This window comes from Cinclus cinclus, unplaced genomic scaffold, assembly GCF_963662255.1.
Source record: "Cinclus cinclus unplaced genomic scaffold, bCinCin1.1 SCAFFOLD_32, whole genome shotgun sequence".
Classification (NCBI taxonomy): Eukaryota; Metazoa; Chordata; class Aves; order Passeriformes; family Cinclidae; genus Cinclus; species Cinclus cinclus.
In genome coordinates this window covers 4,168,988-4,240,459 of record NW_026912098.1, presented here as the reverse complement: position 1 = coordinate 4,240,459, position 71,472 = coordinate 4,168,988, and the positions used below count along the sequence as shown (strand labels likewise).

Here is a 71,472-nt window from a genome sequence, read left to right as displayed (position 1 = left end):
AGGAATTCTTAGATTAATAGCCTCCATTCTGTCACAATGCTTCCTTAGTTTCCTTAACCCCTGTGGTGTCACAATGCATCCCATGCCCTTTTAGGCCACTTGATGTCACAATGAATCATTTGATTCTTGGCCCCCATGGTGTCATAATAGTTCCGTGCTTCTATTAGGCCCCATGCTGTAACAATCCATCCCTGGCCCTTTTACAACCCCTGGTGTCACTAGGGATCATTAGATTGTTAGCTTCCCTTGGGGCACAATGGTTCCTTGCTTCTCTTAACCCCTGTGGTGTCACAATGCATCCCATGCCCTTTTAGGCCACTTGATGTCACAATGAATCATTTGATTCTTGGCCTCCATGGTGTCATAATAGTTCCTCGCTTCTATTGGGCCCCATGCTTTCACAATTCATCCCTGGCCCTTTTAAAACCCCTGGTGTCACAAGGGATCATTAGATTGTTAGCCTGCATTGGGTCACAATGGTTCCTTGCTTCTCTTAACCTCTGTGGTGTCACAATGCATCCCCTTCACTTTTAGGCCACTTGGTGTTACAATGAATCATTTGATTCTTGGTCTCTATGGTGTCATAATGTTTCCATGTTTTTCTTGGGCCCCATGCTGTAACAATCCATCCCTGGCCCTTTTACAACCCCTGGTGTCACAATGGATCATTAGATTGTTAGCTTCCCTTGGGGCACAATGGTTCCTTGCTTCTCTTAACCTCTGTGGTGTCACAATGCATTCCCTGCCCTTTTAGGCCACTTGGTGTTACAATGAATCATTTGATTCTTGGCCTCCATGGTGTCATAATAGTTCCTCGCTTCTATTGGGCCCCATGCTTTCACAATTCATCCCTGGCCCTTTTACAACCCCTGGTGTCACAAGGGATCATTAGATTGTTAGCCTGCATTGGGTCACAATGGTTCCCTTCTTCTCTTTTCCTCTGTGGTGTCACAATGCACTCCAAGCTCTTTTAGGCCACTTGATGTCACAATGAATCATTTGATCCTTGGCCTCCATGGTGTCTTAATAGTTCCTCGCTTCTATTGGGCCCCATGCTTTCACAATTCATCCCTGGCCCTTTTACAACCCCTGGTGTCACTAGGGATCATTAGATTGTTAGCCTGCATTGGGTCACAATGGTTCCTTGCTTCTCTTAACCTCTGTGGTGTCACAATGCATCCCATGCCATTTTAGGCCACTTGATGTCACAATGAATCATTTGATTATGGGCCACATGGTGTCATAATGTTTCCATGTTTTTATTGGGCCCCATGCTGTAACAATCCATCCCTGGACCTGTTACAACCCCTGGTGACACAAAGGATCATTAGATAGTTAGCCTGCATTGGGTCACAATGGTTCCTTGCTTCTCTTAACCTCTGTGGTGTCACAATGCATCCCATGACCTTTTAGGCCACTTCATGTCACAATGAATCATTTGATTCTTGGCCTTCATGGTGTCATAATATTTCCTTGTTTCTACTGGGCCCCATGGTGTCACTATTCGTTCCTGGCCATTTTAGGCCCATTGGTGTCACAAAGGATCATTAGATTGTTAGCCTGCATTGGGTCACAATGGTTCCTTTCTTCTTCTAACCTCTGTGGTGTCACAATGCATCCCATGCCCTTTTAGGCTACTTGATGTCACAATGAATCATTTGATTCTTGGCCTCCATGGTGTCATAATAGATCCTTGATTCAATTGGACCCCGTGCCGTAACAATCCATCCCTGGCCCTTTTACGCCCCTTGGTGTCACAAGGGATTCTTAGATTGTTAGCCTGCATTGGGTCACAATGGTTCCTTGCTTCTCTTAACCTCTGTGGTGTCACAATGCATCCCATTCACTTTTAGGCCATTTGATGTCACAATGAATCATTTGATTCTTGGCCTCCATGGTGTCATAATGGTTCCTTGCTTCTATTGGGCCCCATGCTTTCACAATTCATCCCTGGCCCTTTTACAACCCCTGGTGCCACAAGGGATCATTAGATTGTTAGCCTGCACTGGGTCACAATGGTTCCTTTCTTCTCTTAACCTCTGTGCTGTCACAATGCATCCCATTCACTTTTAGGCCATTTGATGTCACAATGAATCATTTGATTCTTGGCCTCCATGGTGTCATAATGGTTCCTTGCTTCTATTGGGCCCCATGCTTTCACAATTCATCCCTGGCCCTTTTACAACCCCTGGTGCCACAAGGGATCATTAGATTGTTAGCCTGCACTGGGTCACAATGGTTCCTTTCTTCTCTTAACCTCTGTGCTGTCACAATGCATCCCATGCCCTTTTAGGCCACTTGATGTCACAATGAATCATTTGATTCTTGGTCTCCATGGTGTCATAATAGTTCCTCGCTTCTATTGGGCCCCATGCTTTCACAATTCATCCCTGGCCCTTTTACAACCCCTGGTGTCACAAGGGATCATTAGATTGTAAGCCTGCATTGGGTCACAATGGTTCCTTGCTTCTCTTAACCTCTGTGGTGTCACAATGCATCCCATGCCCTTTTAGGCCACTTCATGTCACAATGAATCATTTGATTCTTGGTCTCCATGGTGTCATAATAGTTCCATGTTTTTCTTGGGCCCCATGCTGTAACAATCCATCCCTGGTCCTTTTACAACCCCTGGTGTCACAAGGGATCATTAGATTGTTAGCCTGCATTGGGTCACAATGGTTCCTTGCTTCTCTTAACCTCTGTGGTGTCACAATGCATCCCATGCCCTTTTAGGCCACTTGATGTCACAATGAATCATTTGATTCTTGGCCTCCATGGTGTCATAATAGTTCCTCGCTTCTATTGGTCCTGGTGCTGTAACAATCCATCCCTGGCCCTTTTGGGCCCCCTGGTATCACAAGGTATCCTTAGATTGTTAGCCTCCTTTGGGTCACAATGGTTCCTTGCTTCTCTTAACCCCTGAGGCGTCACAATGCATCCCATGCCCTTTTAGGCCACTTGGTGTTACAATGACTCATTTGATTCTTGGTCTCTATGGTGTCATAATGTTTCCATGTTTTTCTTGGGCCCCATGCTGTAACAATCCATCCCTGGCCCTTTTACAACCCCTGGTGTCACAATGGATCATTAGATTGTTAGCTTCCCTTGGGTTGCAATGGTTCCTTGCTTCTCTTAACCTCTGTGGTGTCACAATGCATTCCATGCCCTTTTCGGCCACTTGGTGTTACAATGAATCATTTGATTCTTGGCCTTCATGGTGTCATAATGGTTCCTTGCTTCTATAGGTCCCTATGCTGTCACAGTTCATCCGTGGTCCTTTTGCGCCCCCTGGTGTCAATAGGGATTCTTAGATTAATAGCCTCCATTCTGTCACAATGCTTCCTTAGTTTCCTTAACCCCTGAGGCGTCACAATGCATCCCATGCCCTTTTAGGCCACTTGATGTCACAATGAATCATTTGATTCTTGGCCTCCATGGTGTCATAATAGTTCCTCGCTTCTTTTGGGCCCCATGCTGTAACAATCCATCCCTGGCCCTTTTACAACCCCTGGTGTCACAAGGGATCATTAGATTGTTAGCTTCCCTTGGGGCACAATGGTTCCTTGCTTCTCTTAACCTCTGTGGTGTCACAATGCATTCCATGCCCTTTTAGGCCACTTGATGTCACAATGAATCATTTGATCCTTGGCCTCCATGGTGTCATAATAGTTCCTCGCTTCTATTGGGCCCCATGCTTTCACAATTCATCCCTGGCCCTTTTACAACCCCTGGTGTCACAAGGGATCATTAGATTGTTAGCCTGCATTGGGTCACAATGGTTCCTTGCTTCTCTTAACCTCTGTGGTGTCACAATGCATCCCATGCCCTTTTAGGCCACTTGATGTCACAATGAATCATTTGATTCTGGGCCACATGGTGTCATAACGTTTCCATGTTTTTATTGGGCCCCATGCTGTAACAATCCATCCCTGGACCTTTTACAACCCCTGGTGACACAAGGGATCATTAGATTGTTAGCCTGCATTGGGTCACAATGGTTCCTTGCTTCTCTTAACCCCTGTGGTGTCACAATGCATCCCATGCCCTTTTAGGCCACTTCATGTCACAATGAATCATTTGATTCTTGGCCTTCATGGTGTCATAATATTTCCTTGTTTCTACTGGGCCCCATGGGGTGACTATTCGTTCCTGGCCATTTTAGGCCCATTGGTGTCACAAGGGATCATTAGATTGTTAGACTGCATTGGGTCACATTGGTTCCTTGCTTCTCTTAACCTCTGTGGTGTCACAATGCATCCCATGCCCTTTTAGGCTACTTGATGTCACAATGAATCATTTGATTCTTGGCCTCCATGGTGTCATAATACATCCTTGATTCTATTGGTCCCCGTGCTGTAACAATCCATCCCTGGCCCTTTTAGGCCCCCTGGTGACACAAGGGATCATTAGATTGTTAGCCTCCTTTGGGTCACAATGGTTCCTTGCTTCTGTTAACCCCTGTGGTGTCACAATGCATCCCATTCACTTTTAGGCCATTTGATGTCACAATGAATCATTTGATTCTTGGCCTCCATGGTGTCATAATGGTTCCTTCCGTCTATTGGGCCCCATGCTGTCACAGTTCATCCCTGGTCCTTTTGCGCCCCCTGGTGTAAAAAGGGATTCTTAGATTGTTAGCCTGCATTGGGTCACAATGGTTCCTTTCTTCTCTTAACCTCTGTGGTGTCACAATGCATCCTATGCCCTTTTAGGCCACTTGGTGTTACAATGAATCATTTGATTCTTGGTCTCTATGGTGTAATAATGTTTCCATGTTTTTCTTGGGCCCCATGCTGTAACAATCCATCCCTGGCCCTTTTACAACCCCTGGTGTCACAATGGATCATTAGATTGTTAGCTTCCCTTGGGTCACAATGGCTCCTTGCTTCTCTTAACCTCTGTGCTGTCACAATGCATTCCATGCCCTTTTAGGCCACTTGGGGTTACAATGAATCATTTGATTCTTGGCCTTCATGGTGTGATAATGGTTCCTTGCTTCTATAGGTCCCTATGCTGTCACAGTTCATCCGTGGTCCTTTTGCAACCCCTGGTGTCAATAGGGATCATTAGATTAATAGCCTCCATTCTGTCGCAATGGTTCCTTAGTTTCCTTAACCTCTGTGGTGTCACAATGCATCCCATGCCCTTTTAGGCCACTTGATGTCACAATGAATCATTTGATTCTTGGCCTCCATGGTGTCATAATAGTTCCTCGCTTCTATTGGGCCCCATGCTTTCACAATTCATCCCTGGCCCTTTTACAACCCCTGGTGTCACAAGGGATCATTAGATTGTTAGCCTGCATTGGGTCACAATGGTTCCTTGCTTCTCTTAACCTCTGTGCTGTCACAATGCATCCCATGCCCTTTTAGGCCACTTGATGTCACAATGAATCATTTGATTCTTGGCCTCCATGGTGTCATAATGGTTCCTTGCTTCTATTAGGCCCCATGCTGTCACAGCATATCCCTGGTCCTTTTGCGCCCCTGGTGTCACAAGGGATTCTTAGATTGTTAGCCTGCATTGGGTCACAATGGGTCCTTTGTTTCCTTAACCCCTGAGGCGTCACAATGCATCCCATGCCCTTTTAGGCCACTTGATGTCAGAATGAATCATTTGATTCTTGGCCCCCATGGTGTCATAATAGTTCCTCGTTTCTATTGGGCCCCATGCTTTCACAATTCATCCCTGGCCCTTTTACAACCCCTGGTGTCACAAGGGATCATTAGATTGTTAGCCTGCATTGGGTCACAATGGTTCCTTGCTTCTCTTAACCTCTGTGGTGTCACAATGCATCCCATGCCCTTTTAGGCCACTTCATGTCACAATGAATCATTTGATTCTTGGCCTTTATGGTGTCATAATACATCCTTGTTTCTATTGGGCCCCATGGTGTCACTATTCGTTCCCGGCCATTTTAGGCCCATTGGTGTCACAAGGGATCATTAGATTGTTAGCCTGCATTGGGTCACAATGGTTCCATTCTTCTCTTAACCTCTGTGCTGTCACAATGCATCCCATGCCCTTTTAGGCTACTTGATGTCACAATGAATCATTTGATTCTTGGCCTCCATGGTGTCATAATAGATCCTTGATTCTATTGGTCCCCGTGTTGTAACAATCCATCCCTGGCCCTTTTACAACCCCTGGTGTCACAAGGGATCATTAGATTGTTAGCCTCCTTTGGGTCACAATGGTTCCTTGCTTCTCTTAACCCCTGTGGTGTCACAATGCATCCCATTCACTTTTAGGCCATTTGATGTCTCAATGAATCATTTGATTCTTGGCCTCCATGGTGTCATAATGGTTCATTGCTTCTATTGGGCCCCACGCTGTCACAGTTCATCCCTGGTCCTTTTGCGCCCCCTGGTGTCAAAAGGGATTCTTAGATTGTTAGCCTGCATTGGGTCACAATTGTTCCTTACTTCTCTTAACCTCTGTGGTGTCACAGTGCATCCCATGCCATTTTAGGCCACTTGGTGTTACAATGAATCATTTGATTCTTGGTCTCTATGGTGTCATAATGTTTCCATGTTTTTCTTGGGCCCCATGCTGTAACAATCCATCCCTGGCCCTTTTACAACCCCTGGTGTCACAATGGATCATTAGATTGTTAGCTTCCCTTGGGGCACAATGGTTCCTTGCTTCTCTTAACCTCTGTGGTGTCACAATGCATTCCCTGCCCTTTTAGGCTACTTGGTGTTACAATGAATCATTTGATTCTTGGCCTCCATGGTGTCATAATAGTTCCTCGCTTCTATTGGGCCCCATGCTTTCACAATTCATCCCTGGCCCTTTTACAACCCCTGGTGTCACAAGGGATCATTAGATTGTTAGCCTGCATTGGGTCACAATGGTTCCTTGCTTCTCTTAACCTCTGTGGTGTCACAATGCATCCCATGCCCTTTTAGGCCACTTCATGTCACAATGCATCATTTGATTCTTGGCCTTCATGGTGTCATAATATTTCCTTGTTTCTATTGGGCCCCATGGTGTCACTATTCGTTCCTGGCCATTTTAGGCCCATTGGTGTCACAAGGGATCATTAGATTGTTAGCCTGCATTGGGTCACAATGGTTCCTTGCTTCTCCTAACCTCTGTGGTGTCACAATGCATCCCATGCCCTTTTAGGCCACTTGATGTCACAATGAATCATTTGATTCTTGGCCTCCATGGTGTCATAATAGATCCTTGATTCTATTGGTCCCCGTGCTGTAACAATCCATCCCTGGCCCTTTTACGCCCCTTGGTGTCACAAGGGATTCTTAGATTGTTAGCCTGCATTGGGTCACAATGGTTCCTTGCTTCTCTTAACACCTGTGGTGTCACAATGCATCCCATTCACTTTTAGGCCATTTGATGTCACAATGAATCATTTGATTCTTGGCCTCCATGGTGTCATAATGGTTCCTTGCTTCTATTGGGCCCCATGCTTTCACAATTCATCCCTGGCCCTTTTACAACCCCTGGTGTCACTAGGGATCATTAGATTGTTAGCCTGCACTGGGTCACAATGGTTCCTTTCTTCTCTTAACCTCTGTGCTGTCACAATGCATCCCATGCCCTTTTAGGCTACTTGATGTCACAATGAATCATTTGATTCTTGGCCTCCATGGTGTTATAATAGTTCCTCACTTCTATTGGGCCCCATGCTTTCACAATTCATCCCTGGCCCTTTTACAACCCCTGGTGTCACAAGGGATCATTAGATTGTTAGCGTGCATTGGGTCACAATGGTTCCTTGCTTCTCTTAACCTCTGTGGTGTCACAATGCATCCCATGCCCTTTTAGGCCACTTCATGTCACAATGAATCATGTGATTCTTGGTCTCCATGGTTTCATAATAGTTCCATGTTTTTCTTGGGCCCCATGCTGTAACAATCCATCCCTGGCCCTTTTACGCCCCCTGGTATCACAAGGGATCATTAGATTGTTAGCCTCCTTTGGGTCACAATGGTTCCTTGCTTCTCTTAACCCCTGAGGCGTCACAATGCATCCCATGCCCTTTTAGGCCACTTGGTGTTACAATGAATCATTTGATTCTTGGTCTCTATGGTGTCATAATGTTTCCATGTTTTTCTTGGGCCCCATGCTGTAACAATCCATCCCTGGCCCTTTTACAACCCCTGGTGTCACAATGGATCATTAGATTGTTAGCTTCCCTTGGGGCACAATGGTTCCTTGCTTCTCTTAACCTCTGTGGTGTCACAATGCATTCCATGCCCTTTTCGGCCACTTGGTGTTACAATGAATCATTTGATTCTTGGCCTTCATGGTGTCATAATGGTTCCTTGCTTCTATAGGTCCCTATGCTGTCACAGTTCATCCGTGGTCCTTTTGCGCCCCCTGGTGTCTATAGGGATTCTTAGATTAATAGCCTCCATTCTGTCACAATGGTTCCTTAGTTTCCTTAACCCCTGAGGCGTCACAATGCATCCCATGCCCTTTTAGGCCACTTGATGTCACAATGAATCATTTGATTCTTGGCCTCCATGGTGTCATAATAGTTCCTCGCTTCTATTGGGCCCCATGCTTTCACAATTCATCCCTGGCCCTTTTACAACCCCTGGTGTCACTAGGGATCATTAGATTGTTAGCCTGCATTGGGTCACAAGGGTTCCTTGCTTCTCTTAACCTCTGTGGTGTCACAATGCATCCCATGCCCTTTTAGGCCACTTCATGTCACAATGAATCATTTGATTCTGGGCCACATGGTGTCATAATGTTTCCATGTTTTTATTGGACCCCATGCTGTAACAATCCATCCCTGGCCCTTTTGCGCCCCCTGGTGTCACAAGGGTTTCTTAGATTGTTAGCCTGCATTGGGTCACAATGGTTCCTTGCTTCTCTTAACACCTGTGGTGTCACAATGCATCCCATGCCCTTTTAGGCCACTTGATGTCACAATGAATCATTTGATTCTTGCCCTCCATGGTGTCATAATATTTCCTCACTTCTATTGGGCCCCATGCTGTAACAATCCATCCCTGGCCCTTTTACAACCCCTGGTGTCACAAGGGATCATTAGATTGTTAGCCTGCATTGGGTCACAATGGTTCCTTGCTTCTCTTAACCTCTGTGGTGTCACAATGCATCCCATGTCCTTTTAGGCCACTTGGTGTCACAATGAATTATTTGATTCTTGGCCTCCACGGTGGGATAATAGATCCTTGCTTCTATTGGTCCCCGTGTTGTAACAATTCATCCCTGGCCCTTTTAGGCCCCTTGGTGTCACAAGGGATCATTAGATTGTTAGCCTGCATTGGGTCACAATGGTTCCTTGCTTCTCTTAACCCCTGTGGTGTCACAATGCATCCCATGCCCTTTTAGGCCACTTGGTGTTACAATGAATCATTTGATTATTGGCCTCTATGGTGTCATAATGTTTCCATGTTTTTTTTGAACCCCATTCTGCAACAATTCATCCCTGGCCCTTTTACAACACCTTGTGTGACAATGGATCTTTAGATTGTTAGCCTGCATTGGGTCACAATGGTTCCTTGCTTCTCTTAATCTCTGTCGTGTCACAATGCATTCCAAGACCTTTTAGGCCACTTGATGTCACAATGAATCATTTGATTCTTGGCCTTCATGGTGTCATAATGGTTCCTTGTTTCTATTGGGCCCCATGCTTTCACAATTCATCCCTGGCCCTTTTGCCCGATCCCAAAGAGTAAAACACAAATCAACAAAGTTGTTTTGTGCAGTGCTTTATTCAGGGTCCGGGGACCTGACGACTAGCGTCCAAAGTCAAAGTCCCAACCCGTTACTGAATCTTACAGAGTTTTATACCCTTTTACAAATCTTGCTTCACCATGGCTACATGCTATGGTCCACATACTTCACATCAAAGGCAGCAGTCATTTTCGAGATAACATTTCTAAAGGTTATAACTCTTGCACGCCCGCCTAATTTAAGACATTAAGATACCTTTCTAACGGTTATAAATCCTACATGCTTGTCTAAACTAGAACTATAGATTAATCCCACACCTGTTTATTGTACTTCATCAGTAAATTCCCTACTGTTTCTATAAATAACCAATTGGTCCTTCTTCGCCCCACTGGCCCTTAACTCATTATTCTGTAGTTCAGCACATTCCCTGGCTTAGTTCCCAGGGCCTACCTTGTACTAGCTACAAACTGCAGCCTTAGCATTACTACCACTAACTATTAAATCTATATGTATATGCTAACAGCTCCCCCCTTTTGAGCATCCTTCAATCTTCTGCAAGGATGCTCAACTTCTTCTCTCCATTCTTCATGTAACCGTCTCTAAGCACGAAGGAGGCGGTGTATTCCCAGCCGGTTGTCCGTTCCTGGTCATAGCCTTCATTATTCTCTGGGTATGAATTCCTTCTCTGGTGATTACTCCTAGAAGACATCTGTAAACTCCATACATAACTCCAATTAATATCAACAATATTATTGCATATTGAACAATTGAGGATATCCAACCAGAGACCTGGGTCCCTAAAGAGCTGAATATTGCTCCAATCCAGTTATGTTCTGCATCTTTTGCTATTTCCCTAGTTTTAGATTCAATATTCTCCAATTGATCTATATCTTTTTCTACTTCCTTTGTCACATTTGGGATATGAATACAGCAATGATCTGTTTTCCCATGCAGATATCCACAAACTCCATGCTCTCTTAGTAACAGCATATCTAATGCCATCCGGTTTTGCAATGTCATCCGAGTAGTTGCCTGTAATTGTGAATTTAAATCTTTAAATCCCTTCTTGGTGGCTGCTGCTAATCTTTCGGTCTGTCCCAGGAGTCTATACAACATTTCCCTATTTCGATATGTGGAGATAGGTGCAAATAAAGATTCTAGTGCCCATCCGAATTTTACTCCCCCTGACGGTTCATGCCACTCATTTTCTTCAATAATTTCATCTCCTATGTCTCTCCTTTGCCTGGCCTGTATTTCTTGTTTATTAAGTTTAGATTGTTTCCAGAATGGACATAAGGTAGGAACTCCTAAAGTTATTTGAGTTACCATCCCATCGATCGGTATATGAGTGGTCCATTTCCCATGTCCCATTACCCAGACTAAGTTACCAGGGCTTCTGATAGTGGTAGTTTTGCAATCTACTTGTTTGTTACCGGCCATCTCTCCCCTAATTGTATGATTGTACCCTCTACATTCACATCCCCACTTGAGTAACACTCTTACTGGTACCAAACCTATTTCTGCTTCAGGAGTATCACAAGTAATAACTCGTGAACAATTCCATATCTCTGTTGTCCCAGTTGATGTCCTCTGAGCTGTCTCTGTTGTCAATACTCTAGTATAGGTCTGGTTCTTATTTCCTATCCATTGAATGCACCAATTCACGGTTCCTAGGTAACTATATGTCTCTAATAAACTTGGTCCCCAAATTGCTCCCCAATCGTCTTCTAAAGACTGTGATTGCGTAATGTTTTGACATACTTCTTCATTTCTCGTGTGTTTTACCTGCATCCAAACCTTATTACGGGGTTCCCTTATTGGTCCTTCCACAATGCATTTGTTCATTTTACTAACCCACACATAGTAGCCTGGCATTTGCTGGCAATCTTTTTCCAACATATTCCTAATTAATTGGCATCCTTCCTTCTTTTCTACATACTCCTTTGGTATCAATTTACAACTCCAAGTAAAATCCACAAATGCCCTGGGTAAAGTTTTTACTGGGATGATACCCCACGGTATCGGCTCCCCGGCTGCCTGTGGTAAAGGTAAACAGGCTGTAATCGAGGAAACATTCTGCACTTTGCCAAAGTCCCGAATTAATCCTACTATCAAATTTTCCTGTTCCTGACTGCGGGGAAATGTTACATCTATAGCTCGAGTTCTTCTGTGAGTTCCTCTGATGCTATTAAGATAAACTGCAGTTATTGCATGTCCCCGCCCACTATAGACCCCACGTTGGCCAGTGATTCCACCTCTCAAATGCGACCAAGCCCTGACGTTTCGTATTCCAAAGTCACCCATTTCTCTACATGAGACTATACACAAGTATCTACTTCCGAATTTCCCAATCTTCAGATCAGTAATATTTAACCATCCTCCTCCCACGGTTCCTTCGGACCACCAGCTAACTCCTTCGATGATTTGATTCCACATTCCTTGAGAATTTTCCCTCCACCACTTAACTTGTATCCCATATTCACACTCGTTTTCCAATCGGAAAGTACAATTCATTCGCAAAGGAGGACTGTCCCACATGTCTACATAGGTTGAGGTTGGAATGACCTCAACATCCCCCTTCTTGGTACCATCCCCTAATAATGACATTACCCGTAATTTCAAGTCACCGTAGTCGAAACTATCTCTGATCCAGACTCCACATAAATACTTGTCTTCAGATCCCGATGTTACATTTATCAATTGTAGGGTAGTGTTTCCCATTTGTGTTTTCATATCCCAAGTTGTGACAATACCTGTGTCTACCCAATCCATATCCTTTTTCCATCTTACATTGACTTCTTCGGATCCAGCTCCCTGGTCATCGGTGAATGAACAAGTCAGATTTACATTCATTCCTTCAACCGCCATAATCACCGGCTCTGACGTGGACCCTCCCATGATTCCTTCAAGGGGTCCATGCTCCAGTTCTTTACATACACCCGGTCTCCTGGTTGGATGTCATGGACTGGATTTTCCAGCGGCAGAGGGCGGTTCCACTGCAAAGCACCTCTCAAAGCTGTAAGAGTCTTGTTAAGAGATAGAACATAGTTAAAGAGCATTTGGTCCCCAACCACTCGAGGATCACCTTTTAATGTTGTTGCATGATATGGTCTGCCATATAGTATTTCATATGGACTTACTCCTACCTTTTCCCTGGGTTTAATCCTGATTCTTAACAAAGCCAATGGTAATGCTTGCGGCCATTGAATCTTAGCTTCTTGACAGATTTTCTTAATCTGACCTTTCAATGTCTGATTCATTCTTTCTACCTGCCCACTTGATTGAGGTCTCCATGGGGTATGTAAATTCCATTGAACATCAAGCACTCGTGCTATGTTTTGTACTATTCCGGCCACAAAATGTGGTCCCCTATCTGATGAAATTCCCAGGGGTACTCCAAACCTAGGAATAATTTCCCTTAATAAAGTTTTGACCACCTCCTTAGCCTGGTTAGTTCTGCACGGAAAACCCTCGGGCCATCCCGAAAAAGTACATACATATGCCAGAAGGTATCTGTACCCTGAGCCCTGGGCAACTCCGAAAAGTCAACCTGCCAATAATCACCTGGCTCTGGTCCTACCTGTAATTTTCCTAATTGAATCTGCTTCCTCACTACAGGATTGTTCTTTATACAGACTGGGCACATTGCATTAACTCGTTTAGCTAAAGTCAACATCTGGTTAGAAATGATTTCTTTCTTTAAAAATTTAACCAATACCTCTGCCCCCCAGTGGCATTTGTTGTGTTCTGCTTCTAAAATTATTTTCATGATCTTGACAGGTACTAATACTTGCCCTATGTCGGTCACATACCACCCTAACGCGTTCTTCTGGGCATTCACAAGTCTGGCCAGTCTTTCATCTTCTAAGGAGTAATTGGGCTTCTGCTGTAGGTGAGGAGTGACTGGGCTTACCTTTGTCGGAATCAATGCCAATTGTGTCCAAACCTCACGTGCCACTTTCCGAGCAGTAGCATCTGCTAGATTATTTCCTTGGAAAATTTTTCCTTCTTCCTTCTGATGTCCTCTCACATGCATTACTGCTACTGCAGCTGGTTTATGCACAGCATCCAAAAGAGATAGGATTTCGTTTCGATGTTTTATAGATGTCCCTTGAGAACTTAACAGTCCTCTTTCTTTCCATAATGCTCCATGGACATGCAGAACTCCAAATGCATATTTAGAGTCAGTCCATATATTTACCTTCTTTCCTTGACTCAAAACCAAGGCGCGAATCAAAGCCACAATCTCTGCTTTCTGCGCTGATGTTCCCGGGGTGAGGGCTTTAGCTTCCACGACCTGGAGAAGCGTTACCACCGCATAACCCGCATACCTGGTCCCATTCTCGACGAAACTGGATCCATCTGTAAACAGTTCCCAGTCCGGAGACTCCAATGGCACGTCTTTCAGGTCAGTGCGGCTAGCGAAGACTTGTTCAATGACTTCCACACAGTCGTGGGTCAATTCGCCTTCTTCCTGCTCACTGCGGAGAAATTCTGCTGGATTGATATGGTTAGTTACTTTTAGCTCAACATCATCTTGTTCCCTTAATATTGCTTGATATTGCAACATTCTGCTGGAGGACAACCAATGCCCCCCTTTTTGTTCCAGAACTGTTATCACCATATGAGGCACAAACACTTCTATTTTCTTACCCAAAGTCAATTTTCTTGATTCCTGAATCAATAGTACAGTAGCTGCCACGGCTCGCAAACAGGACGGCCATCCAGAGCTGACTGCATCTAGTTGTTTCGAAAAATAGCCGACAGAACGCTTCCATGATCCCAGCTTTTGTGTGAGTACTCCTAAAGCCAGTCTCTGTCTCTCATTTACATATAATTGAAAGTCCTTGGTTAAATCAGGTAGTCCCAATGCCGGGGCTTCTTTTAGTGCTTGCTTTAGCCCTTGGAATGCATTCTGCTGTGGCTTGTCCCACCGTAACTGTGTCTCTTTTAGTGCCTCATATAAGGGTTTGGCCAGGAGTCCGAAATTCGGTATCCACAGCCGGCACCATCCTACCATTCCTAGAAAGGATCTTAGTTCCTGATGATTTCGGGGAATAGGTATGGTGCAGATGGCTTCAATTCTATTTGCCCCTAATCACCTTACTCCTTGTGTTATTTCACAGCCCAAATATAACACGCTTGTCCGGATGAGCTGGGCCTTTTCTTTCGAGACCCGATATCCAGCCTGGCCTAGCATGTTCAATAAGCCTATAGTTAAATTCAGGCAAATGTCCCTTTCTTCTGTGGCCAGGAAAATGTCATCTACATATTGAAGTATTACATGAGAAAAGGGAGATTCTTTTACCTGTGTTGTTTTCCATTCTTCCAATTCCTTGGCTAACTGGTTCCCAAATATTGTGGGGGAATTCTTGAATCCTTGCGGAAGTCGTGTCCAAGTAAGCTGTTTCTTCCGGCCAGAGTCAGGGTCTTCCCACTCAAATACAAAATATTTCCTACTTTCAAATGCCAGAGGGATGCAGAAGAAAGCGTCTTTTAAATCAATTACTGTAAACCATTGAAATCTTTCAGACACAGATGTTAACAAAGTATAAGGGTTTGCCACCACTGGGTGGATATCCTTGATTATATTATTTATAGCTCTCAGATCCTGAACTAACCTATATTTACCATTGGGTTTTCGTACTGGAAAAATTGGGGTATTAAATTCTGACTCACATTCTTGCAAAATACCTTGGATTAAGAATTGAGCAATCATGGGGGCTACTCCTTTCCTAGCTTCTAACTTAATCGGATATTGTCTAATCCTTACTGGTTGGACTCCCTCCTTTAGCTCAACTACTACTGGTTGAGCTGCCTTAGACTTACCTGGAGTGCCGGTTCCCCAAACCCAAGGTACCACCGCCTGTTCAACCTCTTCAGGAATTGGGGTGGGCTCTACCTCCTTAATCACAAATAGTCTAGATATCTCTTTATCAGGAATTTCTAATTTCACTCGTCCTCCTTCAAATAATATTCTCACGTTTAGAAGAGATAACAGATCTCTTCCAAACAGTGACTCTGGGCAATTAGGCATATACAGGAATTGATGATCAAATTCTTTTCCCCCGAATTTTATGTCTAACGGCTGCAAAAATGTCCTCTCTTCTACTTGCCCGGTTGCCCCTATTACTTGAATTTTTACATCACTTAATAACCCTAATTTTGTATTCAAAACCGAATGTGTTGCTCCTGTATCAACTCTAAATTCTCGTTCTTGTCCCCCTACCTCCAATACTACCTTCAGATCCTGATCTAGTCAGCTCTGATTTTGATAGTCCCCTAACACAAATGCTTGAGCGACATCTACCGGCCCCGTGGTAGCTCCTGCGTTTCCCATAGGATTTACATTTCCCACATTACCCATTCCCCATTTGACTGGACATTCATTTTTCCAGTGTCCTAACTGTCTGCAGAAGGCGCATTGATTAGGACCCAATTTTCCTTGCCCCCCGAAGGGATTTCCCAATCCTGCCATTGCTCCCCTTCCCAAATTCTGCTGAATTATGCCCCTTCCTCGACCCATACCACCCCGGCCCCGTCCTCGTCCTCTTGGGCTTCCTCCCGTAGCGTGTTGCAATACTGCTAAAATATTTGCCTGATGTCTCTTTTCTGTCTCTTTTTCTCTATTATTATATACCTTCCATGCCACTTCTAGCATTTTCTCTAGGTTCCGAGTGTCTTCCCCTTCTAACTTTTGCAGCTTTTTCCTAATATCGTCCTGAGATTGCCCCATAAAAATCAAAGCCAACTGTAATTTCCCTGCCTCCCCGTCAACCTCTAAATTAGTAAATCTGCGTGCAGTTTCCTTCAGCCGCTCCAGGAATGCTGACGGGGACTCACTTTTATCCTGTCTTATGGAATACAGTTTTGACCAATTCATTGTTTTTGGCATCCCCGTTCTAATCCCTTCTATTATTAATTCTTGATAAACTTGAAGTCTTTTCCAACCCCGACTGGTGTTAGGATCCCACCCGGGGTCCTCTCTCGGGACCAAGTCATTTAGAGTTCCATCCGTCATTTGTACCCTCAACATTTCCCTAGCTCATTCTGTCATTGCCCGTAACACCATCTCTTTCTTGGTTGAATCCATCAATGTATCTAGTAACACCTGTAAATCATTCCAATCAGGATTTTGTGTTTTTATTATCATTTTTACCACTCGAGCAACCTTGTCCGGATCCTCCCGGTATGACCCTGCTGCTTGTTTCCAAATTATCAGATCCCCAGGTGAGAACGGGACTTTAATAACCACCTTCTCACCCTGAGGTCCCATAGCTTCCCTTAAAGGGGCTATCAGTTGGGGTTTTTCCCTATTTTTCCTCCCTTGTCTAGTTCTTTCTGCAATAGGGGTTCTCAGTATATTACGGGTATGACCAGGAGATGGCTCCCCAGGACAAGGTATTATCGATTCCTGGGAGCCCTTCCCCATTTCTGGGGTTTGTATTATTTCTCTTTCTTCTTTATCACTATCTTCCTCTTCCGAAGCTAATTCTGCAGGAGGGGCACTAGGAGCTACAAGCAAAGATAGGTCCTCTTCCTGGCTTGTCAGCTTTGTCAAACAACCATTACACCTATTCCTTTGCCTACAACCTTGACAATTTTGTTCCTCTACCTGTAATACCATAATACCACATTCTTTCTGCCATTCGGGTTTGCCTTTTAGGGTAAAAAACAAATCCAGATAAGGAATCTCATCCCATTTTTCATTTTCCCGTAAAAACTGCATTAACGGGGATATCACACCAGGGTCAATAGACCCATTGAGGGGCCACCCCGAACTTCCAGTTTCATATTGTGGCCACCAATGATTACAATAGTCAATCATCCTTTCCCTTTTTAACTCTTGATGGAACCCTTCTCTTTTCCAACGCCCCAACAAACATCCTAACGGAGTATTTTCCGGAACCTTTTCATTAGATTGAACCAAAGCTGTAAATGTTTTGAATGGCATCATAATAACACAATCACACAATACTATCTCACAAACACACTTCCAACAGTCACAGCTACAACAGATATTGATTATCAAATTATTAACCAATAAACCAACAGATACTGATTATCGAATTATTAACCAACAAACCAACAGACACTGATTATCAAATTATTAACCAACAAACCAACAGACACTGATTATCAAATTACTAACCAATAAACCAACAGACAGTGATTATCAAATTATTAACCAACAAACCAACAGACAGTGATTATCAAATTATTAACCAACAAACCAATAACCAACCAAACTTGCCACTTCTCGACGCCGCGAGGGGCAAGTGCCGATCCTGCGCAGCTTTCGCCGCGTCTAACGGTCGGCGCCTAGGCTTTACCAACCAGAGACATCTTCTGCCCAACCCTGCGAGGATCGCCGCCTCGACTTATCAGGCAGGCACCTAAACCAAATAATAAAGCACCTTCGGGCTTACCTGTTACAGTCGTCCGTCAGGCGTGGGGTCGGGCGCGGGTCGATGACTCCCCAGGAATCACCTGGTGCCGGCATGGAGTGGATCAGCTCGCGAACCGCCCCAGCCACCTCCGGAGTCCTGCTGCGGTCGCCAAAAACTGCTGCCCGATCCCAAAGAGTAAAACACAAATCAACAAAGTTGTTTTGTGCGGTGCTTTATTCAGGGCCTGGGGACCTGAGGACTAGCGTCCAAAGTCAAAGTCCCAACCCGTTACTGAATCTTACACAGTTTTATACCCTTTTACAAATCTTGCTTCACCATGGCTACATGCTATGGTCCACATACTTTACATCAAAGGCAGCATTCATTTTCGAGATAACATTTCTAAAGGTTATAACTCTTGCATGCCTGCCTAAGTTAAGACAATAAGATATCTTTCTAACGGTTATAAATCCTACATGCTTGTCTAAACTAAAACTATAGATTAATCCCGCACCTGTTTATTGTACTTCATCAGTAAATTCCTTACTGTTCCTACAAACGAACAGTTGGTCCTTCTTTGCTCCACTGGCCCTTAACTCATTATTCTGTAGTTCAGCACATTCCCAGGATTAGTTCCCAGGGCCTACCTTGTACTAGCTACAAACTGCAGCCTTAGCATTACTACCACTAGCTATTAAATCTATATGCTAACAAGGAGACACCATGGTGACACCAATGAACCGCCTGGAACCAAGGAGAGAGACCATGGTGACAGCAATGAACCTCATGGAACCAAAGAGAGACCATGGTGACACCAATGAACGTCATGGAACCATGGAGAGAGACCATGGTGACATCAATGAACCTCCTGGAACCAAGGGACTTTTGTGACAGATCAATGCCTCAGGGAACCAAGAAGTTCAAAGGTCTCAAACATTCTTTCCAGGGTTCTGCCTTGGGGAAGGGGGAACCTCCTTGGTGGCACCTTGGGCTGGCACACACCTGAGGAGTGACTCTGTTTTTAAATCTGGAAAGTTAGGAATTCTAGATTCTTCTAAAAAAAGTAAAGGAAAATCCTGTCTCTGTCTGAGTGCAGCCAGTTCTCCAAGCAAAGCAGGTCCCAGATGAGGGAGGACAGACAGGATGGAGTTGGGGAATATGGAGCAAGGTTGTCCACACGGGGTCAGACCTCAAGTCACAGCTCCTCTGACCAGGTCAGACCTCCTGAGGAGAGACCCTGGATCAATATCAGTCACTGAGAGCTGCAGTCAACTTTGCTCTAAACAGAACAGTATTTAAAACCATTCATTCAAAATAGGTATGGATATTTCTTAGAAACTCTTTGAAATGTTTCTCCCTAAGTGGATTTGAAAACCTTCCTGATGAACTGCACCAGGCCAGAGGGAAATCAAGGCAGAGCCGTGGTTTGTAAGGACTTGCTTAATCCCAGTGAGCTCCGTGGTGCTTTTGGTGCTGAGCCCTTGAACATCAGGGCCTGAAAGGAGATTGCAGTTATCTTTCAAAGAGTGAGAGTCAGAAGAAAAACCCAAAGTGTCTCAAACCATTAATGGGTGCCACTGAGGTCCATCCCCAACAGGATCCTCATGGACACCTTGGAAGCGAGAACTGGAGGCCATGATTGCACAAAAACCTCTCAGACAATGAGAGAGGAAAAGACAAAGGAAAGTTCCTAAAAAAAACCTGAAGTACCTTGAAGCATTAATTAACCCCCTTGAGTGTTGTTACTGAGAAAGGCTCTCAAGAGACTAATTACAGCAGAACATGGGAGGCCATGATTGCACAAAGCTCTCAGAGACTCCAAGGCAAAAGCAAAACCCCAAGTCCATGGAAAAACGTGCAGTCCCTGGGAGCATGAAGGAGCCCCCAGGGCCATTCCTGACCAAGGCTCCCCAGGGACTGGTCCCAGCAGATCCCTGAGGCCACTGGCATGTGGGGGGATGCTGAGGGCAGGACAAGGGCTGACAGTGCCCAGCCTTGCTGGGGCTGTGCCAGGAGGCCCCAGTGGCTCAGGACAAGGTGTCTGCTCACAGCCCTTGGTGCCACAGACCCTGCTGTGCCCCAGGCCACCAAGACTTGGCTTCTCTTTGTCCCCTCCTGTCATCACTGCCTCCAATTTCCTGCTCTGACTGCAACCTGGGCACACTTTCTCAGTTGTGTCCCTCAGTGGGAACCATTAAAAGCAAAGGAAACTTTGAACTTCGATTCTGACTTGGAGTTCTTGAGAGGTTTCCTAAAAAAACACAGCTCTGCCTTGATTTCCCTCTGGTCTGGTGAAGTTCATGAAGAAGGTTTGAACTCTACTTATGAAACTCCTTATTTCTCCCACTGCAAACAGAGACACTCCTCAGGTGTGTGCCAGCCCAAGGTGCCACCAAAACCACTGCAGAGCTGCCCTGGGCCAGCTGTGAGGGTGGATCATCATCCCAACCTGCACTGGGCACTGCCAGGGGCTGTGGCCATGGACACTGCACTGACCCCACTGCTGGGTTTGGGTGCCATGGAAACCATGAGAAGTTCAATTTACCTTGGAAGTACTGGCGAGGACTGGGACATATTGAACAACACTGGGAACATTGTGGAAGACACTGGGACATACTGGGAGTGACACTGGGGAGGACAGGTACATCCTGGGGAATACTGGGAAATTTATGGGAGACACAGGGATTGACAATTGGGAGGACTGAGACATACTGGGGAACACTGGGAATGCTGAGGAGGAATCTGGGTGGACTGGGATGGATGTGGGTGTACACAGAGACACACTGGGACATACTGGGACTGATACTGGAAAACACTGGAGCAAATTTTGAATACTTTGAGTGATACTGGGTTATACTGAGACAAACTGGGAACACTCTGAACAGTGCCGGGATGATGGGGGACACTGGGGCGTACTATGGATGACACTGGGGAGAACTGGAAGAGAATACAAATGAACTCAGTTGTATTGGGAGGGACTGGAGAGGCGCTGGGGTTGTATTGAACTGTGCTGGGGATGAACTGGGCTGTACTGGGAGGGACTGGAGGGGTTCAATGGGCTGCTCCCGCCCCCGCCCATCACTACCACCAACCAATCAGCGCCGGGGATCGGGGAATGGGGGCGGTGCCTGGTGACGGCGCCATCTTTCCTTATGGCCTATAACTCCCATCATGCACCGCGGCCCGATAGAGCCCCATTGGAGCTGGGACTACAACGTCCATCATGCCCCGCGCTCCACAGAACTCCGCTATCTGTCCCCCCCTTCCCCCATGTCCCATAAGCGTCCCCCACACTCTCCAGGATCCCGAACTGCCCCCTCACCATCCTCTTCAGAAGCCCCCAAAAGCGGCTCCGGATTCCCTGGATGCTCTCAGCCCCACAGATTCCCGTTACAACCACTTCTGGGAATTCATCTCCTGTTACCTCCCGCGGCCCCATAGCCCCTCATAACGCAGTTTCACGCTTAAAATCCCTGCCGTGTTCCGCGCCCTAAAGGGCCCCGTTAGACCTCCCCAAGCTCCTGCCAAATGCTCCCGAGCCGGACACGTTCCGTCCTGAGCACCTCAAGTCACATTTCGGACTCAAATGTGTCCCCCAGGAGCCTTCCCAGACCCCAAATGCCCCGTCCAAGACACTTCCGGGACTACAGCTCCCGTCATGAATCGCGCACAACAGAGAGACTTTGCAGCTGCGACATCAACTCCCGTGATGCTCCGCGGCTCCATTGAACTGTATTCTACCCGCGCCTACAACTCCCATCATGCCCCGTGCCCCAGAGAGCCCCGTTCGAGCCCCCCAAGTGCCCGCCCGGACCCCGAAGGGCTCCACATTCCCCTCCCTGACCTCCAAGTTTTCCCCCTGGACCCCCAAGAGCTCCCCCGGACGCCGAGGTGTCCGTTAGAATCCCTCAGTGCCCTGCCCAGTGCCCACCCGGCTCCCTGAAGTGCCCTCCAGACCCTCAAGTTCTCTCTAAATTCCCTCCCCAGACCCAAATCATCCCCAACTGTGCCCCAGAAAAGTCTCCATGGATCCCCAAGTGGCCTTTTTTACTCTGAATGTGAAAATGATAAAAAGGATTAGAAGAGGACTGAAAAAAAGACTAATTAGCATAAGGATGGAGAAAAAAAGAGACAATAATTAATGGAATTGTGCTACTTAGAACTCATGACCAGTAATATCTCTGGCTGCTAAAAATGTATAGATATTAATATAAATATGAAAATTAGGTAATAAAAAATGATACCACTTTTTAGAAATTTTATTAAATTTAATTATATTTAATTTATTAAATGGTTAACAGATAATATTTCCTTCTATAAATCAAAAAAATAATTATAATTTTTTTATTTATTAAAGTGCAATTATAAGAATAAATTTATAGGGATTTTTTTTATGTTTCAGGATGTCAGTCCCAGGTGGGCAATGTCAGACACGGTGAGGGTGGGGGTGAGGAGCAGGTTGTCCAAACAGGGTCAGCCCTGAAAGGGATCATTCTTCTCTGTGCCCAGACCTCCTAAGGAGACATTCAGCATCATCATCACCTGGAGAATGATCTATCATTTTCTATCTCCTTTGCAATGAATTGAAAACCAAAAATAATATGCCCTTGATTAAAACCAAAAATCATGAGGTGCACTTTGAAATCTCCCTCCTTAACAGAACTCCAAAGTGACTGCAAGCAGCTGCACAAGCCCTGGAGACTTGAAGACAATGGAAGAAAGACAAAGAGCTCCCAAGGCCTTTGTGTATTTTAATGATGCCCAGATTTGGGGATTTGGGGCTGACTGCAGGAGCCTGAGGCACTGAGAGAAGGTTGAAGAAGCTGCTGCAGGAGTCAGCAGCAAAACTGCAAGTGCCTTGGAGCATCAGTGGCCGCCATGAGTGAGGGCAGGGAGTGCCCAAGGCTCCCCAGGGCCTGGGGAGAGCAGATCCTTGAGGGCAGGATTGCAGGAGCCAAAGGCTGTGAGCAGGGAACTGCAATGCTGAGCAAGGCCTGGGCTGGCTGGAGGAAGCAGAAAGGCCAAGGCTGAGCCCAGGCCTGGGACAGCAGGGCCTGTCCCTCACGGGTGGCTCGGGGCTGTTGCTGGGGCAGTGGGATGGCAGGGGCAGCAAGGACAAATGGCATCAGCCTGCAAGCCCTGCCAGCCTCCTCAGGGAGGGCCGAGGCAGAAGCAAAGTGCAGCCCCTGCCAGGAAAGTTCCTTCTGTGGGGCCTGCAGAGGCCCTGCCCGAGCCCAGGGGACAAAGGCCTGGGTGCCTCTGGCCCTGCCAGCCCTGCCCAGCCCTCGGCCATCTCTCCTGCAGCCTGTGCCCCCTCTGTGTGCTGCATAGCGAGGAGGTTGTGGAGCTGAAGCCTTGGGGCTCCCTGGCAGTGAACAGCACTGGGGTTCCTTTTTCTCCCCAGCTCTGCCTTGAGGCCCCGACCCTGTAGCTCCAGAGAAGTCAGGGAGGAAAGATGTCACGGCAAACATGGCAATACAGAGTTCTTTATTTTGTGTAACCACGTATACAATACAGCTCTGGGACTATATAGTCTGAAATTTGCACTACAAATGCAAATACTGAGATGAAAGTGTTAGAGACAAAGGTTTTCCTGTTAACAAACACACAAAAATACATTACATGTGCCAGAAGAAAAAAAATACACAGGACACAGAGTGGGCATTAATGAGTAACATTGTAAGAGCTAGAAAGGAGAATGAGAGTTTCTTGCTTCTGAAAGCATGAACAATGATTTTTCTCAGACCATCCTTGAGCTCCTGTTTCCTCGGGCTGTAGATTTGGGGGTTCAGAGCTGGAGGCACCCACCGAGTACAGATCTGACAGGAACAGATCCAGGGATGGGAATGAGATTGAAGGGGGCATTAGGTGAGCAAATGTCCCAATGCTGAGGAACAGGGAGAGCACAGCTAGGTGAGGAAGGCAGGTGGAAAAGGCTTTGTGCCTTCCCTGCTCAGAGGGGATCCTTAGCATGAAACCTGAAGATCTGCACATAGGAGAAAACACCAAAGAAAACACCCAGATGCTAAACAGAAAATAACAGCAAGAAGAACAAGTTCCCTGAAGTAGGAGTGTGAGCAGGAGAGTTTGAGGATCTGAGGGATTTCACAGAAGAACTGGCCCAGGGCATTGCCATGGCACAGGGGCAGGGAAAATGTATTGGCTGTGTGCAGCAGAGCATTGAGAAAGGCACTGGCCCAGGCAGCTGCTGCCATGTGGGCACAAGCTCTGCTGCCCAGGTGGGTCCCGTAGTGCAGGGGTTTGCAGATGGACACGTAGCGGTCGTAGCACATGATGGTCAGGAGGGACAGCTCTGCTGACAAGAAGAACACAAAGAAAAAGAGCTGAGCAGCACATGCAGAGTAGGAGATGTTGTTGGTGTGCCAGAGGGAATTGTGCATGGCTTTGGGGACAGTGGTGCAGATGGAGCCCAGGTCAGTGAGGGCCAGGTTGAGCAGGAAGAAGAACATGGGGGTGTGCAGGTGGTGGCCGCAGGCTACGGCGCTGATGATGAGGCCGTTGGCCAGGAGGGCAGCCAGGGAGATGCCCAGGAAGAGGCAGAAGTGCAGGAGCTGCAGCTGCCGCGTGTCTGCCAATGCCAGCAGGAGGAAGTGCCTGATGGAGCTGCTGTTGGACATTTCTGCACTCTGGGCATTGTGGACTGTTCAAAGAAGTTATTGACAAGCTTGGAGCCATATCTCTCATTCAATCCTATGGAATAATTTCTGGAATCCAGTCAAAACTACTTATCTTCCTATGGGAAAACCTCACTACACATTTCTATTTTTAAGTTTAGGTTTTTGCTGCTGAGTTACTGCATCATCTTCAGCATCATTCTCAGTCTGAACACTAGGGAGCCCAGAGGGAAAACAGAGCTCCCTGTACCCCAGTGCAGTCAGACCTAACTGTCCCACACAGGTGCCATTTCCTGATTGCACCTTCCTCTATTTCAGCATGAACATAAGCATTCTTGAAAAATAAAGTGGACTTTTTGAAGACTCCAGTTAAATAATAATTTTCTCTGAATCATCCTCTCTTTCCCTGTGCATCTGGACATGGAGGGATATCCAGCTTTAGTCTGGCTCTCTGCTGCCTGGAGTTGTTCCTACTGGGAGCTGTTTGTCTCTATCCAAGGCTTGTCCCTGCCAGTGCTGCCAGAGCCCAGCCCAGCCCTGGGGGCTCAGCTCTGCCCTGCAGACCCCTCCCAGCACAGGGCACTGCCCAGGGGCATCTCCCTGGCAGCAGGGCCTGAAGGGCAGCTCAGACAAACTGAGATGCTGCAAGCCAAGGTGCTGCTGCTGCTGTCTGTAGGCAGAGCAGGCTGAGGAGGAGGCACTTTGTGAGGCAGATCTGAGGCACATCTGCTGATGCGCTGTGGGACAGTGCAGGAGTCCCAGGGACACAGAAACACCTGACAGCCCCTTTGCCTTGCATTGAGGAGAGAGCTGAGAGCAGCCCTGGCCATGCAGCAGCATCTCCAGAGCAGGAGGAATCTGCCCTGATGGGGGTGGCTCCTTCCACCTCCAACTTCTGCCCACAGTCCATGGGGAGCTGCCAGGCAGGCTGAGAGCTGTCCCTGGCAGGGGGCACATGCCCTGGGCTGGCCAAGAGTCCTCAGGGCTGCAGAACAGGCACTCCAGCTCTAGGTCATATTCCCCCAAGTGTGTTTCCAGGTGGAGGTTCACATATGCAGCCCCAGGCCCTCTACAAACACAAGCTGCCCGCTGCCTCTTCAACTGCCTGGAGTCCTGCCTGTGTTCATGGCAGCAAAACCAGGCTGTTCCTGGCCACAGACCAGAGCTCTGCTCCTGCAGGATGCTCTTGCCAGCACTTTACAGGATTCTGCTCTGCACCCAGCACTTTTCCTTCCCCCTCTCAACAGGCTTTGGCACACAGAGCACAACCTGGCTGGCTCTGCCATCAGCACACCCCAATCACAGGTGGAGCAAGAAGAAGCAGGGGCTGTTTTGCAGCCATGCCCAAGAGAGACTGGAAGGGTGCCCTCCCTCTGGTCTCACTTGCTTGGCTTTCTGACTGGGTCTGGGGCAGGGGCTGTGATTCCTCATTTGTGGGGACCAGAACCGCACTCAGGATCCCAGCACTGCCTGACAGCGCTCTGGACACTGGCACGGTCACACGTCCGAGTCTCGGGCACTGTGCTGCTGCCTCATTTGTCCTTTGGCACACCCAACGCTCCTTGTGAAGCCCTGATGGTCTCTGGTTCTGCCCTCTTCCTGACCTGGGCAGGGATGGAGCATTGCTGTGCTTTCAGGAAGCTGGTGTTGAAACCTTGCAGCATTCCAGTCTCCTTTGCCCTCTGTGGATGCTTGCCATGGAATCAGTCCCAGTTGGGTTCAGAGCATACTCAGGTGGAGTGGCTCTTCTAAAACCCAGGGCCTCCAGGGTGCTCAGCAAGACCTTTAACTCCACAGTGTTGTGGAACTGGACCTTTAGCACAGAGATATTTCCAGCCTGATCTGTCCTTGTTCCTCTGCATCTCTGCACAAAACACAGCGTGGAAGAGAACGGCAGGAAGAGCCCATGTGTCCCAGGGCTCCGGATTTGCGGCGCTTGAGCTCCACAGAGATGCAGGCAAAGTGAAGAAGCCAAACTCTTTATTGATGGAGGGGGAAGCAACGGGAGGAGCTGGAGGGGACAAAAGGGATGGGTGCAGTGTGAGGGCTGGAGGGAGGGGGCAGTGAAAAGGGTGGAATGAGATATAAGAGAAAAAAGGGATGGGCACAGTGTGAGGGCTGGAGGGAGGGAGCAGTGAAAAGGGAGGAATAGTGGAGGGAAGATGAGAGGATGGGCAGTGTCTGAAGGCTGGAGGGAGAGAGCTATGTACAAGCAGGGAGAGGGCTGAAGCCACATGAACTTCAACAGGCTCAGCTGTGCTTGGAGCTCCAGCTGGTCTCTTCTGGTCTCAAGGTTGCCTCATCTTCCATGGCATCTGGAGAGCTTAAAGGGATGCTGGTTCTTCTGAGCCAGCAGATGAGCATGGTTCTGCAGCTCTTCAATTGAGTGTATCTTGAATTCCTACGTTTGTCTGGGACGGGCTGTCGTCTGTCATCAGGGCTTGAAAGACTGGAAGACAGAGGAAAGGAGCCATGGTCAGAGCCCAGATCTGTGGGAATCCAAGGTGACCTTCCTGCTAGGGCCATCCCACCTAGCTTATTCCATGGCCAACACAGAGGAGGGGCCAAGGGGATCAGCTGCAAGGTGTTGGCCACAAATACCCCCACCCATGTCCCTGAAATCTCTGTGTGCTCCATCCACGCCACCGTTCATCCACACAGGGAGTGAAACCCTCCACAGCCGGGCCAGGGATTGCAGCTCCCTGCCCAGGGATTGCAGCTCCCCCCACCAGCCCCTCTGACAGCCCGCTGCCCTCACTCACCCTCCCTGAGCACCTGGGGCTCTTCCTTCTGCCCCCTCAAGCTCTGCCCGGTGAGCCCTGGGAACACAGAGCCTGTCACTGCCCCAGCGGCACAGCTCCCTGCCAGCGGCGCTGCCAGCCCTGTGGCCGCTGGCCCTCCTGGCCCGGCAGGGCTCAGCCCGGGCCCTCGCCACCTCCTGACACCCAAGGAAGGGCACGGCTGGGAGAGGGCGGCAGCAGCCCCGAGGGCAGCCGGGGCTCCACGGTGCCGGGCCCGGATGGCGCTGCCGGGGCAGCAGCCGGGGCCGGGGCCGCGCCGTGGTGGGTGGGGAGGGACCCCGGGCTCACCAATGAAGCTGATGGCCGCCTCTCGCAGGGGCTCCTGGGGGCTCTGCAGGTACGGCAGGGCCTGGCGCAGGTGCTGGGCCGCTCGGCTCCTGTCCTCTGCCAGCTGGGGAGAGCGGCGGCAGGCAGGGAAGGGTCGGGGCGGGCTCTGCCCCTTTGGCAGGCGCTGCCCTGAGGCGCCCGGCCCCGGCCTCCCCTGCCCGCCCAGCCCTGAGGCGCGGCCGGCAGCCGCTGGCGCCGGGCTCTGCAGGGGCAGAGGGCCGGGTGCTGCCCGGGGAGCCGCGGTGCCGACCCGCCCCGCGGCCCCGTTGGGCCGGGGCTCCGTCGGCACCCGGCTCGGGGCCATGGGAGCCTGGAGCAGAGCCCGTGCGGCCCCTGGGTGCAGCACTGGGCACGGCCACAGCTGCCAGCCCCACACAGCGAGCACCGCGCTCAGGGGGCTTCTCCAGCCTGAGCCTGGGGCTTCCAGGCCGTCCTTACCAGGCACTCGGCCAACTTCCACAGCTGCTCCTTCTTCAGCAGCTGCTCCAGATTCCTCCTCTTCAGGAATATGTTTGCACAATGCAGCGTTTCCCGAGAGGCCTGGAGAGCAGCAGAGATGTGGAGATGGCAGCGCAGTTCAGGGCACAGGACCCGTGTCCCTGTGCCAAGGCCTGGAGGAGGCTGCAGCCCGGGAGGTGCCAGGGCAGGAGGCAGCCGAGCCCCCTCCCAGGGATGCACCAGCAGCCCACGAGTCCTAACCTCCGCCACACGCCGATTTTCATCATGACAGTGGAATAAAAGTGGGAGTAGGCTCTGGCACACAGTTGACTTAAGGGGCTTTTTTCCCTCGTCTACTACCAATTCCATCACCTTGCAGAAGAGGTCAAGGGAGAGCAGCTGCATGTGGCTGTTGTCCTGGAGGAAAGGAAAAAACCTCAGCACCAACTACTGCAGCCCCTGAACAACAGCCCAAATAATCCACAGGGCACCAAGTTTCTGGGCAGCAGCCAGTGCCCGTGGCTGAGGACACTGAGCCTTACGTTGTCAAAGAGGGCCAGGAGTGCCTGGGCCAGCTTCAGGGCGGTGGTGCTGGATATCAGGATGTCTTTGTCCTGGAGCACATTGGTGAACACGTGGAGGCTCATGCCAACCACCTCTCCATCTGCATCAGCCAGCAGCTCCAAAAGGCTTTGAGACAGGCTACACATTTTTAGGGCCTGTGTGGAACACAAGGTTGTGCTGTGAAGCCACGAACGACAGCACCACCAACACTGCCCTGGCACTGCAACCCCAACTGCAGGGCCCAGAGGCCAAAGGCCTGTCCCAAAGAACTCAGGGAGGTGAGGCAGGAGAGCTGGGAGCATCTGCCTCAGCTCCTGAAGCCCAGCCAGCCCAAGGGGCTGCTTTCCCCAGCGCAGCTTCAGCCGATGTCCCCTTCTCACCATCGAGGGATCCTTGCTGAGCACCACAAGGCCTCGGAGCGCCAGGCGACGCCTCTCCCTGCACTTGCTCTGCACATGCCTTGACATGAGCTCAAGGATGCTGTCAGCACAGTGAGTGAAATCCAAGCAGTCCAGGACCTGGAAGGCACAGGGCAGTGACAGGGGACCCAGCCAGCAGGAGCCCAGATCCGCACAGGGCTGGGCCCAGACAGCAGCACAGGGCACGGGCACCGTCCCAGGCAGCTGTGGCGATGACCACAGAGAGCTGGGAGGCAGCTCAGAGAGGCAGCGCTGGCCATCGGGCTCACCTCCACAAGGAATGCCAGGAGAGGCAGATCCCAGCGTGGCTCTTCCCTGCTGAGCCAGCCAAGCAGGCGGCGTGCAACCCCAGAACACACGGAGAGGGAGGCACGGCGCATCTGCCTGATGGGGGAAAAGGCACCAAGACACTGAGGTGGGCAGGCAAACCTCTCTCAGGACTGAGTCACAGAGATCCAGTCTTTGCCCAGCATCCCTGGAGCGGATGTGGGCATTTTGGGAGGCTGCTCCTTCTGGGCACCTCCTCTCCCAGCCTTTTCCAGTCTGCTTGGCTGTCCCTTGGTGACAAATCCCTCTGGCCCATGAGCACAGGGACTGTGTGGGGCACCCTGGGCACAGAGCACAAATGTCGGGGACAGAGGGGAAATGGGGGTCTCACCTGGCCAGCAGACCCACGGCATAGTGCTGGGTGTCAGCACAGAGCAGCGTGTCCCAGCCACGCTTGCGCTCCATGGCCATCACCTCAGGGTCATAGTGCAGACAGAAGAGCAGAGCCTTCATGGCCTGCACCGCAAACCTGTGTGCAGAGCAAAGTCCAGGTCACCCTGGGAGCACTGGTGCTGGCCACAAGGGCATGGGAAGGACAGGAGGGCTAGGACCTGTTGGGGTGGCTGGGAAGGCGATGTTCCTCCCGGCACGCTGTCCAGAAGTTATCAACTTCCTCTGGCATCTGCTGTGTGGTGATGACAACGTGGAAGAGCAGAGCCACAAACAGGCGGGAGGAATAAAGGATCATTGCCTTCTGGCACTGAGGCACAATTAGCCAGATCACCAGAGTAGCCTGCAAAAGAAGCAGCCCGAGACAGCGCTCAGGGCTGAGCTGTCCATGGGGCAGGGCCCGAGGGGAGACGCAGGGGGAGCAGCGGGCCCAGTGCCCCCTGAGCCTGTCCCTAGCCCAGGTTTCAGCCCAGTGCCTGAGGCACGGAGAGTATGGAGAGCTGCTGGAGAGGCGACTGGAGAGCGAGCAGAGGCCAGTTCCAGAAACTCACAGCCATGGCAAACACGTCTTTGTTGTCTCCATCAGAGGTGCTCATGCTGTGCAGAGGCCAATCCTCCATCACACAGAGCAGTGTGGGCAGCACCTTCTCCACTGTTGGTCCTGACGAGCCTATGGCTCTCCACATCCTTGCAGCAGCTCTGTGGGATCACAGCTCTGTGTCAGGGGGTCTCAGTCACAGGACCAGGCCCTGTACAGCTGTGGGGCCCAGGTGACAGAGCCCCAATGCCCTGAGGGGGAGGGAGGGAGCATGGCAGCAGGCTGAGGAAACAGAGGGGCCTGAGGGTCCTGGAGCTCTGTGCCTGTATGGCAGACCCCATTGGACAGGCTGTACAGGGCCATGGTCCCTAAAGGCTGTTGATCCCTGAGCTCTCAAGGCACGTGGACCCTGTACCTGTCACACGTTGGGGCACAGCGCAGGAGGGTCAGCACCACGTCAGCAGGGTGTTCTCCAGCCAGCCTCCAAATGTCAGTGCGCAGCCTGACACCCACAGTGGCATGGGACACGAGACTCTGGTGAATGCTTTTCACCATGGCTGGCACCTGGAGGAGGTGGGGAAGACTTGGAGCACTGTCCATGGGAGACACTCCCCAGCTGCCCCTAAGTAGTGCTTCTCTCCCTGCCACACTGTGCTGGCCTCAAAGACTGAGGGGGCCCAGTGACCATGGCGTGAGTGGGCATGCACTCCTGTGAGGCCTCAAACCCTGGCCTCAGGCTGCTTACGTTTGGCTGGGAAGAAACACAGGGCTCCTTGAAATAGTCCCCAATGAGTTCCTGACTCAGAGTGGCAGTGGTGTCAGTATTTGTGATGCCCTCAGTCTCTGCAGTGCCGGCCATGTCCTCAGTCTCTGCCATGTCAGCCTTTGCCCTGCCATCATTCATTGCAGTGTCAGAGCCCTCTGAGCACTCAGGTGAATTTGGGCTGACATCAGGCTCTGCCTGGAGCTCGGTCAGCCTGGAGTCAGGCTCAGCTGTGCCCTCTGTAGCTGTGGTTCTGGTCTTCCTACGTCGAATGCGTAGGAACTTCTGGAACCTCTGCAGGAGAACAAAGGACAGGGAAGAGAGGCAAGTTCCATGCAATGCTCCAAGCGCTGTGCTGGGCTGAGCAGTGACAGCAGGCCCAGCCCAGGTGGGGATGGCTGCAGGTACCTTCAGTGTTGTGCGGAAGCGGCCGCGGGTGGGTTCCTGCTCTTGTGTCCGGTCAGTGGCTGCTCCTGGGTAAGAGCGAGTGCAGCCAGAGCTGAGGGGCGGCGGGAGAGGCCAGAGAACACAGCCCTGCCCTGTGCTCCCCAGGCAGGGACATCCCCGGGATGCCCCAGGGGATGGAGCACGGCTGCTGCGGGGTGTCTGCCCAGCCCCTCTTCTGTCCTGTCCCTGGCCATGTCCACAGTGGGTGGGATGGGATGGGATGGGATGGGATGGGATGGGATGGGATGGGATGGGATGGGATGGGATGGGATGGGGCCCAGCTGGCAGCAGCCATTAGCCCTGTGGCCCTGCTGTGCCACTCACCATCCTGCATTGGCTGGAACTGCTCCAGCTCCTCAGGTGGTTGTTCTGGGGATACTCCAGGGCCTTTCTCTTTTTTCCCTCTGCAAACATTGAACAGGCTGAGAAATCTGCCCGCCATGTCAGAGTCTGGCTCAAGGGCACCTTCTAGAGAGATGCCTTGGGAAAGCTGTGAGGCAACAAGTCGTGCAGTTGTGCCTTGAAGACACCCACGACAGAGTTGCCTCAGGAAGGCTGCAGGACAGCAAGTCCTGCACTCTGCTCTTGAGGGCTCCTGCCACAAGGACAGGAGACTCCTCGTAAGCAATTCTGGTCACCAAGTCCCGCGGTCCGGCCGCGAGTGCACCTGCAAAAGAGAAGCCTCGGGAAGGCCACGGGCCACCAAGTCCCACAGCCTTGCCACGAGGTCACCTGCAGGAATAACACCTCAGAAAAGCTCCGGGTCAGACACGAACGAGTGCGCTGTGTGGGGGCTCCTCACAGCACCGCTCCGGTGCGTCCTGTCCCGTCGCCTGCTCCGAGCGCTGTGGTGTGGCTGTGTCACTGCCAGCTCCTATGTCAGCACAGGTCACAAAGGGTCCTTTGACACCGTGTCCCATTCCATGCCATGGTGACCGTGCTGCTTTGTGTCACAAAGGCCCTTGCACACACTGCCACCTGCCCTGGGGACACCCTCAGCCCACCCAAAGTGGCCCAGGTTGGAAGAAATCCCTCACCCCAAGTGTTTAAGGCAGCCTGACAGGATGTTTATGAGCAGCTCTAACCACCAGCAAACACTGCCCTGCTCTGCGGGCTCAGGGCAGCAGAAGGAGCCCCCAGGGCTGCTGACACAGCCGTAGCTGGAAGGGCACGGGGCCTTCCAGAGAAGCTGGCACAGCCTCCTTGGGACACATCCCAACTGCTGGCCATCCTAAACCTGGGGGTCCAAAAGTTCCCTCTTGGTCAGCCCTTGTGGCCTAAAGCTTCAGCTGCTTTAGCTCCTGGGGCTAAGCTGCTCATGCTGAATGTGACAACTCAGAGAGAAGAATACAGTTCATCCAAATCCTTCTGGGACACTGAGAGGGGAGGCTGTGCAAACAGGAGCATGGTTTGCTGTCACCTCTCTGCCCTTCATGCCCTTCAGCACTTGGGAAGCTCAGCCAAGCGCTTTGTCCAAGGGTGCAATGAAGCAGCTGTTCCTGCTCCCAGCTCTGGCTCTTTCCTGTCTCTGACCTTGACTGGTTTTGTCCCTCTTGCTGTGCCCTCTGTTCCCCCTGTGCTCAGTGGCTGCTCCCCAGGACTGTGGAACTGGCACAAATCAAGGGCTCCAGCCCCTCCTTTCTCTGCCCTTGCAGCTGCCTGGTCACAGCAGCCTTTTCCATCTGGAAGCTCCCCATGGAGAGGCAGTCCCCACCTCTGTTCCCTGCACAACCTCCAGGAGCCCAGGGCTGCCATCTCCAGTCCCTGCTGGCACAGAGGGCTCCCAGGTGCCCCAGGCTGCTGTGACACCACTGCACACGGGAGGGAACAGTGCCAGGGGCTGTGCTCAAAGTCAGGTCCATGTGCTGCTGCTGCTGCTGCTGCTGCTGCTGCTGTGGGTGTCGTTTGTCCAGCCGTGCCCCAGAGTCAGGGATCAGATGCAGGCACTGCTGCTGCTCCCTCGGGATCAGCCACAGTTTGGGTGTTGCTGTCAGTGCCAGCAGAAGCGGTGGCTGGAGCAGAGGGTGCTGACAGTGCCCCAAGCCCCGGGGCCAGAGGGGTCCCTGGGCTGGGGCTGGGAGCTGGGAGGGAGCTGCCCCTTGTTCTCCCTCTGCCCCACACAGAGCTGGGCCGGGCACAAGGGGGGCAGCCCAGCAAACAGGGAGCCTGCGAGTCCCTTCCAGCCCTGTCTGCTCAGAGCTTGGGCCTTGGAGCTGCAGGTGGACAAAGGCAGCTGCTCCTGGTCCCTCGCTGTGTCCCCGTGCTCAGCAGTGCTGCTCCATCAGTCTGTGCCCAGCAAGGGGGAAAAGCCTCAGCCCTGCAGGGCCAGGAGCTGCCGGGCTCTGCCTGAGCAGCTCAGCCAGCGGGAAGGAGCTGCTCCACACGGGAACCAGGAGCAAAGGACTGCAGCACCTCGTTCTTGGGCAGAGCCCCGATTCTCTGGGGGAATAGCAGAGCTGTTCTCATGCACTGCTGTGTCAGAGCTGCAGGTGCTGTGCCTGCAAACACAGGGCTTGAGATCTGCACAAGAATTCTGCAACTCGTGACTGGATCAGGATGTCACCAGTGCTAAACTCCAGTTTAGTCCAAAGCAACCACTCTGCATCTGCTGCTGCTATCTGCTATAATTATTTTCAAAGTATCCAGACAAAAGTAAACAGAGGAGGAGCCTACATTTTCATTGTTTATCAGAAATGCATCTCATTTTGCTGTACATTCCTTTCTTAGGATGTGTTCTCTCTGTTTAAAAAAAAAAAGCAAAAGAACAAAAAGAAAAGTGAAAATGAAGAGAACAAATAAACCCCAATGTGTAGTGAAAAATCTTCTGTAACTTTGGATTAATTAGTATCTGATCTTTTTTAAAAAGACAACTAAATTATTTGCTTTGTGAAAGTTCTGATGACATGGATCCATATTACTGACCTCAGCATCCTTTTTTAAAAGATTTTGGGGTTTGATTGTAATATTAAGTCATTTTTAATTGTGGTTGAAGAAAGAGAAAATTGAAATATGGACTGTGCATGATTGTGTTTTGAGGGTAAAAACACTGCAGTTTGAAACTGTAACCTCAAGTATTGAAAATTAATGTGATAACTCCAAATGGATTGGGTGACAGCAGCTTTTCCTATAGGATGTGCAGCATCAGAAAGACTTCATCAGTGAGGTTGTGTGTGCTTTTATCTTTGTCCTGTGCCACTCTGGGATGTCGTGAAATGGGACTTCTCCTGCCACCACCCACAGTCACCTTCTGACACTGCAGATCCTTGGACCTTGTGTCCCCAGAGCAGACACAAAGTGTTTCTGCAGCTACCCCCCTGGCACAAATCCATGACGGCTGGGATTTTTCCAAGTCTCATGTCTCCATTGTGCCATATTCCTCAATTAATAGCAGCCCATCCCAGCAGTGAATCCAGCAATTTACGCAGATGGTTGTCAGCTCCACTTCCTGCCTAGAAATCCTGAAATGGCTCCCAAATGCTGCTCCCTTCAGCTCTTGGACACCTACTCACAAAGCTGGGGAACAAATCCCCGGTCCACTGCCTTACAAGGTGAGTTATGCCAAAGTTAGAGCTCTGTGGGAAATCTCTGCCCATCCCTATCCTTTTAATATATCCATACATGGGGGTGTGCATGGATGTGTATGGTATAGAAAGGAAGGGGTGTGCAAGCAACGTGACTGACACTTTCACTCTCCATGTTGGTCCCACAGGTACAAAGACAATATGGATAGCCTGGCACAGTCAGACCTTTCTGTCCATGGATACAGAGACATCCCAGAGCCCCTGGCACAGACAGACCCTTCTGTCCATGGATACAGAGACATCCCAGAGCCCCTGGCACAGACAGACCCTTCTGTCCATGGATACAGAGACATCCCAGAGCCCTTGGCACATACAGACCCTTCTGTCCATGGGTACAGAGACATCCAAGAGCACCTGGCACAGACAGACCCTTCTGTCCATGGATACAGAGACATCCCAGAGCCCCTGGCACAGACAGACCCTTCTGTCCATGGATACAGAGACATCCCACAGCCCTTGGCACAGACAGACCCTTCTGTCCATGGGTACAGAGACATCCAAGAGCACCTGGCACAGACAGACCCTTCTGTCCATGGATACAGAGACATCCCAGAGCCCCTGGCACAGACAGACCCTTCTGTCCATGGGTACAGAGACATCCAAGAGCACCTGGCACAGACAGACCCTTCTGTCCATGGGTACAGAGACATCCAAGAGCACCCGGCACAGACAGACCCTTCTGTCCATGGATACAGAGACATCCAAGAGCCCCTGGCACAGACAGACTCTTCTGTCCGTGGGAGCACAATGGGGGTGGGTGGGCAGTGAGTCCTGGACAGGAGCCAGACCTGTGTCCAGCCCTGCCAGGCCCTGCCAAGGCTCAGTGCTGGCTCCTCTGGAATGGGAAAGCCCTTCAGCCTTGTCCCTGCCCAGAGGGGCAGTGCTGGCCTGGCAGCACAGGCTGTTTTCCCCACAGGCTGCAGGAGATGAGAACACAACACTTGCAAACACTGAGTGCAAGCCACAGCTCTGGGTGCTCCCCATGCACCTCAGCCCTGGTTCCACTCTCTGCCCCAAGCTTGTGAAGTAAAAGGCAGGTGGGGGAGAGAACTGTTCAGAGAAGGACTGAGCTACAGCTTGAGCAGGCTGAAAGATATCATTTGGGGTCATACCAGATTGATGTCATTTCAGAAGTTATTGAAGAAATTTACTTTTTGGAGGATGTCATGTTTTCCCTCGGAGGTGTACACTCTGCAAACTTGAGCTGTGTTGCTGAAATGCTCAACCAAGTCTCTGCTGCAGGTCACTCCATTTCTCCTTTGGCTGATGCCAGCCTGGTGCTGAGCTGCAGCAGAGCCCTGGCAGAGCCCAGAGCAGCCTCAGCATCCACAGGGCCCAGCTGCAAGGAGGGAAACCAGAAATTGCCCGTCAGCTGAAGGCTCTTGTGCCCCTTGTCCCAGCTGCCACGGTGCCCAGGCCGTGCTGGCCGTGCCCAGAGCAGTGCCCATCACTGCTGCCTTGGGCAGCAGAGCAGGAGGGCAGGACATGTGCCCAGCCTGCAGCCAGCCATGGCACATCCACCTCCTCAGCAGCTGCCACAGCAGGATGCTCCTGTGCTCGCTGCCATCTCCCAAAAGCTCTCATCCCACTGTGCCAAGAAGATGGGAACCCACCTCATGCCATCGCTGCTGGAAGAAAAGCTGGTCCCAAGGGATGTCCTCAGCCTTCTCCAAGGGCACGGCCCATCCACGCCGCAGCTGGTCCCGAGCACTTCCTGATCCACACTGGAGCCCACCTGGAACACTTCCTTTAGAGAAAGTATCAACAAATTAATGAAAATAGATTACAGTCCAGAAGGGGAGAAAAGAAAAATGGTAAAAAATCTCATCTCTGTCAGGGGCTTGAGGAAGGCCCAACCCTAGATGCCAGGGAAAAAGCCACCCACGGGTGAGAGAAGCCCATGCTTTCTCCCTTTTCCCCTGCACTGGCCCCAAAAGTCATGGTGATCCCAAAGCAAGCAAGGGCAGTGGAGCAGCCCAAGCCCTTCCTTGCCTGCCAAGGAAAGCAGCCATGCCCAGTTCTGGAGTCCCACCTCACTCCCACCATGGGGCTTTGTTTGTGTCGTGCTGGCTGCCCCAGCCCGGGGCACGGTGGGTGCTGGGGGCTGTTGGCAGGGCCAGGAGCTGACTCCCATTTCGTACCCACCCCAGCCCATCCCCCTGGCCCTGCCAAAAAGCAGCTTGGCAGATGACAGAAGAATCAGTTTTATCCTCCCCAGCAAAGGGGGAACCTTTGCTTCCTGGCCAGGCTGTGCAATGCCCAAATCTGGGAGCATCCCCCTGGGTCTGGACTCATCTGTAAATTCGCCGTGGAGCCTGGCTTTGAAGAAGGTGCCAGAATCCAAGTCCATCTTCAGCTTGCCAGTGGCCAGGTGGAGGAAGAGGTTGCCATCCTTGATGTCATCCTCACTGTCTCCAGCAGCAGCAGCCCCACCTGCTACAGCTTCTCCAGGGGCTCCTTCTCCTTCCCTGGGGTGAGACCAGGCTCTCAGTGTTCTGCCCAGGCCCCAGCTGTCAGTGAACCAGGACAAGCCAGAACAGCTCAGATGGTGGCCACCAGTGCTGGGCAGAGCAGCTCAAGGGCTGTGTGTTCCCACCTGATGACCCCTGTACAGTGACACAGGCAGGACAAAAAAGTCTGGGCTTCTTTGCTTCTGATTGCCAAGGCCTGTGTGCAACTGGAACTTACCAGAGCCCTGCATCCAAGTGTGCCTGTGGCTCTCTCCCTTCTTCTATGGCAGGTGAATTTGCTGCATCCAAGGGTCACAAAACAGGTCTTCTGACGAGGGCCTTTCCATGTGGAGCATGGATAAGCACCATCTGATCAGATCTTGGCACTCTGGACAGAGAAACCAGAAACCACTGGTCAGTTGGAGGAGGCTCCAGTCTGCTTTGCCCCACTGTTCTCATGCTCAGGCTGTGCTGCATGTGCTCAGAGCTGGGCCTAAACCTTCCCATCAGTTCTTTGTTTTGGAGGAGAGCAGGAGAGCAGGACATGTGCCACCTCCTCAGCAGCAGCCAGAGTGGGATGCTCACGAGCCCACTGCTGTCTCCCAGCACTGGTATTCCCCCCGTGCCCAGAGATGAGGATTCACCTTGAGAGATCTGTTGTGGCAGCGAGAGCTGATGGTTCCAGCTGATGTTCTGGCCTCTCCTGAAAGGGTGCTCCCCACAGACCATCTGGTGCAGCAGGATGCCCAGGGACCAGAGGGTAGCTGGCTTGCCATAGTACCAGCCAAAGTGGGTCCATTCTGGGGGGCTGTAGGACGGTGTTCCTCTGGAATACAGATGGAGTTCATCAGGGGGATGCTGCTGCTCCCAGAGCCTGGCCCCAGAATCCTTGGGCATGCTAGGGCTGCACCAGTGGCACATGGTGTGACCCCTTGCCTCTGGCCAGCACCTGGGACTTGTGTACAAACTTGGGGTTGGAAAAGGAGCCACTGGTGCTGGAAGAGTGAAGCAGAAGCCCTGGCAAGGCCTGACCATGACAAGGAAAAACCCACTCCGTGGTGGGGAAAATCCATGTCTTCATCCTCCCTGCCTGCATTGCCCCAAAAGACATTATGAGGACAAGGCAAGCAATGTGAGCACAGTAGTGCAAGCCCTTTCTCACCTGCCCACCAAAACAGCCGCTGCACAGGTTTGGACCCCCCCACAACCCACTGCCCCCACCCACGGGTGTTTTTGTCAGGCTGGCTGCCCCAGCCCCAGTCCTGGACACAGTGGCTGGCAAAAGCTGCCAGCAGGGCTGGAAGCTGGCCCCCCACACACCCCAGTCAAAAGTAACTCAGATGAAGACTCAGTGCCATGACTGGCAGCAAAAAGGAGAGTCCCTGCTACCACAGCCAGGCTGGGCCCTGAGATGTTGGGCCAGGAGATGCCGGGACCGGGAACACAGCCCTGTGTGGGCTCACCTGCAAAGTGAGTGTAGGCTGTGTCCTGCAGGTAGGTGCCATAGCCAAAGTCAATCAATTTTGCCTGCCCGGTGGCCAGGTCAAGCAGGATGTTCTCCGGTTTGATGTCCCTGTGCAGGACCCCACAGCTGGTGCTGTGCTGCACGGCCTCCAGCACCTGGCGGAACAGCTCCTGTGCCACCTCCTCTGACAGGAACCCCTGTGACCGAATGAAATGACAGAGGTCCTGACACCACTCCGGGTATTCCAGCACCATCAGGATGTCGTTGGGGAGCTCAAGACACTTCAGCAGCTGGAGAACTCCAGGGAAGCCTGTGGACACCTTGTCCAGCAGCACGATCTCCAGTGGTGCACTGGTGCCGTCGGGCTGCAGGAGGACCACGATGCCGTCAGCGGGGCTGATGCTGTGCCAGGACTCAGGAAGCTCTCCCTCAGCACGGGATGCTCTGCTGGCCCCACACCCACTCTCCCTCCAGGCTCCTGGTGGCTTCCACCCTTCCAGGTCTCGACTCATCCCATCCTGGCACGCCCCAGCTTCTCCCTCTGGCCCCCGCTCACTCACCAGCTTGCCCCAGTGCTGGACGTGGTTTCATGGCACCCTTTTGATGGCCATCTGCATGCCAAGGGCAACAGCAGGCTGAGCTCCTCCTCCTCCTCCTGCCTCCTCCTCCTCTGCCTGCCACTGATCCCGCCACTCACCGGGGCACTGTCCGAGAGCCGAGTCACCGCCCAGGTGCTGCCAAAGCCGCCACACCCCAGCAGCAAACCGAGCTGGTACCGCTCCTTCGTGCCGTGCTGCGCCTCCCCTGCCAGCGAGACGCGGCTGTCAGCGCTCGGCCCGGGGCCAGACATGAGCCCTGAGCACCCCTCAGCTGTCCCGGGCCGGGCAGCCCCAGGTGTTCGCTCTTTGGAATGGGACAGCAGAGGCTCAAGGCCAGCGACCGCGCTGCCGAGCGGTGGAGCTCGGGCCTGGGAAACCGCAACACAGGCAGCAGGAGCAGCCGTGCCGTGTGTGTGCTCCACGGGCCCGGGAGGAGCCAGGACCAAGACCAGGACCGTGGCCAGGGCACACCTTGGGGCCAGGGCCAGGGGCTGGGGTTGGGGTCGGGGCCCATGTTGGGGCCGGGGCCGGGTCCGGGGCCGGTGTCGGGACAGGCGGAGCCAAAGGGAGGCGATGCCGCTCCACGCACTGATGTCCATCCAGCAGCACCACCGCCAGTACAGCCAGAGCCGGGTGGAGGTGAGACCGTGCCGGGATGGATGGGGATGGGGATGGGGATGGGAAATCCCCACCCGGGGCCAGGGCAGCCCAAGGGCATGGCCCGGCTCAGAACTGGGAGACGGAGACTGGGAGAGGAGGGGGACCCAGGGAAAGAGAGACCGAGAGAGGCTGTGGGACTGCGGGAGAGGGAGAGGAGAGCCAGAGGGTCGACAAAGTCGCTTCTGTCACTGCTGCTGCTGCTGCTGCTGCAACTGAAGCCCTGGGGCCGTTTGTCCCCGTGTCTGTTTTTCTGTTGCCTTCTCGGCCCGTGCCAAGCCCTGCGTACCCCGGCGGCAGTCCCTGAACATTTTCTTCCCATGATAAAAACATCTTTCAAGCACAGGCATTCATGGCCAAGACTGGAATTGTGCCTCCAAATTTCTGTATATATGCAAGGGTAGCTCCCAGACAAAAGTTGCCAGGACTATGTAGGTTACTTTGGCTTCCTGAGGGCCAGCTCTTATCTGCCTTTGAAACACTGGGGCTCCCTACTTTCCTTCCTCCAGAAAAGAATTTCTTGTCCTGATGCCCATGGACAAAATTGGCATTTGGCCTCCCAAATCTGGTCTATCCAAGGATATCTCCCAGGCAAATGCTGCCAAGACAAACAGGTCTGGCTTGCCTTGGCCTCTGGTGACTGTCTCTCATCTTCCTTCAAACCCTTGGGTTCTGAGGTTGCTCTCCTATAGAAAGGAACCGTCCTTCTTGTCCAGGGGCCCATGGCCTCAAGCATGTGACCATTTGATAGTGGTCAAAGGAGTGGACAAAGGAGTTCAGTGCTCAGTGGGCTGGAGAGTGAGGACAGCAGAGGAGAGCCCTGGGAGGGATTGACGGGCAATTTCAGAGGTGATGGATCTTTTGACAGAGAATATCCAGAGAAAGAAACAATTAATGCCAAGGGCAAATGTGGAGGCCCAGACTGGAAACAAGGATAAAGGAATTTCTCTCCTAGAGCAGGGCTGAGGTGCATCACATCCCCCAGAAGGTGCCTGGGCCAGCCCAAGGCACAGGCATGTGCAGCAGCTGAAAGGTTCTTCTGATTTGGAATCCTGGAAGGGTTTGTGCAATCTCCTCCTAGGCCCCGAGGTTCAAGGGCTCAGCACCAAATGCACCACGGGGCTCATTGGGATCAAAGAACTCCTGACAAACCACGGCTCTGCCTTGATTTCCCTCTGGTCTGGTGCAGTTCATCAGGAAGATTTTCTGCTGCACTTCAGGAGAAATATCCATTCCGATTTTAAAGGGTATATTTCATTACTGCTCCTTTTAGAGCAGAGGTGATTGCAGCACTCAGTGACTGATGTTGATCCAGGGTCTCTCCTCAGGAGGTCTGGCCTGCTCAGAGAAGCTGTGCCTTGAGGTCTGACCCAGTGTGGACAACCTTGCTCCACATTCCCCAACTCCATCCCATCTGTCCTCCCTCATCTGGAACCTGCTTTGCTTGGAGAACTGGCTGCACTCAGGCAAAGAGATGCTTTTCCTTTTTTTTTTTTTAAGTACTCTAAAACTCCTAACTTTCCCCACTGGAAACAGACACACTCCTGGAAGAGACAGTCTGAAGTTTCCCTCATTTGCCTCACGACAGTCACAAGAAGACCCCAGTGAACCCCACTCGCTCCACACAGGAGTTTTCTGGCCTGGTTGGCTTGGAACAGGATTTCTGGCCTGGCCGAGGTAGATGTTTACCAGATAACTGTTTGCAGGTGTGCTGTGCATGCTGTGCTGATCCATCATGGTACAGTGCTCTTGAGCAGACAATAGCCCAGACATGTCGGCACCTGCTTCTCTGAGCACACAATGGTCGATAAATCTGCCTCCCTCTTGGCCAGACATCACTCGCTTTGAGAAAAGACTATAAAAAGGTGACTCTTTGGAGAAGCCTCTTGAGATCTCCCCACGGAAGGAAGACCCATCTATTGGCTGAAAACCACGAGGACGCCGTCCCATCATTGGTAGCTATTTCCCTTCTTCTCATTTCCCCTCTTTTCTCTATCTCTTTGTTTCCTTAAACTCTCCCCTCTATCAGATAACTGAATTGTTAGCATCAAATAAAATGCTATATTGGAACATACTATTGTCCCCCTGCTGTGTCTTTTATACCTCGAGATCAAAATGAGCCATCACGATCCCCCACCGGTACTGGCAGATCACGATATTAAATTGGCATCACGGACAGGATTCTGACAGACAGAAGGGGTGCAGGTTGTGTGCAGTCTGTAATAGGGGAAGGATGGCTTGCTCCAGCCACACCTAGCTGGCCACCTCCAAAGGGGTGAGCTTGTCTAGAAAGCAAGGGGGGCAAGTTCAGATTTCCCACAAACTGCACACGCCTAGGTGAAAAACACCCCCACACTCGTTTGAGGGCTCTGTCTGCAGAATTTCACTGAAGATCTCTTGGTGGAAAGACAGGACTGTTCTGTTGTTTTTATTGTGTTTTTGACTGCTTGGTGTAGTGAAGAGACAACCAAAGATTTGTACTGAAGCTAGTGCCTCCCAAGCAGCTTTGGTCTCCTCGCCCACACAGGGAAGTGAAGGGGAACACAGAGAAAAGCTCTGTGTGTGTGTGAGTGTAACTTAAGTGATATACCTCCCTGTAATGGTTTTTACTTGTCCCTTGAAAAAATGACTGAAAATTCCAGTGCAACAAATAAAGCTGCATTTTTTTCTTTATTAGCTATATAAAGTGCCAGACCCCCCTCAAGGAGAGGAAGAATGGGCACAAAATAATTGGTATAATTTAGAAAATGTGATTGATTGAATATGTTCTCCCATCAATCTGACACTTAATATGTATTCTGAGCGTCACTCACTGGGGAAGATCAGATTAAATTATCAGAACAAGAAGCTGGTGGCTACTGGGGACGTGGGGTTTTCTTTACAACAGGAGACAGATGTAACCCATGGTCCCTAACCCAGCACGCATCCTGTTGGGCAGGGGGATTTAACCCCTTGGAAAGGGGAGACCCTGTAGCTTTAACTGGAACTCCCAACCAACTTTTAGCAGACATTCACAAAGCTGCCTGCTTGCAAATGATACATGAAAGAAAATTAACTGTTGTCTATGAATCACCTATGCAATGACCTGTAATGCCTGAAATTATGACCCCCTTGATTTGTGGTCTTCCAGAGTCAATTAATCTACAGCAATTCTCCTTCAAAACACCATTGCAGCTATAACCCCTGTAGACACACTAGACAGAGTTCTTGAGAACCCAAGGGACCAACACAGTTCCACTGACTCTGGGCCCATTCCCTTTCCTCCCTATACAACCCCTTCTCAGCAGACACCAGGTTCACAATCACATTTTCCTGCCAGCAGCCATAAAATTTGGACATTATTAGTGTTCTGGAGAAAACCCATTGCAGATTTTTCAATAACTGCCAGGCGTCTTTATGACTTGCTGAGGGAAGGGGTGAAATGGGATTGGGCTCTTTCTCAGGAGGAAGCACTGCAATTGCTGATATCTGAAGTAACAGCTTATCAAGCCCTGGGACCTATTTACGCTACAGATCCTTTTCAGGCAGAATGGGGGTTCTCCATCTCGGGGCTGTCAGTACACATACGGCAATGAGGCCCTGGTGTTCCTACAAGGCCTGTTAGTTTGTATTTCCTTGGCTTTAAAGATGCTGAAAAAAGATACATGTTGGGGGTTGGTTCTTACCCTTTTCCCTCTGTGGAATTTTCCCCATTGTCATGCTAAGTTACCTGTTGACTGGGCCCTGGTGACAAGGGGGAGGAGGGAGGGGAGAGAAGAGGGAAACCCCGTGAGATTCAAACAGCCAGAAGAGGAAACAGAAGGCTCTGGCTCGGCCCATTTCCCCTGTGGAGTTCCAACAAGAAGGACGATCGCCACCTCAGACTCATTGCTGCCATCACAGCGCCAGGAGTCATCCTCAGTGCTGTCGGACCCTGCCCTGCTGCCTTCTCGCTGTAACCTGCCACCATCCAGCACTCTGCTGAGCACCAGGACCCACACCGTGAGCGGAGGGCTCTCTCTATCTCTCTCTACCCCTGGGACAGCGCTGCCATCACCCCCAGCCCTCCTGCAGCTCTGCGGGACCCGCCCGCCCCCAGCACCGGGAACTGCAGCTCAGGGAAAAGGTGCCTGCAGTCAAAAAACACTGGGACTGAGTTACTGTTCTGTTTGTGGGTAATTTCATAGCTGTTGTTGTTCTTGTTTGTCTTGTTAGATATACTAGTAAAGAACTGTTATTCCTACCCCCATATCTTTGCCTGAGAGCTCTCTTAATTCCAAAATTATAATAATCAGAAGGAAGGAAGGATCACATTTTTTTTTCAGTCCAAAGGGAAGCTTCTGCTTTCCTTAGCAAACACCTGTCTTTCAAACCAGAACAGATTTAGGCCACGCAATGTGGGGCCCGAGGGCATTGAGAGGAAAGGGTGAAAAAGCAATAACAGTTCTTGAGTTACCTCAGTTTTGTGTTAGGTGGCATCATGTTGTCCAGCTTACTGTGGTTTGGGCTCCATGTGGCCACAGCTTTATCTCTCCCATTTGCAATCCCTTACTTGAACATGGGTCCTATAACTCAGGCTCCTGTAACTATTATCCAGTTCCTTTTGTGGGCTGATAACGTGAGAAATTCATGGATTTTTAACTTCCTCTGGAAGGTGGGCACATGGATTCAGGGCTATCACTCTCTAAGTGTATGTTTTTGGGGTTACTTTAATAATGGTACATACTGTGAGGATATGACACCAGGGAAAATTTTGTCCCAACCCCTTACACAGTTTTTTGGGTCTGCTCCACCAGCTTTTGAGGGGTTCAAATCTCTTCTAAGTAGTAATGATATCATACAGGGGCTGACATTGCTAATAGGCCTTGTAAACCTGTTCTATTTAACATTCCGAGATGAGGGGAGATTGACTTGGATGACAACCCTGATACGTCCCCCAAGAAATAGGGATTCTACCCCAGAGCCTGGCCCTGCCCCAGAGCCTGACCCTGACCCTGCCCCTGCCCCAGAGACTAAGGATTCTGCCCCAGAGGTTAAGGATGTTGCCCCTGAGCCTGATTCTGCCCCAGAGCTCGCCTCAGAAAGGAACCATCCAGAATGGGTGGGGTTTCTAGTGAAGGAGATGGGCCAAATGCTGAAGGAGTATCTTTCCCCAGCTCTTGAGAAACTCTCCCTCTGCCTTAAAGAGGGAGAACCTGATGGTGCAGCAGTGGAACCCACAAATGTTACATCTCTCCAGGCTCCAGCTGAACTGCAAGGGCACTCACAGCCAGCAGCAGTTGCCCCCGTGGAAACTAGAAAGTCTAGGGTGAAAACAAAGCACCTGGATAATAAGGATCAGAAAGCAGGGCCCTCACAACCATCAGGGAAGCCAGAGGTTGAGATCATCACAGAGTCCCTGTCATACGAGAGTCTCCGTAATCTGCGTAAAGATGTTGTACGAAGGGGCCGTGAGGCTTTTACAACGTGGTTCCTGCGGGTCTGGGACCTTATGGGTACAGGTGTGCAGCTGGATGGTACTGAGGCAAGGAATTTGGGGCCCCTGACCCAGGACTCAGGTGTGGATCACGTATTCATAAGGGAACCAGGCCCCCTTTCCCTCTGGGAGCAGCTTTTAATGAGTGTAAGAGAGAGGTTTGTCCATAGAGAGAGAATGCAGGAGCACCACCATAGAATGCGCTGGAAAACCGCTGAGGAGGGGATCCAACAGCTGAGAGAAGTAGCAATATCGGAGGTACTCTTTGGGAGGGGTGGACAACATGACAATGACCCCGACAAGGTCAGGTGCACAGGGCAGATGTTGTGGAATCTGGCACACCTGGGGCCATCTCAATACACCACATTCATTGCAGCCATTAACGCTGACACCAACCACGAGACAGTGGGTTCTGTTGCCGATAAGCTCAGAAATTTTGAGAGTATAATGAATGGCCCAATGCAGGCTCAGGTCTCTGCTGTGATTAGGGAACTCAGAGAGGAGTTCAAGGAGGAGATAAGAGGGGTGAGGGAGGAGATGAGGAAGGTCAATGCAGCACCAGTGCAAGTCACAGATGCCAGAGTTAGAGCCCAACGTCCCCCAGCCAGGGAGAGAGGATACACCCCACGAGCTGACCTGTGGTTCTTTCTGCGTGACCATGGGGAAGACATGAGGAGGTGGGATGGGAAACCCACTTCTGCCCTGGCAGCGCGGGTGCGTCAAATCAGGGAGGGAAACACTAACCAAAGGAGCTGCACTAAAGTGAAGGTAGCCTCAACTTCCCATAACCAAGATGCAGGGTATTACAGAAGGGAGGATGATTCGTCCCATCCCCTTGAGGGAACCTCCAACATGTATGTCCAGGAAGGAAATAATAACCAGTGCTAGAGGGGTCCTGCCTCTAGCCAGGGAGAGGCACGGGAAAACCGGAATCCCATGGCCTGGCACATCAGAGCCACAAAAACATAGGGCATTAGTTGATACTGGTTCACAGGTTACCCTAATACCATCAGAACATGTTGGGGAAGAGCCTGTTTCTATTGCTGGGGTGACAGGGGGATCACAGGAATTGACTTTGCTGGAGGCTGAGGTGAGCCTGACTGGGAAGGAGTGGCAGAAGCATCCAATTGTGACTGGCCCAGAGGCACCGTGTATTCTAGGCATAGACTTCCTCAGTAATGGCTATTACAAAGACCCAAAAGGGACTCAGGTGGGCTTTTGGAATAGCTGCTGTAGAGGCAGAAAACATTAAGCAGTTGAACACCTTGCTTGGACTGTCAGAGAACCCATCTGCAGTGGGACTCCTGAAGGTGAAGGAACAGCAAGTGCCAATTGCCACCTCGACAGTGCACCACCGGCAGTACAGGACAAATGGAGATGCCGTGATCCCCATCCACAAGATGATCCGTGAGCTGGAGGGCCAAGACGTGGTCAGCAAAACCCACTCACCCTTCAATAGCCCCATCTGGCCTGTGCGCAAGTCTGACGGAGAATGGAGATTGACTGTGGACTATTGTGCATTGAATGAAGTGACTCCACCGCTGAGCGCTGCCGTGCTGGACATGCTGGAACTCCAGTATGAGCTGGAGTCCAAGGCAGCAAAGTGGTACGCCACCATTGACATTGCCAATGCATTTTTCTCCATTCCTCTGGCAGCAGAGTGCAGGCCTCAGTTTGCTTTCACCTGGAGGGGCGTGCAGTACACCTGGAACCGACTGCCCCAGGGGTGGAAACACAGCCCCACCATCTGCCATGGACTGATCCAGGGTGCACTGGAAAAGGGTGAAGCTCCAGAACATCTACAATACATCGATGACATCATTGTGTGGGGAAACACAGCAATGGAAGTATTTGAGAAGGGAGAAAAAATCATCCAAATTCTGCTGGGAGCCGGTTTCGCCATCAAGAGAAGCAAAGTCAAAGGTCCTGCCCGAGAGATCCAGTTCCTGGGAGTAAAGTGGCAAGATGGGTGGCGCCAAATCCCCACTGAGGTCATCAATAAGATCACCATGATGTCTCCACCAACCAACAAGAAGGAAACACAAGCTTTCCTAGGTGCCATAGGCTTTTGGAGAATGCACATTCCTGAGTACAGCCAGATCATCAGCCCTCTCTACCTGGTCACCCGGAAGAAGAACGAATTCCACTGGGGCCCTGAGCAGCAGCAAGCCTTTGCCCAGATCAAGCAGGAGATCGCTCATGCTGTAGCCCTCGGCCCAGTCAGGACGGGACCAGACGTGAAGAATGTGCTCTACTCTGCAGCCGGGAACAAAGGCTTGTCCTGGAGCCTTTGACAGAAGGTACCTGGTGGGACCTGGGGCCGACCTCTGGGATTCTGGAGCCGAAGTTACAGAGGGTCTGAAGCCAACTCCACCCCAACAGAGAAGGAGATCTTGGCTGCTTCTGAAGGAGTTCAAGCTGCCTCAGAGGTGATTGGCACAGAAGCACAGCTCCTCCTGGCACCCCAACTACCAGTGCTGGGGTGGATGTTTAAAGGGAAGGTCCCCTCTACCCACCATGCCACCGATGCCACATGGAGCAAGTGGATTGCCCTCATCACACAGCGCGCCCGTATCGGAAACCCAAATCGCCCTGGGATTTTGGAAATAATTACAAACTGGCCAGAAGGTGAAAATTTCGGTCTTGCCAATGAAGAGGAGAAAGAACAAGTGACCCGGGCTGATGAAGCCCCGCCATACAACCAACTGCCAGCAGATGAAACTCGCTACGCTCTTTTCACTGACGGTTCCTGTCGCATCGTGGGGATGAACCGGAAGTGGAAAGCAGCCGTATGGAGCCCCACACGACAGGTTGCACAAGCTACTGAAGGAGAAGGTGGATCAAGTCAACTTGCTGAACTCAAAGCCGTTCAGCTGGCCCTGGACATTGCTGAAAGAGAGAAGTGGCCAAAGCTTTACCTTTACACTGATTCATGGATGGTAGCCAATGCTCTGTGGGGCTGGCTGGAAAGATGGAAAAAAGCTAACTGGCAACGTAGGGGAAAACCAATCTGGGCTGCTGATGAGTGGAAAGACATTGCCACTCGGGTAGAGAAGCTACCCGTAAAGGTCCGTCATGTAGATGCCCATGTCCCCAAGAGTCGGGCTAATGAGGAGCACCAACACAATGAGCAAGTAGATCAGGCTGCAAGGAGAGAGGTGTCACAGATAGACTTAGACTGGCAACACAAGGGAGAGTTGTTCCTGGCTCGATGGGCCCACGATGCCTCAGGTCACCAAGGTAGAGATGCTACCTATAAGTGGGCACGAGACCGAGGGGTGGATCTCACCATGGACAGTATTTCCCAGGTTATCCATGACTGTGAGACGTGTGCTGCCATCAAGCAAGCCAAGCGAGTGAAGCCCCTCTGGTATGGGGGGCGGTGGTCCAAATAGAAGTATGGGGAGGCCTGGCAGATTGACTACATCACCCTGCCTCAGACACGCCAAGGCAAGCGCTACGTGCTGACCATGGTGGAAGCCACCACTGGATGGTTGGAGACCTACCCTGTGCCTCATGCCACTGCCCGCAACACCATCCTGGGCCTGGAAAAACAAGTCCTTTGGAGACATGGTACCCCTGAGAGAATTGAGTCAGACAATGGGACTCATTTCAAGAACAGCCTCATAAACACCTGGGCCAGAGAACACGGCATCGAGTGGGTGCACCACATTCCTTATCACGCACCAGCAGCTGGGAAAGTGGAACGGTGCAATGGGCTGCTTAAAACCACCTTGAAGGCACTGGGTGGGGGGACTTTCAAGAACTGGGAGATTAATCTACCAAAGGCCACATGGTTAGTGAACACCCGAGGTTCCACTAATCGAGCAGGCCCTGCCCAGTCTGAGCCCTTGAGAACACCAGATGGGGACAAGGTTCCAGTGGTGCATATGAGAGGTATGCTAGGAAAAACTGCTTGGGTGAACTCTGCCTCCAGCAAAGACAATCCAATTTGTGGGGTGGTTTTTGCTCAAGGGCCAGGTTGTACCTGGTAGGTGATGCAAAGGGATGGAGAGACCCGATGCATACCCCAAGGAGACCTTGTTTTAGGGTGAACTAACTACACTACTGTGCCTGTATCTGTAACTGTATAGATGTCTATAATTTGAAGATTTTAATTTGATTTAGCATGATGGTAGGGGAAAATTCGGGGTGGATAATGTTGGGGGTTGGTTCTCTCCCTTTTTCCCTCTGTGCAATTTTCCCCATTGTCATGCTAAGATACCTGTTGACTGGGCCCTGGTGACAAGGGGGAGGAGAGAGAAGAGGGAAACCCCGCGAGATTCAAACAGCCAGAAGAGGAAGCGGAAGGCTGGGCCTCGGCCCATTTCCCCCGCGGAGTTCGGACAAGAAGGACGATCGCCGCCTCTCCTCCATCTCTGCCATCCCAGCGTCGGGAAACCACCATCGGACCCTGCCCGGCTGTCTTCTCGCTGTGAACTACCACCATCCAGCACTCTGCTGAGCACCAGGACCCACACCGTGAGCGGAGGGCTCTCTCCATCTCTCTCTACCCCTGGGACAGCTCTGCCACCACCCCCAGCCCTCCTGCAGCTCTGCGGGACCCGCCCGCCCCCAGCACCAGGAACTGCAGCTCAGGGAAAAGGTGCCTGCAGCCAAAAAACACTGGGACTGAGTTACTGTTCTGTTTGTGGGTAATTTCATAGCTGTTGTTGTTCTTGTTTGTCTTGTTAGAGATACTAGTAAAGAACTGTTATTCCTACCCCCATATCTTTGCCTGAGAGCTCTCTCTTAATTCCAAAATTATAATAATCGGAAGAATCACTTTTTTTTTTTTCAGTCCAAAGGGAAGCTTCTGCTTTCCTTAGCAAACACCTGTCTTTCAAACCAGGACAACTGTTCAATCCTAATGTGTAGAGAATAAAAGGAGAGGCACAGGTCACTGAAGGTGTGCGCATTTTTGGAGCAGATATCCCACATGCACCTCAGCACTATATAAAATACATACCCAGAACTTCCTTTGTGGTTTACAGAGGTTTTACGCACATGAATTTGGTTGACCTCGCTTCCCCCCTGAGATTTTGGGGTGCCCCCTTTGCCCCTGTGAGAGCTGGAGCTGGTGCAGAACGCCGTCTTCACCGACCCCACAGACCAAAGCGCCTGAGTGTACCTGCCCTGCATCCTCTCCCGAGGTAACTCGGGGCTCCCTCCCACCCCAGAGGCCTTCACCTGGAGTTTTGGGGGACCCGCAGAATGTTAGGGTGCCCTCTGACAGGCCCCCAACACCAAGGGTCATCTGTGTCCACATCAACTGCCACAATGCAGTGGTGGCTGTGATCTTTTCCCAGCCCATCAAGGTGAGTCGGGACACCTAGGGGCATCAAAAATCTCCTGGATCCCCCCAAAAATCACGTGGATACATCTGGGTACCCCTTGGACACCCAGATCACAGAAAAACCCTGTGGCCTCCTAAAACAGGTATCCCAAAATCCTCATTGCTTTGTCTGGGTAGACCTGGCTTCCCTAAATCCCTATTGACTTTAATAGGTAGACCTGGTCTCTCTACATTCCTATTGACTTCAATGTGGTACACCAGGTGTCCTGATAGTCCTTTATTTCAGTGGGGTAGACCTGATGTCATTCAATCTTCATGCACCTCAAATGGCAGACTTGATGTCCCAAAATATTTGCTGCTAAAAACCCCAATTTTCTGATAGCAATTCCCACACTTTAGGCTGAAAATGGAAATTTTCCCACTTACCTGGAGGAACAGCTCCAGCATGGGCCACAGGTGGGGCATCAGGCATTTGGGATTGGCTTCCAGGAATTCATCCACAACTTCCAAAGCATCAGCACTGTCAACCTGGAGCAGAAATTCACAGAATTCAGCCCAAGATGTCTCCCAAATTTACCCAAATTTACCCATTTTAGCACCAAGTTTTGGCAAAATCCCCTTTGACTTCAATGGATAGACCTGGTGTCCCTAAATCCCATTGACTTGAATTGGGTACATTTGGTGTCCCTAAATCCCTATTGATTTTAATGGGGTAGATTTGGTGTCTTGAAATCCTTATGGATTTCAATTGGCACATCTGATGGACAAATAATCCCTACCAGGAGATGATTACTGTAAATGATGGGGCAAGAGAGAGACATTGCAAAACATGGTTTATTGCCTCGTGGCAGCAGTCTCAAAGAAGGCTGAGACATAAAAAGTCTTAGCTCCAATGCCATAATATCAGGAGCTGCTTCATTCTTAGTTATAATGACTTATGTAAGCTTTTAGCCAATCCAATACTTCTAGGAACTTTGCTACTGTCTTTTTACACCAGTCATTATTTGCTTTGCTTCCCATGGCTCTGCTGCAACGCATCATTTTTCAACCAATCATATAACACTTCACACACTTATACTGATACACCTTAAACTTCTAGCTACCTTTATTACAGCTTCTACTGCTAAACTTGAAAATCTTTTAAGATCTCACTTAACATAATGCTTTGCTTACATAATACATATCTGTTTGCTTAAAACATATTTCTGCTTAAATTGCAAACTTATATTCTTGATTCATGTCTATTTTACTTTCAGCACTCTAGTACTTCAAGCTTACTCCAAGGTCTTAGGTCAAACCTTGGATCCATCTCTATCTCTCAGCCTGTATGAACAAGGCCCTGAGAGCTCTCCATGCCTGCATTTCCCACACAACTTGACATCTCTGCATCCAATTTCCTGCTCTGACTGGAACCTGAAGACACTTTCTCAGTTGTGTCCCTCAGTGGGACCCATGAACAGTATCAGAGACTTTGGAGTTTGACTATGACTGAATTTTTGAGAGATTTCCTATCAAACCATGGTTCTGTCTTGATTTCCCTCTGGTGTGGTGCCATTCATCGGGAAGGATTTCAACTCCAGCTATGGAGAAATGTGTCAAAGAGATTCTCAGAAATCTCCATCCCTATTTTAAGTGTGTGTTTTATTACTGTTCTCTCTAGAGCTGACATGATTGCAGCATTGTGTGATTGATATTTGTAAGAAATGGATTTGTAAAGGAATGGACATGGAATGGGTGGGGATGGTTTGGCCTCCTGGGGGCCACCTGCACAGTCCAGCTGATCCTGGCATGTCATGAGCTGCCTCTCATCAGCCCCTGGAACACTGGGGCTCTGGGCTTTCCTTCCTGTGGAGCAGAACCATCCCCTTTTCCAGGTGCCCAGGGCTGGAATTGGCAATCCCCATGAAAAGTTCTTCATATACAAGGGTTGCTCCCAGCCAAAATCTTCCAGGACAGACAGCTCAGGCTAGCCCAGGCCCCCTGAGGGCTGTCTCCCATCTACCACCACACACTGGGACTCAGTGCTTTCCTTCCAGTGGAAAAGAACTGCCCTCCTTACCAAGCTGCCAATGCCCAAATCTGGGATTCCACCTCCAAAATTACATCTGTCCAAGAACTGGGTCCAGACAAAAGTAGCTGGGACAGACAGGTCTGGATTCCTTGTTCTCTGGTGATTTCCTTAGACTATGAGCAGAATATTTTCATTTGCCAACACCTTGGAGAGGGCCCAGAGATCACCAGGCAACAACTGACAGAATGAGAGGACACAGCCTCAAATTGTTTAAAGGGAACAATTGGCTGGATACTAGGAAAAGAGTTTTTCACGGAAAGAGTGATAAAAGTACTGGAATGGTCTGCCTGGAGAGGTGGTGGAGTCAACACCCATGGATGTGTTAAACAAAAGTCTGAATATGGCACTTGTGGCCATAGTCAAGTTGAGGTGTTAGGGCATGGGTTGGATTTGATGTTCTTGAAGGTCTCTTCCAACCTACTCATTCTGTGAGTTTTGTGAATTCTAAGAATTCTGTGAATCTCCCAAGTTTGGGTTTGGAGGCTGCAAGAACATGACCGATGTATAAGGACAAAGGAGCTCTGTGTTCAGTGGAGTGGAGACTGAGGACAGAAGAGAGCCCAGGGAGGGATTGAAGGGAGGTTTCATAGATAGGGGATCCTTTGGACATAGTTGAAAACAGCCTGAGAAAAAAAGAAAGAATTGATGCCAAGAGCAGATGGGATGGTCCAGACTGGACCCAAGGTTAAAGAAATTTCACTCGCAGGGCAGGGCTGTAGTGAAACCTGGCATCCAGAAGGAGTCTGGAGCAGCCCAAGGCTTTGTGTGTGCAGGCAGAGGCAGGCAGGCAGAGCTGTCAGCAAAGGAAGGGGCCAGCCAGGTGGGGCAGCCGGGGGATGAGGACAGCCTGCAGGGACAGAGGGGCAGGGCATGGACACCGTAGGACAGCCTGGGCTGCAGAGGGCACAGGGATGGGCAGCAGCTGAAAGGCCCTGCCAGAGCCAAGTGCTGCAGCACTTTGGCCATGGCTGCTGGCCCTGGGCCCTTGGCCAGCAGGGGACAAGTGAGCCTTGCTGTGCTGGGGCCTCATTGCCTCCTTGTCCCTGCTCAGCAGCCTGGCAGGGGCCGCCCCATGGTGCTGCCCTTGGCATTGCACATCCCCAGAGCCCAGTGCCCCGGGAAGAGCCCTGAGCAAGGAGGGAGGGACAGGATCTGCCTTGCCAGGGGCTGGGGCTCAGCCCTTGGCCCTTGGCATTGCTGAGACACATCCAGGTTTGCTCAGCATCACAGACACCTTTCCCTTGTTTGTCCCCACCAGTCATCACTGCCTCCAGTGTTCTGCTCTAACTGGAACGTGGAGACACTTTCTCAGTCTTGTCCCTCAGTGGGATCTATTAAAAGTTTAAGATATTTTGAAGTTTCAATCTGACTTTCAGTTGTTGACAAGTTTTTTGAACACACTCTCTGAGGGACTGAGTCTGATGTAAACAGCACCAAATCCACTAGAGGTTCATTAAAGTCCTTGTGCTGTGTCTGTGCTGCTGAGCTGGGCTGGGATCCTGGCATAGAGGACAATCCTGGCAACCAAGAAGAGCTTTAAAAACCCATTTCTCTTGATGAGCAGCTCTTCTCCCAGCCCAGCAGGGCTGGGGCACTGCCTGCAGCCACTCCAGGCACAGCACAGAGGCACAGAGAGCTTCAATCAGTCAGGGCTGGGAAGATGGTCACAAGTGCCTGGGGCAGAATCACTCCCAGCCCTGGACACAGGAAGCCTCTGGCTGCAGGACAATGCAGCTGCAGCTCCTGCAGGGATCTCCTAAAGCTGGAACATCCCAGTGCCCACAGACTCTGTGAGTACATTCTCTGATTCTCTCTTGTGTAGAGCAGCCAGGGGTACCCAGGGCTGTCCTGCAGAGCAGGGTCCTGCAGCCCAGGGTGCTGTGCTGGGCAGGGACTCTGCTGCCTGCCAGGGACAGCTCTCAGCCAGCCCTGGGAGCTGCTGACAGCACTGGGGGACAAGGTCTGGGTGGAGGGAGACAGCTGGTGAGACTTGGAAGTGTTCTCCTTGAGTGGTGAGGATGGTGCATTGATCAGGACTGCTCCCAGCACGACATTGAACTACAGAACATTTCCAAATAGATTATAAAGGGAGCACAGCAAGTCAGGGGCTGCATAAAAGGGAAAATCCTGATTTTATAATCTACTGCTCAGGGTTGCCTAGATGGAAAATTGAACACTGATATTCATACGTCTGTTCAGGTTGAGAACAATAAAAACAATTTCTCTCAGGCCTGAATAAACAAGGCAAAGAAAGAAATCAGCACAGGGTCCCTTAGAGGCACCATCAGTGTCGCTTTTCCAGCCTCCTCAGGGTTGCTCTGACTTTGCCATCAGAGCCTGCAGAGGCAGAGCTGGCCCTGGCAGTGCCCTGTGCTGGGAGGGGTCTGCAGGGCAGAGCTGAGCCCCCAGGGCTGGGCTGGGCTCTGGCAGCACTGGCAGGGCCCAGCCCTGGGCACAGGGAAGCAGCAGCTGGCAGGGAGAGCTCCAGGCAGCAGAGCCCTGGGCAGGCAGTGGGGGGAAAGTGACACCAAGCTGGGCTGGGATATTTCAAGTCCTCCCAAAATTGAACTATTCCATGATTTCTTTTTATTTTTTTTTTACAGGTCCCCATATCAAGACACAGCAAATGTCCAACAGCAGCTCCATCAGGCACTTCCTCCTGCTGGCATTGGCAGACACGCGGCAGCTGCAGCTCCTGCACTTCTGCCTCTTCCTGGGCATCTCCCTGGCTGCCCTCCTGGCCAACGGCCTCATCATCAGCGCCGTAGCCTGCGGCCACCACCTGCACACCCCCATGTTCTTCTTCCTGCTCAACCTGGCCCTCACTGACCTGGGCTCCATCTGCACCACTGTCCCCAAAGCCATGCACAATTCCCTCTGGAACACCAACAACATCTCCTACTCTGCATGTGCTGCACAGCTCTTTTTCTTTCTGTTCCTCCTCTCAGCAGAGCTGTCCCTCCTGACCATCATGTGCTACGACCGCTACGTGTCCATCTGCAAACCCCTGCACTACGGGACCCTCCTGGGCAGCAGAGCTTGTGCCCACATGGCAGCAGCTGCCTGGGCCAGTGCCTTTCTCAATGCTCTGCTGCACACAGCCAATACATTTTCCCTGCCCCTGTGCCAGGGCAATGCCCTGGGCCAGTTCTTCTGTGAAATCCCCCAGATCCTCAAACTCTCCTGCTCACACTCCTACCTCAGGGAACTTGCGCTCATTGTTGTTGGTGTATGTTTAGCTTCTGGCTGTTTTGTGTTCATTGTTTTCTCCTATGTGCAGATCTTCAGGGCTGTGCTGAGGATCCCCTCTGAGCAGGGACGGCACAAAGCCTTTTCCACCTGCCTCCCTCACCTGGCTGTGCTCTCTCTGTTCCTCAGCACTGTTATTTTTGCCTACCTGAAGCCCCCCTCCATCTCCTCCCCATCCCTGGATCTGTCCCTGTCAGTTCTGTACTCGGTGGTGTCTCCAGCCCTGAACCCCCTCATCTACAGCCTGAGGAACCAGGAGCTCAAGGCTGCACTGTGGACACTGATGACTGGATGGTTTCAGAAACAGTAAACCTTTCCAATTTGTGCAAGTTGCCAATTTCTCCTAGTCACTTGTAATATGAGTCATTTTTATGAATTCCTTTTTTTTTTCTTCATTCTGGAGATTTTTTACCTTTGTTTTCGTCAAATAATTTGTCCACAAAATATTAGCCATATTTGTGATTATGTTTTGTCTCTCCACCATTCCTCTGGCCCCAGATTCTGTCAATGAGGGGTTTGTTTTTTGTAGCTTTAAATGAACTAAAGGATCTCTGAATATAGTTTTTACTTCAGATCTCCTATCTCTGGAGCTTCCTTCTACTTCCTTCTCTAGAGCTGCAGGAGCAATATCTGTGTGCAGACATGGGGGCAGGTCAGGGGTGGCACAGCAGCTCAGCTCCTGCTGGCCACACCATTCCTGATCCAGGCCAGACGCCATTGGCCTTCTTGCCCACCTGGGCACACTGCTGGCTCATGTCCACCCTGCTGTCCATCACTGCCCCCAGGTCCCTTTCTGCCTGGCCCCTCTCCAGCCACTCTGTCCCCAGCCTGGAGCACTGCAGGGGTTGTTGTGGTCAAGGTGCAGGACCCAGCTCTTGGTCTTGTTAAACCTCACCCTGTTGGATTTGGGCCCTGGATCCAGCCTGTCCAGGTCCCTCTGCAGAGCTCTCCTACCCTCCAGCACATCCACACTCACACCCAGCTTGGTGCCATCTGCACATTTGCTGATGGTGCACTGTGCTCCCTTCTCCACATCATCAATAAAGATGTTAAACAGGACTGGGCCCACACTGATCCCTGCAGGACACCACTGCACACACGCTGCATGTGGCACCATTCCCCACCACTCTCTGGGCCCCGATGTCCATCCAGTTCTTAGCCCAGGGAGGGGTGAACCGCTCCAAGCCACAGGCTTCAGCTTTTCCAGGGAATGCTGTGGGATAGGGGGTCAAAGGCTAAAGTTCAAGTAGACAACATCCCCAGCCCTCCCTGTATCCACCAGGCCCTGTCAGAAAACTCCTGGTGGGCAGGAGCTGGGCAGGAGGCAGCCGTGTGCCCTGGCAGCGAGGCAGGGCAGGAGCACCCAGGGCTGTGGGACCAGGACATCAAGGACGTGGATTATCCAGGGCACTGGGGCCTGGTTTGGGTTGCCCAGGGCAGGAAAGATGTCTGGCAGCTGGAGCAGGGTGAGGGAAGGGCCTCCAAGGTGGGGCTGGAGCCCTTTGGCTGTGAGCAGAGGCTGAGGGAGCTGGGCTTGTCCAGCCCGGAGCAGGGAAGGCTGAGGGGCTCCTCATCCCAGCCTGGCAGTGCCAGCCAGGAGCTGATGGAGAACACAGAGCCAGGATCTTCACCGGGGGGCCTGGGGGGAGACAAAAGACAATGGGTGGAAGGGGAAAGAGGGGAGATCAGACAGGACATGTGGAAAACCTTTGTTCCCATGGGCTCAGACAGGTACTGAAATGATGCTCTGTCTCTGTATTTTGAGATTTCCAGTTTCAGACCAAATCTGACCTTGAACCACTTGGTCTGACCCAGGTTCTGCAGACTCGACAAAATATTCTCCAAGATAATCCAAATTTTGGAATGGGCCAGAGCAGATTTTGATGGGACAGGTACCCTCTGATGATATTGGGAAACTGCAGCTTGCGAGGTGCGTGAGCACATGTAATTCGCTGGGGCATTTGAGTACTTGAAGAAACGTCGAAATTTTTCCACCAGGAGAGAACAGAAATTTCGTGGTTATGTACTGATGGCAGGAGAAGAAATCCTGCTCTTCCCCTCTACCTGTGTTACCACTGTACTGTCTATTATTTCATGTCCCTCTTCATTTGGGAATTTCCACCACTCCTGTTTAAATGGCCGTGTCTGAGGATGTCTCTTCACTAGACCAGATGGTTCTATGTCCTTCCCATTGCCTCTGTGCCTCTGAGTCTCAGCAGTTCCTGACCCCCAAAGGACACAAACCTGATGAGCTGTGGTGCCCACTGCACTGGTGGCTCTTGCACCTCCCTCCATAGGCACAGCAGAGCTCCCTTGTCCCACAAAGTCCCTGGCAATGCAGGGATGAAGGAAACAGGACAGGCTGTGGGGATCAGGGGCAGGGCACGGCCAGGGATTTGGGGTGGTTGTGAGCCCAGGGCAGGAGCCGGCCCTTGGCCTTGCTGAAGCTCATCCAATTGTCCTGGGCCCATGGCTCCAGCCTGGCCAGATCCCTGTGCAGAGCTTGCTGCCCTGCAGCACAGCCACACTCCCAGCCAGCTTGGGCTCCCCTGGACACTGACTCAGGGTGCCCTCCATGGCCTGGTCCACATCAGCAAGGAACACATTGAACTGCCCTGGCCCCAGTCCTGAGCCCTGGGGACACCCCTGCATGTGGCTCCATTGCCCAGCACTCCTTGGGCTGCACTTGTGTTTGCCATGGAGCTGGGCCTGCCTTGGCTTCTGTTTGCTGACCCCAAATGAACATCCCTCTGTGTCTGGGGCAGCTCCTTCTCCAAGGAAAGCAGCTGGGACTTGGTGCCAAGGAGCTGAAAGCTGCAGGCACAGCCTGGACTGGAAGAAGCTCAGATTTGCACTGGGCTGCTCTGAGTACCAGGGCTTGGATGAGGGAAATGGTGGGGTGGGGTAGGGGCAGAGTGTGATTGATTGTCAGCCATAAAGGGTCTTGATGTTCATATCTGTTCAGAGAGCATGAGGAGGTGCTGGGGGTCAATAATAACTGAAGATTGGCGATACCAATCTATAACCTGGAAAAAAATAAATCAAAACCAATATCGTCTTGCTCATTATTTTTGAATGAAATATATTACAAATTGAGTGAAACCTTAGACAAGTCCGGCCTTTTGCTCAGGTTTCAGGCAGTAGCTCTGATTCAGGTACCTGAACCCAAAATTCCTCTTGCTCACAAGTTCTGGAGAATGGAAATTTATGTCTATTATAAAATGAATTATTTACTGAATGTACTCAAGATTAACAGACAAGAGATGTTAAATGGACTATTTACTGCACAGGATAAACCAAAGAAGTACAGGTAGATACAAACCCAGTGCACAATAAAGTTACCTATATTACAGCCAGTGAAGAAATAGCAGAGATCAGGAGTCAATGTAACTTACCACGGAACTGATGAGGGAGTGCACATGGAGCCCTTTCACTCAGCTTCCAGAAATGGAACCACAAAGATTCATCCAGACTTCGAAGTGAAGCCCTGCCTGTTTCCAGGAACTATGCAGAAGAGTTTTGTATGGTGAAAGTTTTGTGTATATTTTATAGTTTTTTAAAGTGAAGTGTGTGTCACTCAGAAATTCAAGGCTTATCTCCCTCCCTTCAGTCTGCTCTCAAGGCAGGATGTTCATGGTCAGCTGGGAATTCCACCTCCCTGGCACCAGAGATAACTCAGCACAGGACAGATGTCCAGCCTGGGTTATCTCAGCAATTGCTGAGAGGGGGAAGATGCCCTGAGTGATGGCCCAGCTGATGGACAGAACAGATGAGCTCTGCTGTGCCACAGGGGAAGTCCTGCTGCAGGAACCTCATGGAACCAGGGGGCCGTTGTGACATTGTGATGGCTCCTGGAACCAAGGAGAGAGACCATGGTGACACCAATGAACCTCCTGGAACCGTGGAGAGAGACCATGGTGACACCAATGAACCTACTGGAACCAAAGAGAGAGAGACCATGGTGACACCAATGAACCTACTGGAACCAAGGAGAGACACCATGGTGACACCAATGAACCTCCTGGAACCAAGGAGAGAGACCATGGTGACACCAGTGAACCTCATGGAACCATGAAGTGAGACCATGGTGACACCGATGAACCTCATGGAACCAAGGGACCTTTTTGACACTGCAAGGCCTCAGGGAACCAAGGAGTTCAAAGGTCTCAAACATTCTTTCCAGGCTTCTGCCTTGGGGAAGGGGGAACCTCCTTGGTGGCACCTTGGTCTGGCACACACCTGAGGAGTGTGTCTGTTTTTAATGGTGAAAGTTAGGAATTCTAGATTCTTCTAAAAAAAGTAAAGGAAAATCCTGTCTCTGTCTGAGTGCAGCCAGTTCTCCAAGCAAAGCTGGTCCTAGATGAGGGAGGACAGACAGGATGGAGTTGGGGAATATGGAGCAAGGTTATCCACACTGGGTCAGACTTCAAGTCACAGCTCCTCAGAGCAGGCCAGAGCTCCTGAGGAGAGACCCTGGATCAGTATCAGTCACAGAGTGCTGCAGTCAACTCTGCTCTAAACAGAGCAGTATTAAAAACCATTCATTCAAAATAGGAATGGATATTTCTTTGAAACTCTTTGAAATATTTCCCCCTAAGTGGATTTGAAAACCTTCCTGATGAACTGCACCAGACCAGAGGGAAATCAAGGCAGAGCCGTGGTTTGTCAGGACTTGCTTGATCCCAGTGAGCTCCGTGGTGCTTTTGGTGCTGAGCCCTTGAACCTCAGGGCCTGAGAGGAGATTGCAGTTTTCTTTCAAAGAGTGAGAGTCAGAAGAAAAACCGAAAGTGTCTCAAAGCATTAATGGGTTCCACTGAGGTCCATCCCCAGCACAGGATTCTCTTGGACTCCTTTGAGGAGAGAATTGGGGGCCACGAATGTCCAAAAGCATCGCAGAGACTGAGAGATGAAAGGACAAAGGAAAGCACCTCAAAAATTGAAGTACCTTAAAGATCCAATGAGCCCCACTGAGTGTTGTTACTGAGAAAGGCTCTCAAGAGACTAATTAAAGCAGAGAATTGGAGGCCATGATTGCACAAAGCTCTCAGAGACTCCAAGGCAAAAGCAAAACCCCAAGTCCATGGAAAAACCTGCAGTCCCTGGGAGCATGAAGGAGCCCCCAGGGCCATTCCTGACCAAGGCTCCCCAGGCACTGGTCCCAGCAGATCCCTGAGGCCACTGGCATGTGGGGGGATGCTGAGGGCAGGACAAGGGCTGACAGTGCCCAGCCTTGCTGGGGCTGTGCCAGGAGGCCCCAGGGGCTCAGGACAAGGTGTCTGCTCACAGCCCTTGGTGGCACAGACCCTGCTGTGCCCCAGGCCACCAAGACTTGGCTTCTCTTTGTCCCCTCCTGTCATCACTGCCTCCAATTTCCTGCTCTGACTGCAACCTGGGCACACTTTCTCAGTTGTGTCCCTCAGTGGGACCCATTAAAAGTAAAATAAACTTTGGACTTTGATTGTGACTTGGAGTTCTTGAGAGGTTTCCTAACAAACCACAGCTCTGCCTTGATTCCCCACTGGTCTGCTGCAGTTCATGAGGAAAGTTTCAACTCTACTTATGAAACTCCTAGTTTCCCCACTGCAAACAGACACACTCCTCAGGTGTGTGCCAGCCCAGGGTGCCACCAAAACCACTGCAGAGCTGCCCTGGGCCAGCTGTGAGGGTGGATCATCATCCCAACCTGCACTGGGCACTGCCAGGGGCTGTGGCCATGGACACTGCACTGACCCCACTGCTGGGTTTGGGTGCCATGGAAACCATGAGAAGCTCAAATTTCCTTGGAAATACTGGGGAGGACTGGGACATACTGGGGAACACTGTGAATGTTGAGGGGGAATCTGGGTGTACTGGGATGGACTGTGGGGGTACACAGAGACACACTGGGACATACTGGGACAGATACTGGGGAATACTGGAGCAAAGACTGAATACGTTGAGTGATACTGGGTTATACTGAGACAACTGGGAACACTCTGAATAGTGTGGGGATGATGGGGGACACTGGGGCGCACTATGGATGACACTGGGGAGAACTGGAAGAGAATACAAATGAACTCAGTTGTATTGAGAGCGCCTGGAGAGGCGCTGGGGCTGTATTGAACTGTACTGGGGATGAACTGGGCTGTACTGGGAGGGACTGGAGGGGTGCAATGGGCTGCTCCCGTCCCCGCCCATCACTGTCCGCAGCCAATCAGCGCCGGGGATCGGGGAATGGGGGCGGTGCCTGGTGACGGCGCCATCTTTCCTTATGGCCTATAACACCCATCATGCACCGCGGCCCGATAGAGACCCATTGGAGCTGGGACTACAACGTCCATCATGCCCCGCGCTCCACAGAACTCCGCTATCTCCTCCCCCCCTTCCCCCATGTCCCATAAGCGTCCCCCACACTCTCCAGGATCCCGAAGTGCCCCCTCACCATCCTCTCAGAAGCGCCCAAAACGGCTCCGGATTCCCTGAATGCTCCCAGCCCCACATATTCCCGTTACAATCACTTCTAGGAATTCATCTGTCACCTCCCGCGGCCCCGCAGCACCTCATAACATAGGTCCACGCTTAAAATTCCTGCCGTATCCTGCGCCCTAAAGGGCCCCGTTAGACCTCCCCAAGCTCCCCCCAAATGCTCCCGAACCTTACACGTTCCACCCTGAGCACCTCCAGTCACATTTCGGACTCAAATGTGTCCCCCAGGAACCTTCCCGGACCCCAAATTCCCCGTCCAAGACACTTCCGGGACTACAGCTCCCGTCATGCACCGCGCACTCCAGAGAGACATTGCAGCTGCGCCTTCAACCCCCGTGATGCTCCGCGGCTCCATTGAACAGTATTCTACCCGCGCCTACAACTCCCATCATGCCCCGTGCCCCAGAGAGCCCCGTTCGAGCCCCCCAAGTGCCCGCCCGGACCCCGAAGGGCTCCACATTCCCCTCCCTGACCTCCAAGTTTTCCCCCTGGACCCCCAAGAGCTCCCCCGGACGCCGAGGTGTCCGTTAGAATCCCTCAGTGCCCTGCCCAGTGCCCACCCGGCTCCCTGAAGTGTCCTCCAGACCCTCAAGTTCTCTCTGAATTCCCTCCCCAGACACAAATCATCCACAAATGTGCCCCAGAAAAGTCTCCATGGACCCCAGAGTGGCCTTTTTTACTCTGAATGTGAAAATGATAAAAAGGATTAGAAGAGGACTGAAAAAAAGACTAATTAGCATAAGGATGGAGAAAAAAAGAGACAATAATTAATGGAATTGTGCTACTTAGAACTCATGACCAGTAATATCTCTGGCTGCTAAAAATGTATAGATATTAATATAAATATGAAAATTAGGTAATAAAAAATGATACCACTTTTTAGAAATTTTATTAAATTTAATTATATTTAATTTATTAAATGGTTAACAGATAATATTTCCTTCTATAAATCAAAAAAATAATTATAATTTTTTTATTTATTAAAGTGCAATTATAAGAATAAATTTATAGGGATTTTTTTTATGTTTCAGGATGTCAGTCCCAGGTGGGCAATGTCAGACACGGTGAGGGTGGGGGTGAGGAGCAGGTTGTCCAAACAGGGTCAGCCCTGAAAGGGATCATTCTTCTCTGTGCCCAGACCTCCTAAGGAGACATTCAGCATCATCATCACCTGGGAAATGTTTCAGTCACCTCTGCTATGAACTGAAAAACAAAAATAATATGCCCTTGATTAAAACCAAAAATCATGAGGTGCACTTTGAAATCTCCCTCCTTAACAGAACTCCAAAGTGACTGCAAGCAGCTGCACAAGCCCTGGAGACTTGAAGACAATGGAAGAAAGACAAAGAGCTCCCAAGGCCTTTGTGTATTTTAATGATGCCCAGATTTGGGGATTTGGGGCTGACTGCAGGAGCCTGAGGCACTGAGAGAAGGTTGAAGAAGCTGCTGCAGGAGTCAGCAGCAAAACTGCAAGTGCCTTGGAGCATCAGTGGCCGCCATGAGTGAGGGCAGGGAGTGCCCAAGGCTCCCCAGGGCCTGGGGAGAGCAGATCCTTGAGGGCAGGATTGCAGGAGCCAAAGGCTGTGAGCAGGGAACTGCAATGCTGAGCAAGGCCTGGGCTGGCTGGAGGAAGCAGAAAGGCCAAGGCTGAGCCCAGGCCTGGGACAGCAGGGCCTGTCCCTCACGGGTGGCTCGGGGCTGTTGCTGGGGCAGTGGGATGGCAGGGGCAGCAAGGACAAATGGCATCAGCCTGCAAGCCCTGCCAGCCTCCTCAGGGAGGGCCGAGGCAGAAGCAAAGTGCAGCCCCTGCCAGGAAAGTTCCTTCTGTGGGGCCTGCAGAGGCCCTGCCCGAGCCCAGGGGACAAAGGCCTGGGTGCCTCTGGCCCTGCCAGCCCTGCCCAGCCCTCGGCCATCTCTCCTGCACCCTGTGCCCCCTGTGCGTGCTGCTCCTCTGCCCTGGCCGGCTGCGCTCGCCCATCTCGCTGTCCCCCTCAGCATTTCTCAGCCCAGCATTTCTGTGCCCTCCCTGGGCTCCCTGCACCCGGCGCTGCCGGCTCCTGGCACACAGAGCCGTGCCGTGGCCCGGCCTCACGCTGGGACACCTCGGCCACCGACATTCTGCCCTGGGAGGGACTTTTGTGTTCCCTCACCGGCAGGGTGAACCTTCCCGGCTGCACTTTGGGGAGGATTCCTTCTCTTCCCTCTGCCAAGGAAAGTTCTGTCTGCTGCTGTTCACAAAGGGAGAAGGGCTGGTGGGAGGTTATGTGATGTGGTGGTGAGAGTCTGTTTGGGGTACAGGGAGCATGGAATTATTGAGTTTTTAAATACTCTGTGAAAGAAAGAGGGACATCAACAAAACTTTTACAGAGGAATTATTGAGAACAGCCTTTAGCCTGTTCAGGATGCAGATTTTGGGAGTAACAAATTCAGGTACTGATTTTTTAAGGGGAACGGTTCTTACGAAAAAAGTGGTCCAGGAAGGATGGCCACAATTCAAGGAAGAAATATTGAAGGAGCAGGAGCACACTGTGCCTGTGTTCCAAAATGTGAGCTAGTGAGGAAAATGTCTGGCCTGGTTGGGCATGGAGCTTTCTCCAGGAACTCAGGGGAAGAAGAAGGTGTGTCACTTTTGGACAGAGGGAAAGGAAGCTCAGGTAGTGTTTAAAGATGTCTTTAGGTCATGCAGAAAGAAAAGCAGAGAGGTGAAAGCTCCATTAGAGCTTAACCTGCTAACGGCAGTGAAAAATAATGAAAAATATTTTTATAAATACATTAACAGCAAAAGTAGGGACAAGGAGAACCTTATCTCTTTATTGGCTGCAGTGGTGAATATACTAACTGAAGATGAGGAAAGGTTTGGGTACTTAACACCTTTGTTGCCTCAGTTTTCAACAATAAGACAGGTTGTTCTCAGGACCAGTGTTCTCCTAAGATGGTGGATGGGGACAAGGAGCAGAACAGAGCCCTGTAATCCTGGAGGAAGCAGCTGGGGACCTGCTGAGCCACTCAGATGCTCACAGGTGTCTCTGGGAGCAGATGGGATCCATGCTAGGGGGATGAGGCAGCTGGTGGATGAGCTCCCCAAGCTGCTGTCCATCATTTCTCATCAGTCCTGGCTCAGCAGGAAGGTCCCAGAGGACTGGAGGTGCCAATGTGACCCCATCCCCAGGAAGGGCTGGAAGGAGGATCTGGGGAACGCCAGGCCTGTCAGCCTGAGCTGGGTGCCTGGTGAGGTGGTGGAACAGATCACCTTGAGTGCCATCACAGGGCACCTCCAGGATGGCTGAGTGATCAGAGCCAGCCAGCGTGGATATCAATATGTGCACTGATGATCTGGATGAGGGCATTGAGTGCAGCATCAGCAAATGTGCAATTGGCACCAAGCTGGATGTGAGTGTGGATGTGCTGGAGGGTAGGAGAGCTCTGCAGAGGGACCTGGACAGGCTGGATCCAGGGCACAAATCCAACAGGGTGAGGTTTAACAAGACCAAGAGCTGGGTCCTGCACCTTGACCACAACAACCCCTGCAGTGCTCCAGGCTGGGGACAGAGTGGCTGGAGAGGGCCCAGGCTGAAAGGGACCGGGGGCGTTTGTCTGTGGCACTGTGAAGTTCTCCAAGGGGACCTTGCCCGAGCTGCGTGCAGAGGAATCCACATCAGGCCAGGCTGGGGGTGCTCAGTGGCCAGTCAGTTGTGTTGACAGCAAGCTTGCCATGGAGCGTCTCCAGGGATGGAATATTTGGGCTGCCACAGCTGTGGTGTCCCAGAGAGGGGAAAGTTGGGGCTGCCCTGCTGCTGGTGCAGCCCCAAGAGCTCTCCCAGTGTCTCCGGGGGACACAAAGGATGAGTCAAAGGGTGAGGATGGAAAGAGGGGCTGAGCTGGGAGGGACCCAGCAGGGTCCTGGAGTCCAGGCCCCAGCCCTGCACACACAGCCCAACAAGGTGAGGCTGTGCATCCCTGGGAGAGGTGTCCAAAGGCTCCTGGAGCTGTGGCAGCTTGGCAGCTGTGAGCATTCCCTAGGGAGCCTGGTCAGTGATGGAGGGTGGAAGGGAAGGGAAGGGAAGGGAAGGGAAGGGAAGGGAAGGGAAGGGAAGGGAAGGGAAGGGAAGGGAAGGGAAGGGAAGGGAAGGGAAGGGAAGGGAAGGGAAGGGAAGGGAAGGGAAGGGAAGGGAAGGGAAGGTCCTGATCCCAGAATCCTGGATCTGGTCCTTCCCAGCAGCTGGAGTCTGAAATGTGGTGTTTTCTGGCTCCTCCACTGCCCCGATCCCGAAATTTCCCAGTGTCATCACACCCCATGTCTAGCACTTTGCATACCCAAATAGCCAAAATCTGGCCATTTCCAGGCACCAGCACTGCCCAGCTCTGGTAATTTGTGGGTGCCAGGACTCCAGATGCAGCAGATTGCTGGCCATGGCAGAGCCCAAGTCTGACATTTGCCAGCACTGGTGCTGTCCAGATCCCTCCATTTCCTGCTGCTGGGGCACTCGAGGGGTCAGGCTGAGGAGCAGGAAAGGTGACCCTGTGGTGGGAGCTTTTCTTGGCTGGAGCAAAGGCTCAGCACACAAAGACTTTCCTGGCACTGTGCCCTGGGCCAGCAGGGATTGTACCGCTGGAGCCAAGTCCCAATTTCTTCTCTCAGGCAGCTTTAGGACACAGAACATGGAGGAGGCAGAGCTGACTCTCAGCTTTCTGGAGTCCTCTGTAAGAATCCTGTGCCTGAAGCACCCTGGGAACAGGGTTTCTGTGCCAGGGGTGGGCAATTCAGAGCCCTTTTCTCCCCCATGGGCTGAAGGTGTGGCACTTGTCATTTCCAAGGGACATAGAGGAACAGTTTGAGATAAAATCATTAGAAAGGGTGATTCTATGATAAATGCAAGCACAATTAGGATATTCACTTATGTGGCATGACCAGAGAACAACTGGAGGAGGAAATCTGGGAGCAGTGGGAAAGCCATAGAAAAATATGGTCTAGTGAGGAGATGTCCTTAGACATGGCCATTTAAACAGGAGTGGTGGAAACACCCAAATGGAGAGGGACATGAAATAATAGAGAGTATAGTGGTAACACAGGTAGAGGGGAAGAGCAGGATTTCTTCTCCTGCCATCAGTACACATCCAGGAAATTTCTGTTCTCTCCTGGTGGGAAAATTTGGAGATTTCTTAAAGTACTCAAATGCCCCAGCTAGTGAGATGTGCTCGTGCACCTTGCAAGCATCAGGTTGCCTATAGTTCCAGAGGGCTCATGTCCCATAAATATCTGCTCTGACCCATTTCAAAATTGGGAGCAGCATTGTCCAGGGATCGTCAGGAAGCTGAGGTTGGAAGGGACGTCAGCAAATCTGCTGCCCAAGCTGTCAGAAACGGGGTCAGACCAAGTGGTCCAAGCCTTGATTTGGTCAGAATTTGAAAATCCCAAAGGACAGAGACAGGGCAGAATCTCAGAACTTGTGTGAGTCCATGGGAACAAAGGTTTTCCACATGTCCTTTGTGATCTCCCCTCATTCTCCTTGCCTGGAATAAGAAATGACTGCACATCTGGACCTAGAGGTTTGTGTGGAATGGTTCCACATCCAGCATGTTTGCAGTTGTGTCCCCCCAGGATCAGTTTGGGCCCAGTCCTGTTTAACATATTTATTTATGATCCAGAGTAGGGAATTGAGTGCAGCATCAGCAAATGTGCAGATGGCACCAAGCTGGGTGTGAGTGTGGATGTGCTGGAGGGTAGGAGAGCTCTGCAGAGGGACCTGGACAGGCTGGATCCAGGGCCCAAATCCAACAGGGTGAGGTTTAACAAGACCAAGAGCTGGGTCCTGCACTTTGGCCACACCAACCCCTGCAGTGCTCCAGGCTGGGGACAGAGTGGCTGGAGAGGGGCCAGGCAGAAAGGGACCTGGGGGCAGAGATGGACAGCAGGGTGGACATGAGCCAGCAGTGTGCCCAGGTGGGCCCCTGGCACCTGGCCTGGATCAGGAATGGTGTGGCCAGCTGTGCCATCACTGATCTGTCCCCAGCTCTGCACACAGACATTGCTGCTTCTGCTCCAGAGGAGGGAATACAAGGAGCATCTGCCATGAAAAGACTTTTTGCATATCCTTTATTTCATTTAAAATGATCAAGAGCACAGCTCTGCATTGACACAATCTGTGTGTCACAGTAAATGTGGAGAGGAAAAAAGGAGAGATGGCAGAAACGATGGGCTTGGTTTATAGACAATATTAAAAACTGAAAACACAGATAAAAAACAGGGAAAAAAAATCCAAAGAGAACTAGCAAAGATTACTTTTATTACATGAGCTATGCAGAAATTTGCTACAACTTTAATGCATCTTAAATTGTCCAGTCATCAGTGTCCACACTGCAGCCTTGAGCTCCTGGTTCCTCAGGCTGTAGATGAGGGGGTTCAGGGCTGGAGGCACCACTGAGTACAGAACTGACAGGGCCAGATCCAGGGATGGGGAGGAGATGGAGGGGGGCTTCAGGTAGGCAAACACTGCTGTGCAGATGAACAGAGAGACCACGGCCAGGTGAGGGAGGCAGGTGGAAAAGGCTTTGTGCCGTCCCTGCTCAGAGGGGATCCTCAGCACAGCCCTGAAAATCTGCACATAGGAGAAAACAATGAACACAAAACAACCAAATACCAAACAACTACTTACAGCAATGAGCCCAAGTTCCCTGAGGTAGGAGTGTGAGCAGGAGAGCTTCAGGATCTGGGGGATTTCACAGAAGAACTGGCCCAGGGCATTGCCATGGCACAGGGGCAGGGAAAATGTATTGGCTGTGTGCAGCAGAGCATTGAGAAAGGCACTGGCCCAGGCAGCTGCTGCCATGTGGGCACAAGCTCTGCTGCCCAGGAGGGTCCCGTAGTGCAGGGGTTTGCAGATGGACACGTAGCGGTCGTAGCACATGATGGTCAGGAGGGACAGCTCTGCTGAGAGGAGGAACAGAAAGAAAAAGAGCTGTGCAGCACATGCAGAGTAGGAGATGTTGTTGGTGTGCCAGAGGGAATTGTGCATGGCTTTGGGGACAGTGGTGCAGATGGAGCCCAGGTCAGTGAGGGCCAGGTTGAGCAGGAAGAAGAACATGGGGGTGTGCAGGTGGTGGCCGCAGGCTACGGCGCTGATGATGAGGCCGTTGGCCAGGAGGGCAGCCAGGGAGATGCCCAGGAAGAGGCAGAAGTGCAGGAGCTGCAGCTGCCGCGTGTCTGCCAATGCCAGCAGGAGGAAGTGCCTGATGGAGCTGCTGTTGCACATTTCTGCACTCTGGGCATTGGGTTCTGGCATGGAGAAAGGGACAGTGAAGAGATAGAGGACACACCTGTAACCAAAATCAAAGCCATTTCCCTGACATCCTCTCCTCTCACACACACTGACACAATTTACATTTAAAGAGTTTAAGAGTAGATTTGTAAACTTCCCCCATATCTCTCCTAGTATTTCTTGATATATGAAATCTCACCATTTCTGCTGCCATCAGGGAGACCAGAGCATGTTCTGTGAGGCAGAGTGATGAGTGGAGGGAGCAGGAAGATGATCCAGCATTCTGACCAGTTTAGAGTTTCTCTAGGCTTTAACCTTGTTCAAGTGGAGGGTCATTATCCTCCCATGTTTCCCTTAAAAACTCTCAGCTAGTCCTGAGAGCTGATGGATCCACCACAACCCAGCACCATAATTGTAGCCAAGGACTCCTGTTGCTCATTTTACCAACCCAACAGCTTGTGAGTAGCAGAACAGCTCTGCTTTTCGCCATTCATCTTATAACTCAAAGATGCTTTTGGAAAGGTTGTCATCCATGATTAAAGCTCCATGTTTGGACTGAAATCTCAGGGAGAGTTCCAAGTGTCCCAGTGAAGGCATTGGAGTAAGGGAGATGCAGCTCCTTCCCTGGCTGCACTGACAGCATTGCCCACAGCCGGGCACTGGGGACAGCGTCACCCTGAGCCAGCTGTGCCCCCTCCCAGAGCCCCCAGTGCCGGGCAGCTGCTCCCAGCCCTGTGCTCTGCAGAGGGAACTGGGCCCGGGGCTGCAGAGCTGCCCCACGGCTCTGCTGCAGCTCTGCCTGCACAGGAGGGGCTTCACGCCTTGGAGCCCCAGCCCTGAGGGCAGAGGCTTGGCTGGGGGACAGGAGGGAGGGGGCTTCTTCAGACCGAGGGGCTGCACTGGTGCAGGGGGTTACCTATGAAGATCTCTAAACTCTCCCTGACACAACATTTCTGGTTTTTATTTTCTATCAGTGCCTGATCTTCTCTCTGCTTCCTGTAGGTTTTCCTCGTGGAGATCCTTCCCTGTCCCTGATGTCTCCCTGCCAGCACTCACACACCCCAAATCTCTGTGCACTCTCCTTGTCCCTACAGAACCCTGCCTGTCTGCAGGGCACTGGCTGGGGGCAGGTTCTGTTTGCAGCTTGGAGAAAGGACAGGTCAGACTGAGCCTGATGGGTCCAGCACAGGGGATGCTGGTGCTGCCCCAGGGCA

At 51.2% G+C, this 71,472-nt stretch overlaps 2 protein-coding genes and 1 pseudogene across 2 annotated transcripts; all 3 read right to left on the bottom strand.

Annotated features, from left to right (window-relative positions):
• Positions 1 to 23,611: 23,611 nt before the first annotated feature.
• Positions 23,612 to 24,703, bottom strand: LOC134057423 (olfactory receptor 14J1-like; annotated as a pseudogene).
• A 13,323-nt stretch (positions 24,704 to 38,026) lies between these two features.
• Positions 38,027 to 40,408, bottom strand: LOC134057422 (serine/threonine-protein kinase pim-1-like). Its single transcript, XM_062514410.1, is given in 5 exon segments — positions 38,027 to 38,133; positions 38,390 to 38,569; positions 39,209 to 39,575; positions 39,771 to 39,821; positions 39,908 to 40,408. Coding segments are annotated over 5 exon segments (1,206 nt in total).
• A 2,208-nt stretch (positions 40,409 to 42,616) lies between these two features.
• On the bottom strand, positions 42,617 to 69,871 carry LOC134057421 (olfactory receptor 14J1-like; the record flags this gene model as incomplete). Its single annotated transcript, XM_062514409.1, has 4 exons — positions 42,617 to 42,649; positions 50,929 to 51,111; positions 51,644 to 51,745; positions 69,410 to 69,871. Coding segments are annotated over 4 exons (780 nt in total), but the record flags the coding sequence as incomplete, so codon positions are not given.
• Between the last annotated feature and the right edge of the window lie 1,601 nt (positions 69,872 to 71,472).